Genomic DNA, 72,089 nt, shown 5'->3' with positions numbered 1-72,089 from the left:
AAAGAGGTGCCGTAGTGGGGGGCTCCGGAATAATTTCTACCACCTGGGGATGTTTAACGTGCACTCACATCGCACAGCACACAGGCGGCTTTGCGTTTCGCCTCCATCGATAACGCGGCCGCCGCGATCGGGTTCGAACCCGGGAGCTCCGGCACAGTAGCCGAGCGCCACGTAAGCCAATCGCTCGAAGTGTCTGAACGAGGGGACTTGCATTCGCCACACGCTGGTAGCACTTTTAAAGCACTAGTTCGCGAGGAAGCCCCACAATAACTTTTCTTCGCCGAGAACACGCACCCCAATAACTTTTGCTGCTGGTGGTACATACATTTACGCGGCATGAACTCGACTCTGCCTGACAGGATTACGCAGCAGAGAAAGCCTCCGAAAAGAAAAGTGACTGTAAGGTACCTCAACTGCTCTTTTCCGAAAAATTAGTACAGTACTAACGAAGGCCATGTACACCTCGCCAATTCTTTAACAGTACCGCGCGAGCGTCGACCAAACTGCTTGTCAGCGCCTTATCACGGCACAGAGCGACGAAACCAGCGAGAATAACCGATTGCGCACAACGTTTCTTCCGTCGCGACGGTCATCGACTAGGCTCTTCCCACTAATGGGACACAACCCCTCTCATGGTTTGCTGAGTGCGCATATTCTTGACCGAACCGAAATAGCAGGGGCACGAGTAACTATATTGCATTTTTTTTTGCCAGAATTTTTCGCATGATTGCGCATACCCTGGAAAAACATGAACAAAACTAGCAAAACAGGACAAATGATTCGTTTTACGATAAAGAATAAAGGCGCCTCGTTGGATGTTGACGCACAACCACTGTTTATTGAGGCACATCATCATCCATGTGATGGCGGCCGCGTGCGTTCCAGCGCTCATGTGCGCACTCGTGCGTGGTCAGTAAGCCAGGCAAGCTCCATCCGACTGAACAACCCCAGCCATGCGTCGAGGTAGGGACTCATATAGAGCTGGTACGAGGTCCGTGTCGGCTTCAAGCAATTCCCATTCCCCCTTGACGGCTTCCCAGAGCTCGTCGGAAGTCGCAAGGTGCAGGCCCATTCTTGACAAGTTTCTTTTCATTATTCCCCACACATTCTCAATTATGTTGAGGTCGGCCCCTTGCGGCGGCCATGGCAGTGTCATGACGCCAACTTGCTCTAGGTGAGCCTTCACAGACCGGGAAGTGTGGATAGGAGAAAGGTCTTGTTGAAGGTAAAAACATCCGTCCTTAAAAGGTCCATCAAGCACGTGGGGAAGGAGTTTGTTGTCAATAATTTCAATATATGCCTCCGAGCAGAAACGACCGGGAATCCGACAAATGGGCCCGAGTCCGCCCTTGGTAACGACTCCCCAGACGTTGACACTCGTGCGACCGCTGGATTTTACGGCTTGGGTGTAGCACGGGTCATACCTACAAAACAAAAACAGCCAGTTTTAATATCTGAATGTAATACCATATTGTCGGTGCAATTTCAAGGCATAACGTAGGCTACATCGGAGAAACAAAGCTGCTCAATTCATTTGTGGCAAAGGCAGTAAGGGAGCGTTTTTGCGCATTTGACGGTAACATGAAACTGAGTAGAAGGTCCACCATGGGCATCGTTTACAATCACACACAAACTGAGCTCTGCATACCTTGACAGGGCTGGACGGTAGACTCTCTGCTTTTGGTTCCACTGAGTGCAGAACGTCGACTCGTCAGTGAATGCTACTTGACCCCAGTCGTCCACTGTCCACTGCAGATGCTCGTGCGCAAACCGCAGCCTTTCTGCCTTGCTGGTGGCCGAAAGCAATGGTTTTTGGGCCGCACATCTGTTCGTGAGGCCTGCTTCACGTAGCCGTTTTCGCACAAGCTCGTCACTTGTGTCCAAGCCGACAATGTCCTTTATCTGGCCCGCCGTCATGAAAGGATCCGCAGCAGCTACAGCAACGATGGCCATATCTTGCTCTCGTGTTGTCTTCCGGTTAAAACATCTGGGTGCGTCTCCAATGCGGCCTTAATCACGGAAGGCCTGAATAATCCTATTGACTGTTGCCTTCCTCACACCAACTTTCCTAGCTATCTCCCTTTGAGATTTTTCCGCTGTCGCCAGTGCAACAATACGCAGCCGCGTTTCTTCCGGGATACGTGGGGGCATTCTAGCTCCTAGACAGCGAGTAAAAAACATTCGACGCAGCGACCACACTTTATGCACAACCGTAGTTGCGTTGTCACCAAGGACGCCTTCGTAGTGCATTTTGCGGCTGAGTAAAAGCTAGCGGCATGCCTAAAACGTTAACAAAGATTTGCCCAGGCTGTCGTTTACTGCTTCATCACGCCGCTGTCATCAACCGGGGGGAGGAGAACAACACGGCCGGGGTTGTGTCGCCATCGCGGGAAGAGCCTAGCAGACGACAATCGCTGTGTGGGCAAACTTGTGCGCGCGCGATTATTCTCGCTGGCTTCGCCGCTCCGCGCCGCGATAAGGCGCTGTCAAGCAGTTTGGTCGGCGCTCGCGCGGTACTGTTAAAGAATTGGCCCACTGTACGTAGCTGCGCAGCACGGAGAGCTCACCTGAACTGGCTCCAACGTGTCATACTTGAACACTCCAACCTAACTTTTTGCTTGCGCTTAAAAATGCACTTAGTGTTACAACAAACACAAGAACAGCACCAACCAATCCAGCCACAGATACAAACGACCCGCGGCACGCAGAAGGATGATGCTGATGTCGATGGGCAGGCCGTCCCAGCAGATGGCGCTGCAGCGCTACCTACGAAATGAACTTTTTCTGCAACTGTTACGAAATCCGCTGGAAGCATGACTCAAATTAATTAAAAAAACACCAGAATATTACCATAAAAATAATGAAAGCTGAGAGCAAAAATAACGAAAGTACAAATTTTAGACTAAACTGTCAACCGTAAAATCAAAACCGAAACTCGGCAAAGATTGCACTCAGTAGACGACTTTACCATTTTTTTTTCTCATCGAACCGCGTTGACCTACAACTGCACCAACTTGTCTCAATTTTGAAGCGTGAAAATGTTATTTCTCGAATCAAATGCTCTCTCATAACTGAAACAAGATTGGTTTCGGTTCCTTAACGTGCACTGCCATCAGACAGTACACGGGCCTCTAGCATTAACGCCTCCATCGAAATGCGACAGCCGCCGCGGGATCGAACCCGTGTCTTTCGGGTCAGAAGCCGAGCACAATAACCACAGCAGCGGCTGAGCTAAGGTGCTGGCATTCATGGAGGTGCATGGAAGATATGGCGAAGCTATTAATTGTGCAGTCTCAGCCCCTTTTCTCGAGGCGTCATATCGCGTTTCACAAGGACGGGTAAATAATGCAGGCTGAGATAAGCCGCGTTTACAAGAATGCAGCAGTGCCGCACCGTATATTTCACGAACGCGACACGCCACTATTCACATATAATATGTACTATCCGGGACGAGAGTTCTTGGAAAAACGTTTATTGTAGCTCCACCTCGCTCACGGAGCAAGACTATACAGGAGGTGAAACTCCCGTCGGCGCGAGCGAGCGCAGGCGACCGGATAAAGTCACAATTATACGTATGCGCCGACGGGAGCGCATGCAGTGGCGCCTCGTAGAAGCAGTAGGGAAAAAAAATAAAAAATGCAGCGCCCACCCTAGACAGGCGGCTAATAATTATAATAATAATAATATTTGGTTTGGGGGGAAAGGAAATGGCGCAGTATCTGTCTCATATATCGTTGGACACCTGATCCGCGCCGTAAGGGAAGGGATGGAGGGAGTGAAAGGAGAAAGGAAGAGGTGCCGTAGTGGAGGGCTCCGGTATAATTTCGACCACCTCGACATCGCACAGCACACGGGCGCGCCTTAGCGTTCTTCCTCCATAAAAACGCAGCCGCCGCGGTCGGGTTCGAACCCGGGAACTCCGGATCAGTAGTCGAGCGCCCTAACCACTCAGCCACCGCGGCGGGTGTTTACTTCAGCGGGCACGCCGTGACGTTGTATTTCAGTAGTTTCTTTCCAGGCCGCCAGCAGGATAGTGGCGCCGCGGGATGTGACCTTTTCTGGTCGCCGCAGACGCGGAGTTTCCACTCCTTATAGTCTTCCTCCGTGACCTCGCTATTCAGTCGCCAGATACTGTATGAAGTACACTAAAGGCTTAAATGCTCATTCCTCTCAAAAGCAGCTACAATGAACAGTGAGCTACCAATTAATGGCGCAACACGGCCTCCGAGATTATCGCTAAGCGCTAACCCGAATTGGTGATTCCGGAGGCCACTGTTCAAGAGTGTAACGGACGGAAGGATTAACGGAGACAGCATGAGCCATTAAAGGCTTTCTCCTTAATAACAAGCTTATAAATCATCTCCCTCCGTCCTCGTTCACCCCTCGCTCGCACTCAATATTTGTCCTCTCCTTCTTCCTCCGTCTGCTCTCTTTCACATGCCCTTTTCCTTCTCTCTCATTTCCCGTCCTGTCCCGCCAAAAGTGCATCGTTTAAACGCGCACCAAGTAAACGACATTCGACAGCCAGAGCTCGTACCGAGTCCGTGTCTTGTTCTCTTAAGCTGTGTGCCTCGCGTTATCGAGCTGTCAAGTTTGCGTAACCAACGCCTGCCTTGCGGGCGTCACATCTACAAATGTCGGCTCCTACTGCACTGGAGTGCGTGGAAGACGTCCAAGCCTCCACCCCTGATGTGAAGGTGCTTCGCTGAAACCTCTCAGATGCCGCAGCAGCGAAGCAATGGATGCAACAGTACAGCGCCGATACTAACACATTGTAGATCGTCGACAAGGTGACAACAAAATGCACCAAGTAAGTGATGTTAATTAGCATAGCGTGCCACACACGACAAAATGTGGCGTTCATTACACGAGAAGGAAAAAGGGGGGGGGGGCTGGATCTCGGCCATCTTGGATTTATTAAAAAATACCATGACAGTTGGAGGCAGGCAACTCTTGCGCGATAGGCACGAAACAAGACAGTGGGGAAATAATTCTAAAAAAAACTCCGGGGGGCGGGGGGGGGGGCTTCAACAGAAAATGCGACGGCCGTTACGTTGCTTGCCATGGTGTCTGCAAATGCTGCTAATCTTCCTGGCTATCTGCTAACAGTACAATATCGTCCGCATACATTAAGCCCGGTAGTCGCTGCTCAACAACCTTTCCGCCTAATGTGTATGACAGATCATAACCTGGTTTGCTTCCTTGTAGCCTTCTTTCCATACTTATCATACAAAGCATGAACAGCAGCGGTGATAGAGGACAACCTTGCCTTAATCCTTTGTGTACCTGGACACTTGTTGTACTCTTAATTCCTTCTCATGTTATTTCAACTTCATTTTCTCGATATATTTCCTGCAGAAAATTAATTACCTCATGACCGACACCTTCACCTTTTAATATGTTCCACAGGAGTTCCCTGTTCACGTCGTATGCACAGCTTATGTCCAGGAAGGCTAAATACAGAGGTCTGTTTTCCGCCTTAGCTATTTCTATGCACTGGGTAAGCACGAACAGGCAATCATCTAAGCGCCTACCACTTCTGAACCCGTTCTGAAGTTCTCCGAGTATTCTATTACTTTCTACCCATGACTGCATGTTTATTTTCACCGCCTGCATCGCCAGCCTGTATGTAACTGATGTTATCATAATCAGTCGGAAGGATTTTATGTTCGCCTTATTGCCTTTCCCTTTATAAATCAAATTCATTTTACTGTGTTTCCAGCTGTGCAGAATTCGCTGATTTGTTATGACTGCCTCCAATACTTTCATCAGCGTTTCTTTTCCTCTTGGGCCAAGTTCATTAAGTAGCTTGATTGAAATTTCGTCGATCCCTGCGGACGTACATCTTGGAATATTTGTTTCCGCCTTTTTCCAGTTAAGATTCGTCAGTTCCACGCTGTTTTCTATTGTGCTGTCCTGTGTTGCTCTCTCATTTGGGGTGATTACTCTATCGTCTTTCTTAAATGACTCAGCTATAACTGATGACATGCAGTTCACAGCGTCATCTCCCTCTAAACATTTTCCCTCGGCATCGTGAATCTGTTCCTGCTTTCTGTGATTCGCTTTGCCCAGCAAGCCTATATGGTTCCAGAATTTTCTTGGACCCCCTTTAGTTGCATCGCGAACTTCAGCCAGCCAGCGATCAGAGGACTGCTTTATTTTAGCCTGGATGAGGACCTGCACTTGCTGTTTCTTTTGTCGATAAGATACCCATTTTCGGCCTATTTCCTCTTCAGATAACTGCACCCTCTTTGCTTCTCTGTGTTCCCGTGATGGCAACCGTCGTTGTTCGATGGCCTAATTTCCTTATTCCACCAACTTCATGGCTTCCTAACTTATTATAATCCCACTTTTCTATGGGATGTGTCCCTTTTGCTTCCTCTATGCAGGCCGCTATTTGCACTATTTGTTCGTCATTTAATTTTGCGAACTCTTTTTGACTCCCCTTCATTTCTCTTTTGTGCAGGGCTCCAAACTGTAGATTAATACGCTTATGATCACTACCGAGGCTGTACTTCCCCTCTTCATCTATTTCCATCATTGCGAGCTTGCTATACATCCCCTGCGAGATTAAGCAGTAGTCAATGGTCGTTTGCCTGTTACGGGATTCTCACGTGATTTGTCCCTCACACTTAGTTTCTCTGTACACAATAACTAGGTTGTGTCACTCACAGAAGTCTAGCATCAACTTCCCGTTACAATCTGTGTATCCATCCAGATCCTCGATGTGGCCATTCATGTACCCCAACAGAATAATATCGGCACCTTCTCCAAACTGCTTTATATCGTCATTGAGACACTTAACTAGATCCGTGTTCTCTTGCCAGCATTTGTCCCCTGTCCCTAAATACACTACTCCTAGCCATGTCCTTTTACCAGCAATTGTACCCGATACCCAGACATGTTCTTTGCAAGTTTACTTTATTCTTTGCCAATTTGTTCCTTGATGTATCAGCATACCTACTCCTTCTCCCTTCCTCTCCGTTGTTGTTCTGTTGCTCCCTTCCCAGACATAGCCATCAATAAAGGGTTGGTCTTCTAGATCCCTGAGATGTGTCTCACATAGCGCGTATACACCTACTTCTTCGTCCTTCAACTGCTGTTCTATCTCTAACCACTTCGCTCTCTTTCTACTGCCTTGCATGTTTATGTACCTGATCCTGGTGTTAAATTTCTTTTTTGTAGTTTTCTTCCTGGACCTCCTAGTGGCCTCCTAGTGGCCATATTAGCACAAATCACTGGCGATCAGAATTTGTATATCTCACCACGCGGCGCTGCGGTTTGCAGACTTGCCTATCGGGCCGTTTCCATATTTGCAGCATAGGGGGGGGACGGCAGGAAGTAAGCTTTATCAAGCGTGCCATTGCCCGAGCATCGAAGTGTCGACCCTACGTGACTGTGCACGCGGCATTTATTTTGGCTCGGTTATCATGAGCAAAGATGGCTTCTTTTTATTACTGTTTTTTATGTCCGTGATGGTGTGTCAAAAGGAACTCGTGGGAACAATAGATGATAGTGCTGCTTTCAGCCAGTATTACACAAGCTCGAAAAAGAGATAGAGTTTATTTTCCCAGTGAAACTAATACACACAAGTCACTTTGTTGGGAAACTAGTAACAATATTAACAGGAGCACTCTGCCATCAATTCAGGAAAAGAAGTAAGGAGGATAGCCAGCTCGCTGTCGTGATGCGAGAGCAAACACGTCGTTGCACTAATGGCATGCATAGGTCCCACCGACCCTTACAACGCTTTGAAGGCGCTCAGGGAAGGAGTCAGACAGGCTGCTTGCAAGGTCAGGAAGAGGCTGGAGCCTGCTCAATCCCTCTGGAACCACCGCCCAAAGGATATATGGCGATGACTTGTGCAGCTGCCTTTTAGCAAGTCGCTTTTTCATTAAACCCGATATATTTTCAATTATATTCAAATCTCCCTTGGGAGGCCATAGTGGCTCCTGGATGCAGAGCTGTTCAAGCAGCTACCAAGCGCGGCTGAGGCTGCTCGCAAAAGTAGCTGCCAAACAAGCAAAAAAAAACTATTCTATTCTTCACCAGCTGCCTTCGGGAGCAAGGTTGCATTAGCTAAAAAAAAAGAAAGAGGGCGAGACAGAAAAATAAATTTTGCTGGGCCATGACAGTCCGTTAAACCCCCTAATACTGTAGAGTGGGAATGGTCCGGCACTCTTATCAGCCTATTCATCCCCCGCAGCACCACGCGTTGTCATTCCGGCGCTCCGGTGTTCCCTCATGTGTGCTAATCTTTTTACTCGCGACTGTACATACAATATGCCAAATTTGTAATTATTGTGATTTGAGCTGTGAAATCCCTAAGGCAGTTCTGTTTTTTGCAGGATGGTCTTCCATAAAGTATGGTGCTGTCAGCACCACCACAGGAACAAGACTTCTCAGAGAAGCACTGGCTACCCTGCAAAACTGCATATCAAAATCAAAAAACTGAATCGGAATACAAAGAATGACCAGTTCCTCTGCAGGGCAGTTCCTCTGCCTGCTGTAATTAGGTTGACATCAAGCCACAATCATAGTACCGAGTCAGCTGATTCACTGAGAATGCTTCGCACCAGCCCCGAAACAAAGGCCACATTTCTTTCTTACTTTGAAGCGGGGATGACACCCTCTCAGGCTATAAACCACCATGAGAGTCTCCTCGCTGTGCAGCCAGATGGGCCACAACTTCTAGCAAGTGGTTTTGTGAACCCTACTAAAAGGACCGTGTACTACATGCACAAACATTGGCGGACCGACAAGTATGGACCATGTGGGAGTCCACTGGTCAAGCTGCAGGAAAAGATGCCACAATATGCAGCCCAAGGTATGCAATATCATTCCTAAAATTTCACTGTAATATGTTTGAAACCTATGCAGCATGCCAAGTTGGTGTCCTTGCTGCTGCTCGTACAGAGAAATAAGCGCACCACATGCAGTGACAGGAACTTTCTATACAAGATGAAGCATGAACTTAATAGTGCAGCTGCTCTGCAGCTAAGTAGGTTGCTGCTGCAGAGTTTAGCAGCAGCTCTCGGCTGGCATGCTGCGCTCGCTTCACTGCAGAAGGCACTGCGGAAACCAATGTACCTTAATATGCACTGTGATTAGAATATTTATAGTGTACTGGTGGCAGGATTATACTTATTCTAGGCAGTGGCTAGCTCCAAAGCACCATGTGATGCGGCTAAAATGAAAAGCACATTACATCTAGGAATGCCTAGCGAGTGGTGTGCTACCAGTACACTGATGGACGACGCTTAGTTGCAAGAAGCCCGCCGCTACAGTGAGTGCAATGTATTCTTGCTTTTAGGTTGCAGATAAGCTCATTTCTTGCCATTTTTTAGACATCGAATTGCCAACATATCAAACTTTTTGTAAGCCCCCTCAAGTTTGATATATCCGGGTTTGACTGTTGTTGTAGTTGTAGTCAAGTAGCAGTAGCAGTTTGGTTTATGGAGTTTAACATCCTAAACCATTTTAGGCTATGAGGGGTGCAGTAGTAGAGGACTTCAGGTAATTTCAATCACCTGGGGTTCACTTTACGTGCAGTGACATCGTCTTTAGCATTTTGCCTTCAATGAAATGCAACCGCTGCAGCCGAGATTGAACCTGCGCCTTTCAGGTGAGCAGCTGAACACCATAACCACTGAGTTACTGTGGCGGCTAGTAGTAGTAGTAGTAGTAGTAGTAGTAGTAGTAGTACTAGTAGTAGTAGCAGCAGTAGTAGAAATCTGCAAGCTAACCCAAGACAAAGAAGGAGGGAGAAATAAGAGGAGGCGAAGACAACGAGTAACATCAGGGCTCTCACCAAATGTTTTAACTAATCTGTAGCTTAGCTTGGCCATAATTTTTCCCATACTACATGTGGTCCATCAGTCATGAGCAATATGGTAGCAGCCATGGCTCCTACGCAAAACTGGGATCCAACATCATTTCTTACACAACCAAGAGAGATGCCTTTCCAAGCGAAAGTTGAAAACATTGTTTCACACCTTTTGACTTTCTCCTGCCATCAATACTTAATAGCTCGCAAATGTGACTCCCGTTTGTAATGCACATCTGCCAAAACTTTCAGTCATACCTAGCAAATGGCAGAGTGTTAAAATATAGTTATTACAGAAAGGAGGCAGCAAATATGTTCACTGCAAAATACCGCAATGTTCATTAGTGGTAATAGAACAAGCGCCATGTCAGTTCTTCCTCTGGAAATCATGGTATCTGTGTTACTTCATTTCTGTCTCCTGAATGACCATTCTGCATGTTCTGTTGCACAGGCACAGGTGTCTACACCAGCAGAAAGGCAGATGACTGGTGGGCGGCACTCGTGGTCGCACCCATTATGCGGCGCGCCCAGAGGCTGGAGTCAGCTCAAGAACTCATCTTTGTTGACTCGATGGCTTCCTGCGACACTACAAGGAGCATAGTTACAGTGCTGTTGACAGCCACAAAAGCTGCTGCAGTGCCAATAGCTGTGCTAGTACACAGCTCGCAGACTAGGGAGGGCTACAGTTTGGCTTTCCAGCTGCTGAAGCAGTGCTACCCAACATGTTTTGGAAACAGAGAGGTAAGGGTTTCTGAACTAATACGGGAGCTGGAAACTAGCGACAGTTTTTAACGGGTGACAGTGGCAGATTATGTTGCTTATTTTTCAAGGAAAATCAAATAACGTCACCAGCATCTGACATACTGTTGTTGGAAGTGAGGTGCTTGTGAACTGTCGTTGAAAGTGGCATGCTTGCTTCAAGATGTTTAGAAACCATACTCTTAAATGAAAACCACTTTCTTTGTTTTCGACAAATTTCGTTTCTTAATGTCAGTTTTCCCTGTGAAGCTGGTATCGGGAAAAGAAGGTCTCACCATGTTAAAGCACGTACACGCACTGCCCGCCTTACTTTTGCAAAGGTAAACTTCACATATGAGTAATACTGCTTGATACGTGGTTAAGCCTTTACTACCCATGAGTACAAAAGCACGGTAATGTTTTAAACGTTACTTCATAGCTTTCATTCACTGCATTAACAGATAAAAATAGCTGTCTAAACGCCCTCAACAAACACAGTACACATGCACTTTCTCTTAATGCAGTAAAGAATGCTTATCTTTTTGGCGTATGTCAACTGTTGTTGCAGGCACCTGCTGCATTCATGTCAGATTCTTCTCGGCCTGAGAAGGACGCCCTGCGTGACGTCTGGCCCTCGGCACAACAGCTGTTGTGCCATTTTATATAATATCCTGCAGGCAGGGTGGAGGTGGATCACCTCTTCACACCATAATGTGGACAAAGATGACCGACGCCGCTTCATAGCAGCCTTCCAAAAGGTATTGCCAACTTACTGCTCGCTGAGTACTACATAAAAAATAGACCAAATGCTGTGTGAGAAAATTTAAATGATGGAAGCACTACATCTAAGCTATCATACTGCTTGTGTGGTACACATTACACAGATAAAACTAAACAAGGTCAAGGTCTTATGTTTTGGGCATGGTGCTCAAACAATATGAACGTTTACCAAATTGTCCAGGTTTCCATTTTTCCCACACCACATCTGAGCCTATAAGATTAATGTTTTATTTGGTTGGAAATTGATGTGATCTTTAATGATGGTTAAATACTAAATGCAAAGTGATGTAGACACTGAGTTCTGTCCAGTCTGAGCCAGAATGCACTGCTTGCACTAACGGAAGATAATTATTATACCTCAGCTCACCAGCCTAATGCATTAATCAGTGAAAGCTGATTGGCGTTAGCAGCCGAAAGGTCTGGAGTGGCAGGCCCAGTTTGACGTTTCACAAGCGTCTGCCCGCTTGGGCGTCTTACAGGCCTGTTCTGGCGCCTATATGCTCACATGAACACTCTGCCTTCTTCTGCTTCCAATGTTCAGTTCGATCCCATTCCCGGCACACTTCACGGACTCCAGGATCTGTTTGCACAAAGCAAGCAGTCTAGTTCCCAGTGTTGCCTTATTCGCAGTCTAAGCATTCCATTCGTTTTCGAGAGAAAAAAGGCATATAACTGGCTTCCAGGGTCAGCGGACACCTTAAAGGACTATATAGATACCTTATTTTTGCTTGCATGTTTTCCTTTTTCAAACAATGCATTAGACATTTTTATATATACAGCACCCCGCTGCATTCGGCTGCGACCAATATATATAACATGTCAACACAGGTTAATAACATCTTAGTTAAAATCAAGAAGTGCTGGACTTGGCCACGGCATGTAATGTGAAATCAAAATAAACGATGGTCGTTAAGTGTAATGGAATGGATTCTAAGAGAAGGCAAGCTTACCCGGGGGCGGCATAAAGCCAGGTGGGTGAATGACACTAAGAAGTCTGCAGGGATAAGGTGGCCATGGGAGAGGCGTTTGTCCTGAAGGTGGGCATAGTCAGATTGATGATGATGATTATGATGAAGTCATCTACAAAACAACTGGTCTTTTTTTTCCACTAAAAGCAACATGGAGTTAGGTCAGGCTTATTGTGTGAAACACAACTCATAGAATTCATCTCGGCATTCTGTTTTCGGTAGACTGCATTTCTCTGGCTTCTTGGAAGGCTTCCAATTTAGAAGCTCAACACTTAATATTGCAAAAACTCTGAATAGCAAACATTCCTACCACCCTCTTCACATGAATTGAAGCATATCTAGTGGGAGAGAAGCACTATGCAGCTTACAACTGCACAAGTTCAACAAGTGTGTGTGTGGCCTTGGGTGTCCATTTCAGGCGTCCGATGTATTTACAAACGATCTTGCTAGCAATGTTTCAAGTGCTACCAGACTGTAGCTGATGTGTGCTGCACTTACCTTGAGATTTCCTCTTCAAGATGGTTACGGCAGAATGAGTAGAATGAGGACAAAGAGAGGAATGCACAGACAGGCGTGGACAAAGGTGCTCCTTCAGCACCTTCACCCACATCTGTCAATATATTAAGGCGAAAGCCTTTAATAGCTCACCGTTGTCCACCCGTCCGCGAAATCTGTCACACTATAGCTGTCAATCAAATGACGTCAACTGGATAAGAAAAAAATCACTGTGCACAGCGGAATTCGAACCAGCATCCTTCCACTCCGCAGCCAAGCGTGCTAACGACTACGCTACTTCCTGCCAATGCATATGTAGTTCTTCTCTACTGTAAGGCTCGCGCTGGGCAACATTATTTTTCTTTCTTTTTCTTTGCCCACACTAATAAATGTCTATTGTAAGGCAAGCCTATTATACGTAGTGGCATGGGCAGGGACAATTTATTTTTAATACTTTTTATAGTCCAACAATAATTTTTGTCTAGTGTAAGGCAGCCCGTTATACCTAGTGGAATGGGCAGGGTCACTTTATTTTTCATTCTTTTTTTAGTCCCACTGTAATTTTTGTCCACCGTAAGGACGCTGGAGAGTGTTTGCGGAAAGCCATCTAATCAGACGGATGCCTCCCAAACATCCTCCAGTGTCTCCAGCATTTAAGATTCACAAACAATTGTGTACTTAATCAACATTTTAGCCACCCATCAGTGACACAAGCAGCAACACCGTGCTAAAGCCCTCACCGCACTTTGGGTCAACAAAGTGCCCCCCTGAATTTTTGCTCTTTTCTTTGTCCTCGCTCCACGAAATGTGTTGGAGCCACCATCAAGTATGCAACAACAAGCTCAGTTACCCACCCTTTTAACGGGTGTTTGCTCAGAAACAGGTTTAGTTATGCTACAGGTTAATATTAGGACAGTACTTCTTTCACCACAAAAGGAAACAACTTTAAATGCCTCAAAATACAATCTAGTCCACTTCACAAACAAAAAACAATCATTTCAAATAAACTGTTCGTTGGTGGCATAAGAATATCTGCTGTCTCTGCTTAGAAGCATCTGGAAGTTCCTTTCTCGACTGACCTCTAATATAATGCAGAAGACAGTTATTTATTCAACAAAGCCAGCTGCAATTAAAACTCGCCCTTAGGTAACCGTAAAGAAGCACTCATAATGCCATTACACTTAAATAAACTCTATACATGTCTTTGCCTCAGTATCTCTTTCCTTTTACTGCACTGGCTCACTTTTTTTTCTACTACCTTGTTTGTTTGCTCATAAAATGCATGGCTTGTGTTAACAGCTTTGGACATGATATCACCTGTTCATTATAATGCATTCTGTGTTTTTTTGTTGCGCGGTTTTCCCTCAAACAACAATGCACCAGTGTGGGCACTCCAGGCAGAGTGTGTGTGCGTGCGTGCGTGTGTGTGCGCGCACGTGCATGTATGCATGTGTAAACCCTTACAAAACAGCGAAAGCAGCTGGAAATACTCAATCAGAAATGCAATCATAATGACTGATCTGGAACTGAATTACGAGCTGCTAATAAAAAAGGCTTCAGAAAGAAATGCAGAATTTGAGTTTAGCTCTTCCTTTTTTTAAAAAACCTTTTTCTGTGACAAAGTACCTCCTCATGCATGAGTGAGGCAAAAAAAAAGAAACGATTGTGCATCACTACATTCATTAAGCATGGTTAATACACTCCTATTGTTTTCATTTCTGTCACAGGTCCTGTATTCAAAGACCAAGGGAGAACTTGAAGAAGCGAAAGCAGCTCTTCGCTCACTGCCTCACCAGGGCTACGTGCTAAGAGCTGACTCGTTTTTGAAGACCTAGGAGGAATGGGTGGCTATGTACCGGGCAGGCATTGTTACAAGGAGACAGAACATGAACAACTACGGCGAGGCATCAATTAGAATTCTGAAGGACATTGTCTTGTGCAGAACAAAAGCATACAACGCGGTAGCCTTGGTGGAATATATAACAACAGCATGGGAGAAGTATTTTGAGGCAAGAATTATTCGCCATGCTCAAAACAGAGAATCGGCGCATCGAAACAGCATAGACCGTCTCCTAGACAAGATCTCAGACATGGCTACCGAATCTATTGTGCAAAACCATGATGAAGGTTACAGCGTCCCAAACTCAACTGGGACTGGGATGTATGAGGTACATGCCGACATTAGGGTGTGTAGCTGCTGGGCAGGGAGTCAAGAGGCCTTCTGCAAACACCAGGCACTTGTGCAGAGGGCCTTTGGAGGGCCCTTTCCTAACAGCCCACAGCTAACACCTGCTGACTGTGTCCAGCTGGGACAGCTGGCACGGGTGGGAGATGCCCACCACTGGGGTTTTTTATGCCCATCACGGGAGGCCTATAAAGTGATGCACCTGCAGGCACTTCTGTGTCTTCATCTTCTGCCAGTCTGCAAGACCCAGAACACCACCAAGGCCCCAGCTGCTGTGATCAACCAATGGATACGTCGGACGAGACAAGTCCTGAGCCATGTTTAAAGCCAGAGGTACAGCAGAACCTTTCATTCTATTTACTTCCATCAAAAGTGAACAAAAAAAATCTTGTAGGCAAAACAGCACAACCATGATGCAAGATACCTTGTATTGCATGCCAAAAATAGTTAGCCTTCAGCATTCTTTGGGGTCTAATAACTACATTCCTAGCCACTTAGTGTTCCAGCTGTCATAACTGGTGACGTATTAAAATCAGACTTCATTAACCTTTTGCAGGACCTTGAAGAAAAATACAGGACTCTGGAGCAACACCTGCGACGTCTACACAGACTCGCTGAGGGAAACTCATCATACGCCGCTTTACTCGATACCGTGAATGCACAGCTTGGCAACGTGAATACAAGCAGTGGTGCATATGGAGTTATGCTAACCGTAAAGGCCGCAACAAAACCAGACAGGCAGCGGGGCCAGGAGATAAAGGTGCAACCCACGAGCCTGGCAAGGCGCCGACCAGATCTGGCAAAGGGCTCAGGACGCGTTCCCGCTGGGCGGCCACCACAATCAGGGGCAGTATGGAACCTAAAACGGAAGTACGCACTGAGCTGCAATATCCGTGACAATGTGCCAAGTGCCACTAGGATGGACACACATCACCAGTAAGCCTTAGCTTGTCAAGGAGCTAAGTGAACCAAGATGGCTTCAATAACTCTGTGGGTGTGGCAGAATCAACAATTTCCTACCTTGACCAGCACCAAATGGGGACATCAGAATTTGCCAGTGTGCTCAAAAGAGCATGTTTTTCCTGACTGAACATTTTACAAGCGCTGTACTTGTAACGAAAGAAGAAAAAGGGCATTCATCTAGCCGCACTGCCATTGCTCAGAGCGAGAGCCTGCTGACCTGGACAGACCAGAGACTCGCCGCCGTGGTTTCGCTGCAGCCTGAGCGCTGACCTAAGCCTCTGTTACATTAGATGGAGGTTTGGTTTAACATCCTCATACCGCCCTGGACCATTGCAGCCGCACACTACCGACCCCCGCAATGCCCAGTGACGCCAACCACCAAGGGGTGCAGGTGGACTCCTCAGTCCTCTGCTCCGGCTCCCTCCGGCAGCAGGACCCCGCCCTCTTCAGCGGGACTGATGATCATGATGCTGAAGACTGGCTCACATACGAGCAGGTGAGCACATATAACAAGTGGGACAATACTACCAAGTTGAACGCCATCATCTTTTATTTGACCGGCGTTGCCAGCCTGTGGTTTCGAAACCATGAAGCAGACCTCTCCACGTGGACTGCTTTCAAGGCGAACCTCACCGAAGTGTTCGGACCTCCTGCTGTGCGCAAGCTGCGCGCTGAACACCGCTTGCGCGAGCGCTGTCAGCACTCGAGTGAGATGTTCACAAGCTACACTGAAGATGTGGTAAACTTGTGCCTGCGCGTCAACGCACAGATGTCTGAGGTTGATGCCTTTCAGATGCTGCTGTCGCAAGATCTTTGCATCATTGCCGAAGTCGTCAGTCTCCGCCAGAGCTACAAGCTGCGCAAGCAGAGGCTAATCACTCGCCAGCACACAGCGCCTGTCGAGTCGCTTGCCGGCCTGTCAGGTGCACCCGCCCGCTCGCAACTATTGGCACACATCAAAGATTTCGTGCATGAGGAAGTTGCATGTCAGTATTGCTTCTGCCATCCCACTCCATGCAACCTCTGTACCTGGCACCCGACCTTCACACTCTCATCTGCGAAAAAGTGGCTGAGGCCCTTCCACTGGTCCCTCCGCCTGCACCAGCTCAGCCGCCCGCACCTGTCACTGCACCCCTGACTTACGCTGCCGCCGTCGTCGCATGACGGGGCCACCTAACTACTGCCCAACCTATGCTCCACCTCAAGCATCTATGCCTCAAGCCCCTCACACTCCGACGCCTTTTTTCCGACCGGTTCGACAATTCGGCAATCCCTGGCGTACCAGTGACAACTGGCCTATTTGTTGCTCTTGCGGATTGCCCGGTCATGTGGCCCAGCTTTGCCGTAGTGTGCCAATCTCCCAAGTTCCCGGTTACTGGCCCCCTCTCAGTGAATAATCACCACCAGCCGAGCCGCCACAGAGTTGCCCTCATTCACCTGATCACACTACCGTCTCTACCTGGTGCTCACCTTCTCGTCGCCGTTCCCTTTCTCCCATGCATCGGTGCCGGATCTTTTGCAAGAGGAAAGCTAGATGCTGCAGTTCCTGAGGCAAGAACTGCGCCACCAGCGAAATGCCCAAGGCCTCAATTATCTCCTGCAAATCTGATCGCCGTTTCCGTAGAGGGTGTTTCTGTTCTGGCGCTTGTCAACACTGACGCTGCTGCTTCTGCCATGGCGGCCATCTTTTGCTGCTCCTTGCAAAAAGTGACAACCCCGCTTTCTGGATTTTCGCTGGGCACCGCAAGAGTGCAGGCTATTGCGCCGTTAGCGACGTGCGCGGCTCACGTCGTTATTCAGGAGATCCTCTACGTGATTGAATTCATCATTCTGTCTACCTGTGCTCATTAAATAATCTTGGGTTGGGACATCCTGACGCGCCATAATGCAGTCATCGATGGTGCTCGTGCTGAACTCAAGTTTTTTGCACTCAGCGGTCCTTCGTCGCCCAATGCCCCTGCTGCTGCTCCTGCCAAAGCCGTCGTTGCTGAAGACACTGAACTGCCTGCCTGCCCTTCAGTTCTTGTGCCCATCACTTCGGACGTTGTTTGCGATGGCAACATACTTTTTTACACCATCACACCTCTTTTTGTGCCGCAAGTACGTGCCCATACCTTACGTCATCCTCACCCTGACATCTGGCCTTAGCGCGTTGTTCGTGACGAATCCATTTACATACGCTTCCGCTGTGCGTCGCAGTGAGTGTTTTGGAACTGTTTAAATCATTGATTTCGTTCTCTATCACGAGGAGACTGATGATTCGCCGTCCCTCAGCGTAGATGCCATCAGCCTGCTAGTGCCTGCCCTCGACACTTCGCATCCAGACGTTTTCCTTCCCGCCATCAACGCCTCTCTCCCTGCACCTCAACACACTCAACTTCTCGCGCTGCTTCATCACTTTCGTTCCTGCTCGGATTCACACCAGACCGCTTTGACCCGCACGTCGACTGTCGCCCACCACATCGCCACCGGTGACCGCGCCCCTCTGTGTCAGCGCCCATATCGTGTCTCCGCCAGTGAGTGGCATTTTATTCAAGAACAAGGTGACACCATGCTTCAGAGCGGCGTGATTCAGGCCTCACACAGTTCCTGGGCCTCACCCGTGGTATTTGTGAAGAAGAAAGACGGGTCTACTCGCTTCTGCATTGATTACCGCCCCTGAATAAAATCACTCGAAAGGATGTTTACCATCATCCCCGCTCTGATGGTGCTCTGGATTGCCTCCAAGGAGTGGAACTTTTCTCTTCTCTCGATTTACGCTCTGGGTACTGGTAGGTCCCCATGGTATCTGACAATCACCCTAAAACTGCACTTGTGACCCCTGATGGCCTGTATGAATTTAACGTCATGCCTTTTGGCCTCTGTAATGCTCCAACTACTTTCAAGTGCATGATGGACACCATTCTGCACTGCCTGAAATGGAAGCCGTGCCCTCTGTTATCTCGACGACATCGTGATCTTTTCGCCCAACTTTGCAACTCATTTGTCCCGGCTGAAGCACATCTTAACCTGCCTCACGAACGCCGGTCTTCAGCTGAAATTAAAAAAGTGTCGATTTGCTGCTTGTGAACTGAAAATTTTAGGCCACGTTGTGTCAGAAGAAGGCGTCCGCCCTGACACAAGCAAACTTCGTGCTGTGACTGCGTTTCCAACACCTATTTGCATTAAGGAACTGTGCAGCTTCCTAGGCCTCTGTTCCTATTTTCGACGTTTTATTCAACTTTGCGGCCATTGTTGCCCCTTTAACTCACTTCTCGGCAGCAACATAGGTTTTTTGAGTTGGTTGCCTGCCTGCGACGACGTGCAGTCTCCTCAAGGCACCACCCATCTTGCGTCACTTCGACCTGCAAGACCCAACCGAAGTACACACGGATGCCAGTGGCATTCATTGGCCTCGGGGCTGTGCTCGCCCAACGCATGTCTGGATTCGAGGAATATGTGGTTGCTGACCCCTGCCGCACCCTCACAAAAGCCGAATCCAACTACTCTGTGATAGAAAGAGTGCTTAGCCATTGTCTGGGCTCTTGGCAAGTTTCGACTCTATCATAATGGCCGTCCTTTTGATGTGGTCACCAAACAGCATGCCCTATGTTGGCTTTCTTCTCTAAAAGATCCCTGCGGTCGCCTTGCGCGATAGGATCTCCGTCTACAAGAATATAACATACATGTTGTATATCTTGCCTTGTCCCGCTCCCCGCTACCAGCCAAGCTTGCCAGCCTCTCTACCCTCGAATCCGCTGCGCCTTCGCTCACCACCTCCGACATGCCTTCTGAGCAGCGTAAATATCAATGGATTGCCTCTCTTCTTGACTTTCTCTCTTCCTCATCTACGGCTCCAGCGTACCGTGCGTGGAAAATTTGTAAATTGTAGGGTTTAACATTCCAAAACAACCTGCCGGCTACAAGGGTCACCTTAGTGGAGGGCTCCGGATTGATTTAAAGCATGTAAAGAAGACTGAAGACATACATTTAACGCAGTGTGACCATGCTGCCTCAGGAACTTCTGCGTAGGCTATTAGAAGCAAAAGGCCAAGGGCTATCCTGAACTATTTCCAGTGTTGTGTCTCATGGTGTCAGAACCTTCAAACCATTTAGGTAAAGAGAGCTAATTGATCAACAGATCAGAGCGAGACTGACACCGTTCTTGCTTCAGGTTGTTGGTCAATTCGACCTCGTGCACCATGGCATCTGCTAGGCATCCTGGTTAGCTTAAATGTAGAGTGACTGCCCAGGCAGGCTGTGGTCCCTGGTTCTACCGCAGACTAAGACGAATTTTTCTTCAGCTGCAAAGCTTCTGAAAAAGCTGTCTAGCTTTGCTCTGCAACCGTATAAATGTGATCAAGTAGAAACTCATGAGTAATTACTGCCTAATTGAAATGCACTTCGCCTTGAGTGTTTCCCTTAAATGCTTTGAGCTACATTGTGAATGTGCATTCCAAAAGCATCTTCCATTCCCCTACATTCTCCTTGCTCCCAAACAGTTATCAATCTGAAACTCAAAACAAGAGGCTCCATGCTGACACTGTCAGCAGGAATTTCCTATTCAGTCTTTGAGAATATATGCATCCTATTGTAACGATACTTTTGATACAGCATTGTGTACACAGACTTAGGGAACAAATCAATCGCACTCTCACTTTACAGTTCCATTCAGTGCCTCTCACGATGAACGTTCATGTTTACTGTTTGGTTGCAAGAGGGTTTTTGCTGCAGTGCTGCCTTCATTACCTACCCCTTTCTAATTTCCTATTTTTCTTTTGCCAAGGCTGTGGAGTCTGACTGCACCTGTTTCACTTAACAGGCATATTTAGCAGGCTATTAGCTGCAGTCCACAGAGTGTTCAAAGTTACTTTCCTTGCAATGGAATAAAATGTAGCAGGAAGCTTTTAAATAACTGGATTCTTATGCTGCAAACCTGTTGGACCTAACATGTGCCTTCTGGCAGTTTCTCGGGGTCATCTTTCTGCATTTCCGGAGTACACTGAAACTTAGGATTAGAGATAATGTTAGGTAATGCTTTGTGTAACATGCATGAAAGCAACTTCACATATTTTTGCAGTGGCTGCAGTCCTAGCAGAATGACCTACAGCATGAACTAACACATGTTGATGGTTGAATTTAGGTTCCCTCTTGGGCTTTCTAGACAGTATATGCTTGCTGCATGAAGTCGAGGGTTGGAAGGAAACCTGTCTGGTCGGGGCTGTACATTGAGAAGGCAGAACACCGGCCAAAATAAAATGAACTCCTAAATGACGTTCCGGCTCCCACACGGGAGCCTTGTTCACAAAAAGGTGCAGACGTGAAATGCTGGCTATTTAAGCTTGAAAATGTGCCCTACGTAGCGGACTTATGCACTAGGAAGTGCCCCGTCAGTGCGATTAAGAGTGTGTTCGGTTGTTTGAATGGCTAAGGAGTCTAGTGCATTTGACGAGGCTTTCTTGTCTGCAACATCATGCAGGTGTTGTCTCAACCTTTTAACAAAGTTTCCCCTTTCACCTACATACACATGGTTACAGTCTCTGCACGGTATAGTGTACACTACGCCCAGAAATTTTTCTTTCGGCAGGCAGTCTTTTTACATTGACGAGCAACTTTTTCGCCGGCAAGTGTGACACCTCAGCGTCATAAGACCACAAGATGCATGCCAAGGCTTCGTTGATCGCGGGCACATATGGCACAGGTCCACGTTTTTTGGCGGCTGGGCCACTGTCAGATCGTGGGGGTTGCAACAGTTTGCATTCCACAGCGTTGACGAAAGGCAACAGGTAGCCACATTTGGAGAAGTCCTTGTGAACACCTTGACGGTCGGCCTTCACGTCCTCTGGCTCTGTGCAGATCCGGTCTGCTCGAAGGAAAAGCGAGGCAACTACTGATCTCTTGTGAGAGGCTGGGTGAAAGGAGTGAAAGTGAAGATAGCAGCCAGTATGAGTGCTCTCCCTGTACACTTTGAATGAGAGCATGGATTGGCTTCGTTTCACTAAGACATCCAAAAACGGAAGCTGTCCATTCTCTTCTTTTTCGACTGTGAACTGGACGGCTCTTTCGATGCTGTTAAGATGCGCTGTAAAATCAAGTAAAGCATCCTTCTTGATAATAGCAAAGCAGTCATCAACGTACCACACAAAAATCTTTGGCTGTGGGCTGAATGAATCTAGCGCATGGCTTTCCGGCCATTCCATTGTTAGGTTTGCAGCAATAACAGAAATTGAAGCACCCATGCCGAGATCTGGCACATCGATTGGCGACCTGCCAGGCGAAGTAGCATCAGATTCCAAGGCCGCCGCGCAAACCTCGACTGCTAAGTCAGTTGGAACACTCGTGAAGAGTGACTTCACATCAAAAGTAACCATCATATCACTGTTGTCAAGACGCACGTTTCGAACTTTTTATATAAAGTCAGCAGAATGAGGTACACTGATCGGGGTTCTTCTAATGAGCGGAGCCAGTATGCGGTGCACGAAGCCAGAGAGCTTGTAGAGGGGTAAACTGGTAAAATCTGCGATAGGCCTTACTGGAACATCGGTTTTGTGTATCTTAGGAAGGCCATAGAATGCCGGTGCTGAGCCATTGTGACATAGTAGCACTAAGTAGAAGGACTTATGTTGGGGTGGCACCACACGAAAGATGTGTGATAGAAGCTTTTGCAACTGTGCCTGTATCTTCGCCATTGGATCCCTTTTGAGACACACGTAAGTGCTCTGGTCATACAGGAGGGCCAGCATTTGGTCTTGTAGGTGACCTTGTCGAGAAGAACAGTGGCATTTCCTTTGTCAGCTGGTAGACTGACCAAAATGGCATTAGCCTGGAGCTGCTTGATGGCGTTGCACTGAACTGAAGAGAGTGTCGAGGAGGCCTGAAACAGCCGCAGCCTCAAAAGAGCGCTGAGTGTGTGAGTACGTGCTTCTTTGCGGCGGGAAGGTTCCACCTTGCTGATCGCATTCTCCACCACGTATACAATATTTTCTTTGATCTGGGGCCAGTGCCACTTGAAGTTTAGGCCCAGGTTGAGTACAGACATTTGAGCAGGATCAGGCTTATAAGAGTACAGGCTGTGGACTGTTGACAAAGTGACGTTGCTGCGTGCAGGCCTATCCTGATGTGTGAGCCTGTTGAGTTTTTTTTCGTGGGACTGTTCTGCTCTGGCTGCAGATAATTTGGCCTGAAAACTAGCGTGTAGCTGCACACTTGGGAATACTGCCGAGTACTGGAGCTCTAGCCGGCACCGTGCAAAGAACGCTTTGTTTTCTAGTTTCCTAATAGTTTGTTTGCAATCCAAAATTCTTGCCTGTAGTAGAAGTCGTTCAGCCTTGGCGACAATGCTGTAGCCGAAACTTGTTGCAACGGGCCTGTTGAGGCGGAGGGACTGAGGAATGAGGCCAAGGGTCTTGCATGTCATGTTGAAGTTCAAGTGACCTTTTGAATGGTGCCACTCAAGTAGTCGCGAAAGTAAATCGACAGATGAGTTGTGGAACCTTATTAGGACGCTACCAGACAGCAAACCACCAGGCTACGATAAGATTAGACTGCGTGATTTGCAAAACAATTACTCAAAGATGTACTTTTATATATACTTAATGGGTGTTTCAAGACCGGAGAAATACCATCAGGTCTGAAGATCTCAGTACTAAGACCCATCTACAAGTCTGGAAAAAAAGACAGATCAAACAAATTACAGACCAATTGCCATACTTCCAGTCATTAGCATCCTGATGGAAAAAATTGTGCACCAATATATGACATGTTTTTGTGAGAAGTATTCTTGTTTGAGTACTACACAGTATGGTTTCCGTCGTAATATTGGTGCGGTTGAGCTTCTCGAAGATTGCTGTGATTTTATCAATGGTAACTTGGATGTTAATCAATGTGTTTTTGGAATATTTTTGGATTTATCGAAAGCATTCGATACCGTGGAGCACTCCGTTTTATTACGTAAGTTGGAAAGTATTGGATTCCGTGGTCCATACCAACAATTTTTTGCAAGTTACCTTTCGCACCGTAAACAAGTAGTGAAAATTAAAGAATCATTTAGTACTTTTTTCATATTCAGTACGGCGTTCCACAAGGTTCTGTTTTGGGACCCTTTTTGTTTAATGTTTATGTAAATGATATGGTTAATCTAACATTAAATGCAAAATTATTTCAGTATGCTGATGATACAGCTTTAGTGATATCCCATGAATCAAGCCCACTCGCACTGAAATTACTTCAGTACGATATCAATAAAATAATAGACTGGTTATCTGGAAATCAAATATACATAAACAAAACTGTGTTAATGTGTTTCAGAAATCCGCACAAGAATGTTGATCTTACCCAGTCGGTTATTCTGCATGGTAGCAACTGTGCCAAATGCGAATGTTTGCCACTACCCTACTCGAGCAGTGTTAAATATCTTGGCCTATATCTTGATGTGTTGGTCTTCCCAAATTGACTATTTATTAAAGCGACTCCGTGCTCTTTCTGTGCAGCTTTATCGTATCAAATACACTACACCTATAAACTTGCGTCAGACTGTGTATAGATCTTAGGAGAATCTATCCTTAGATACGGTGTTTCAGTGTGTGGTTCTTGTGCACCTTGTAAGATTAAGAAGGTAGATAGTTTCCTGTGCAGAATCTCCACTAATTTATTGTATGGCACTGCTTACGAGAAGTCCGACCATAACACCAGAATGGTTAAAGCAGGAGTTATTCCTCTGCATGACTTGTACTTGCAGGTGGTAGTTCTGAGAAACTACATTTCAGCACAGTTTAAACAGCCAGATAAAAAACCAGAGTCGCTTAGGCACATAGCGCGTTATAAAGTTCCAAGGGTTTATACACATTATGGTAAAAGGACACGACAGTTCTATATACCCTACCACTTTAACAAACTACCTGCAAAGGTGTTTGATTGTGATTCATTGACGGCTGTGAAATCTGGACTGCAAGCGTGGTTTGAAAGTTTTAAAGAAAGGAAATACTGAGTTGCTTTCTAATTTCTATCTTGTTTGTGTTCTATTTATTAACTCCAGATTTTCTTTGCGTTACATAATTATCAATCGCTAAATTTGTTGACTGAACTATATGTAATACTTTGGCTTTCTGTTATTGCTAATTTTTTTTTTCTTCTTTTTGCATTGTAAATTGTGCAATTTCAGCGTTTTGTATTGACCGCATGCTGTTGTGACTGCCGTGGCCCGCCCACAAGCGCTTGCGCTTCTGCGGGCACACGCTATGTACTGTATATACATATCTTGCAATAAAATTCCTGTATTTCGGTGATTGCTCTTTGGCCATACATACGACCGGTGTTAGTTGATGAACTCGAGCGTTGGACGGAAACCCATCTGGTTGGGGCTGTACATGAAGAAGGCAGAACGCCGACGAAAATAAAATGAACTCCTAAATGATGTTTCAGCTCCCACACGGAAACCTTGTTCACAAACAGGTACAGATGTAAAAGGCTGGCTATTTAAGCTTGAAAATGTGCCCTAGGCAGCGGGCGTATGCACCAGGAAGTGCTCCGTCAGTAGGATTAAGAGTGTGTTCAGTTGTCTGAATGATTAGGGATTCTAGATATAGACGGCTCTGCAGATTCTTTTCTGTTTTCAAAATGCACGCGTTGCTCCAATCTATATCATGCTGCCTGCTTTCAGAATGTTTGGCGAGTGCATTTGACGAAGCTTTCCTGTTTGCAACATCATACTGGTGTTGTTTCAACCTTTCAACAGTTTCCACTTTCACCCACATACACATGGTTACAGTCTCTGCATGCATACTGTACACTACGCCCTGAATTTTTTTTTTCATGAGGACATCTCTATACCTGGCTTGAAAAGTGATGATATATATTTTAGTTTCATATTTGTTCATCATTCTCAGCAATCACTGTCTGCAACTCTCTACTAACAGTCATCACATCATCTAGTACAGAAGCATCATACCATAAAAGGTTGAAAAAGTGTACTTTTTAATTACCATCATTTGCCATGCCAATATTATTGTGTATGGCTTTTATTGCTTGAGTGCTTTTGTATAGTATTGTGTTCTCTTTTTGCCGTGTTCCTTAATGAGTTTGTAAAATTGAGCATGCTTAATCAAATTTTTTCTAGTGATTAATTTCCACCGCACCTGCTTTCCGATATGCAGTTACTATCTACCGTATGTTTATCATGCGTCATATATACAATTAATAACAGGAGGTCCCCCCCAACAGTTTCTACTTGGGGCCTCCTCCTCTACTAATTTATTTGCCTCATACATGCACTAGTTTTTGAATAAACAATAATGTATGTGAAACAAAACTTTGCAGTGGTTATTCGTCATCTGCATGCCGTCTTGCTCACATACTGTTAGATTCACACTGGCTGCTAAGCTAGACCGCATGCTGGAGGTCAGATTTTGTGTTAACGGGATTGGTATATTATTGCAAGATGTTAATCAGGCCAAGGTATGTGGTCCTGATGATATTCCTCCAGTGTAATTCAGAAATTGTGTATGATTCACCAACTTTGTTAAAAGCTTTGCAAACTGTTCACATCAAATTTACAAGACAGTGCTGTAATGACTGATAGGTACAGAGTTAATTATATTACTTTAAGAACAAGCAAGAAATTTATGCTTGGGAGTGCTTTTATCTCAGGCCTTAAAATAAGCAAGTGAATTACATTGGGAATAAGGCAGCCATCAGTTCTGGGTTGATTACAGTAGAGATTCGGTCATTTGCACAGTGATTTCAGAATACAGCTGATAGTCATGTGTGATCAATACTTGAATATGGATGTGTCTGTTGGGGCTTGCAGACATGGCCACTTATAAGCAAATTGAAAAAATTCACAACAGTCCTGCTTGATTTCCACTGGGAAATTAAAGACAGGAAATCAGAATGACAGAGCAAAACGCAAAGTGATATAGAAACAACAGAATGACCACGGAAAAAATATTGGATTAAAATCTTTCTACAATATTTACTTGCTAAAACTGCTGTAAACTGTCAGAAATATATTCTTGTCCTATGGGGTGGTACAAGTAACTGTTAAATAAAAAATAAATATTGATGTTCAGAAAAGTAGCCACTTTTTTTATTATTCTGAGGACACTACATAAGCTCCAAGCCACCAAAGGGCGGCTCACTGTAAGCAACACCGAAAGAGTCATTATGCATTGGAGAAAAGGAGCAAGCACATAAACCAAGCAGCACTATAACCTATGTTTAGGACCTACCAGATCACAGATTGCAGAAAACATGTGGATGCCACATCGAGCTCAGATTAGACACAAAGCAGTGGATGCAATATTAATGACTACTGTTTGCACTCTGAACAGTTTAGTTATGGGAGGTTGTGCTTAGTGGGATTTTTCCATTCCTGTGTCCAATGTTAAGATAAGAGAGCAAGTATATGCCATCATGAAACTGTTTGCAACAGTGTCTAAAGGCAATGATCTTACAGCCCAGTGCACTGTCCTAGGTTACCTGACACAATTGTCACTTCAGCTCCTTTAATACAACTTGGGCCAGGCCAGACGCGGGGAAACGGCCTAGCAAACGGAAATACGCGGCCACGCCAGACGCGGGGCTTCTGCAGCGGTTTTGGCAACATTGCATTTGTCGGGAACGGACGTGGGCAACACTGCACTTGGCTGCAGCGTCTGTTTTGGCAACATTGCACTTGCCAGGAATGGGCGTGGGCAACATTGGGCTTGTCTGCGGCGGCTAGCAAACCGAAATACGCGGCCCAGACAAGCTATATATCCGCCACATCAACCGAGTGAAAAGCGTGATGCAAGAATTGCAGTACTTGTCTTTGCAGCTCCTCGAAAGTCACCACTGTGGCCTGTAAAACTTTCATACACTTGGCGGTGCTTAGGGCAGGTAGTGACAGCTGATCTGGATAATGAGAGCAAAATAACTAGAAGGAAAAGAATGGAGTGGAGCGCATATAGCAGGTTCTCTCGGATCATGAATGGCAGTCTACTAATATCCCTCAATAGGAAAGCGTACAACCGCTGTATCTTACCTGTACTCACCTACGGGGCAGAAACATGGAGGCTAACGAAAAGGGTTCAGCTTAAATTAAGGAAAGCGCAGCGAGCCATGGAAAGAAAAATGATAGGTGTAACGTTAGTACACTGGAAGCAGGCAAAGTGGGTGAAGGAACAAACGCGGGTTAATGACATCCTAGTCGAAATCAAAAGGAAGAAATGGGCTTGGGCAGGGAATGTAATGCGAATGCAAGATAACCACTGGCCCTTGAGGAGTGGAACAAGTGTTCGCCAGATCTCTTAACCAGAGCTGATTCTTTTGACTCAATGTTTTCTTCACAGCATTTAATTTGAGAGCCATTTTTTTCGTTCACTTTTTGTATTTTGCATCTGAGCCTTGTATTTATTGCTGTATTTTGTGTTACAACTTGTATTTAACATTTTTTCAATTTTGCTAAAACCTGTTCTTTTTGCATATATTATGTACTCGCCCCTCCTGCTTGGGCCTACTGTAGGCCTGCAGTATGTTCTAAATAAATAAAATAACGAAGTGGATTCCAAGAGAAGGCAAGTGTAGCAGAGGGCGGCAGAAGGTTAGGCGAGCGGATGAAGGCATACAGTGGGCACAGCTGACAAAGGACAGGGTTAACTGCAGAGACATGGGAGAGGCCTTCGCCCTGCAGTGGATGTGGTCATGCTCATGATGATAATGATGACACTTGGTGGGAAACAGTGCATATCATGTACTTTGCAAATGACTTTAGCCATGAACCTACACAGATGTCCACCATAACTTTAGGAACTTGGTATGCTGGATGAATCTACGGCCACATCGTTTCGGAAAAGGTACTCAGCATAAGACCATATTTACACCAATAATAAAATGACAGAGAAAGGTGTTGAATATAACCAGCCCCTATATATCTTTCATACATTACAAGAAAGTATTTGATTAATTGGAAAGATCAGCAGCCATACCAGCATTACATAACCATGGTGTGGAAGAGGATATGAAGGTGATGGTAAATAATGACCATAGTCCTCCCCAGCAAAAGTTATCGAATGCCAATTAGTGAGGGTGTCACGCAAAGTGGCACAATTTCTCCACTGCCACTCCTCAAGTGTTTACAAGAGGTGTGAAGACAGATATCTTGGAAAAACTTGGAGAATGACAGTAATGTAGAACCTTAGTATCCTCTAATTTGCTGATGCAGTAAATTTTGCTGCAGTGATGCCCCTTCTTCACTCATCAACGCTGTTTTATTTACTCTTAGAAATATAATTAGCATCATATCGCGGCAAAATTGCAGACACCACATTTTAGCAGAGTCATAAATTGTACATATGGTGCGTGTTCTCGCCTAAGGCGATGGTGTCCTGCGTAGCGCTCCGGGTATGGATGGCCACCAGACGCCACTGGGCAGGTAGGGTTAGCTGACTCGCAAACACCGTCTTCTGTTGTTGCACGTGTCGAAATTCCCTATCGAAATAATCGCACGTCCGTCTTCCCCACAGCAACTGCTGCGTCGTGGCCGTGGGGGGCATCCGAAGCAGTCTTCTTCCAGCAGGGGCTCCCATTCCTCGCGCTGCTCCAATGCGCCACGATCACCAAAGCTGCATGGCGACGCACGTACCCGTCGTACGAGTACGGAAACGTGCACCGCGGCGCGAGATGGAACTCGACGAACGCTCCGGTGACGTCCGACTTGCTGAACACGTCGTCGAGGTGGCAAAAATCCCAGAGGTAGTCCTGTTCCAGCAGGGCCTGCAATTCGCCACGCCGCTCGAACGCGCAAGGGTCGCTGAAGTTGGCGACGCACAAGTCGTACTGTACTACGTGTGCCGCCGGGCGAGACAGAACTCGGCGAACGTTCCGGTGACGTCCGACTTGCTGAACACGTCGTCGAGGTGGCAAAGAGCCCAGAGGTAGTCCTGTGCCAGCAGGGCCTGCAATTCGCCACACCGCTCGAACGCGCAAGGGTCGCTGAAGTTGGCGGCGCACACATCGTACGTGTGCCGCCGGGCGAGACAGAACTCGGCGAATGTTCTGGCGAACTCTGACCTTCTGAATATGTCGTGGAGGTAGCACAGGGTGTCTTCCAGGGCAGGCTCACAGGAAGCTGCGTAGGGAGACATCCTTTCGACTGGTCGCGGAGGTTCATTGATGGAGAACCCTTGAGCTGACACGACGACGAGCACATCTAAGCGTTCTATGAGCCAGCGTCTGAAAGCGCTGTGCCCTCGGCAAATGGAGAAGCACGAGTGAACATTCTTCCCAAGCGACAGCGTGGGGGCGCCGCTTCCGTCGACGTGATTTGTCGATTGCAGTGACTGCACGTGATTTGTCGACTGCAGTGATTGCACCTGCCAGGCAGTTTCAGCGGAGAGAGATTTCTTCGCGTTGTTCCGCGGCAGTTTTGAACATGGTGCGTCTTGAATTTAGAGGACATGGAGGAAAAAACTGAAACTGTTCTTACGTGTTAGTATAGAATACCGCGTACAGTTAAAAGACGCTACGTATACTTTCACTGGCAACACAGCTACGAATGACAGCAGCAGCCGTGCCCCGACCAACTGCTGTTGAAAGATACTTCCTTTTGAGAGCTCGGTGGTTTCCAGAGGAGGACTCGAGAGACATATTATACATCTCAGACGTGGTTGGCGGGGATAGTGTAATAGGGTATTTCAATTAGCATTTAGATTGTCGTCTCACAAAATGTTTTCGGTTTATCTGTCACGAAATTTCCTAGCTGTTCGAGACAGGTCCCGTCATCACCACCTACCCACCAGATAAAAAAATTTACGCGACAGCTTGTACAGCTGGTTATGTTGAAAAGCCGTCGGCGTAGTAGCTAGTAGTCGTACCCCGCCGCGGTGGCTCAGTGGTTATTTTCTAAGGCACTCGTCTATACTGAGTCGGACTAACTGGGTTCGATCGAAGCCGACCGCGGGGGACGCGTTTCGGTGGAGATGAAACACAAAAGGCGCCTGTGTGCTCTGCTATGTCAGTGCACGTTAAAGATCCTCAGGTGGTCTAAATTATTCCGGGGACCTCCACGGCACCTCTTTCTTTCTTTCTTCTTTCACTCCCTCCTTTATCACTTCCCTTACAGCGCTGTTCAGCTAGGTGTCCACCGAGATATGTGAGACAGTTACTGCGTCATTTCCTTTCCTAAAAAACAATTTAAAAAAAAGTGTAGTATTTGGCAGCGCGTGCCAAATAATCGGGGGGTGCGTAAAAAAATCGTATCGTAATTTGTACTTCTAGAGATTGATGACTGATTGGTGTGTGATAGGCGATGACAAGCTAAGGAAATCATTGCAAATATTTGATTAATTAAAGAAATGAAACAATTGGAGAAGGGGGTTCAAAGCTGTCAAAACGCTCAGACTGAAAAAACCAATGTTTGATGACATGGCAGTTAAGAAAATTTAGAGTGTGTAATTGATAAATTAATTGAAACAATTTTTAAAAAAAAGAAAACTGGGTTCAAAGGTGTTTCCAATGGGCAAAGCGTCGCGCCGAACGGGTGATTCGTGGGCTTCCTGGCACCGCTGCAACACGCTGTCACGTTTCACCCTTAAACGCGATCGAAGCTTAAGCGTCCTCGAATTATTTAGCCTTACTTTTGTATCAGGGTGGTGAGAGGTGTCACATAGCCATTAATTCCATGCATGCTCAAGATCTTCAGATTAACTGCCGATTTTCCTTCCATTTCTAAACTACTCTCGTCACCTTCTCCACCAATCCTCTAGTCGTCTCTTACTTGCTTCTAACTTTTTGAAAATTGAGCATGTCCTGTCTGTTCCGAAACCCTAGGGCCTTGTGGATTCCTGCAGCGGCATCCTGCACTCAGGGAGGGGGGTCTGGGACTTGAGAAGAGAATGTTCTATCGTTTCTCTGTCTTGTATGCAGCAACAACAACCGTCATTCGTGGTGTCAAATCTTTGACGGCAACACTTTGTCCTCAAGCATCCAGCCCAGCCTCGAAAGTAAACCACTCCTTTTGGAATTGTCAAAACTTAAACTTGGGTTTAGCCATCCTAAAACGTACGAAATCGGCTTGTCCAGCATTTTCTTTTGCAAGTGACTTAATGCAAGAGCATTACTAGTCCCAATACGATAAAATCATGCGGCGTGTAAATGTGCACTCGCAGATGGTACAAAAATCTCAGCAATGACAAGAAAAACTGGGTGACGTCACCTAGCGGCCGTATGACAGACACACCCAGCCAAGCACAGGCACTTCAGACAATCCTGTATATGTCGTTCGTCTATATATACTCGACACTGGCCGACCTCCATCTGGTACAAGTTTTACCATCATTCGAACCAAAATTCACGCAACCGTTTGTGGATCGTACAGCGTTCCAGGTGGTGTCATACGATTTCACTTTGCATAGCTCACATGTGCACAAATGTATCTCAATGATACGATCGTCCCTGGTACAAATCTCGGTATTTAATGCATTTATAAAGTGCCTCGAATGAAGCGCATTGCACGAAGTCAGCACAATTTTGGATACCCTGTTTAGTCTTCCGCACCATTTGGAATGATGTGAACTCAGGAATTATGATCCCACCGACGAGCATCACCATGACCACACAGTTGTGGCGTGCAGCCATATATATACCCTGTATGCAGCAAACAGACCTACATGAATGCATTTCCTGTGCTTCAGCATATATATTTCGTTTACTTTTTGATTGTGCGAATTTTGGGAAACAATATTTTTCACGACCCCATGAGATTCGTATCACTGAGATTGCACTGATTTGGTTTATGGGGGTTTAATGTCCCAAAGCGACTCAGGCTATGAGGGACCGAGATTGCACTGAATTCTGCTCTAAATTTATTGACAAACAAGAGCATCGTGCGCCGTATACATCTTCAAGCGATTATTTTATCTTTCAAAAATTTTGTAAGTCAGCACAAGTCTCCATTGAGCATTTTTTTCTAACACCCAGCCACAATTACTCCTCAGCATCTGCCATGTATATGAGCAAATTTTTTTGTTCAGCTTTAACACACTTTTGCTGTATATTTTGGCACATAATGAACTATCAATATCAGACAGCACATAAAACCCAATGCACTAGCAGCTACACACAGTGGCTAAGCTAGTATGTATGAGGCCAAGCATAAACAGAGACTGACCGTGAGCTCCATGACGACAGCATAAGACCGAGGAACGAGCTAATACGAGCCAACGCCCCAAACTTAAAGAACATTGTAACCAGCCCTTTCTTTGAAAACTGTTGACAGGCACACAGTAATAGTTCTAATGCACTAATGATCGTGGTACAACTTTGCAAACTTAATGTACAAATTGTCTCTATTTACTGCACCTTATGTTTCACAATAATTGCTGAGAAAGGAAGACCTCTTGCAAGGAAAACCAGGGGTTCTTTAGCATAGACTGATATTGCGCAGAATATGTGCTTTTTGTATTTTGCCTGCATCTCAATGCAGCTACAAACTAAGTTATTTTGTTAACGCTAGATATCGTTTCTTGAAATTTGGTAACAACACTGTTACACCAGAGCGCACAGGAAGCAGAAGGCACTGCAGAGATTGCAGACTAAACTCGACAGAAATGTTGATCGTCTGCAACGTATTTCAAGTTTGAAACTGCAGACGATAAACAACGCATGGCTTTGTGAAATCTGTATTTCATTACTTGTTTGTGGTTTCGAACCAAGTTTCCTCTAAATAAAGAATGAGGCAACTTGGATGCTGTTCTTGGAATGCCAAGGGGGAAATACATTCTTTGCTTGTAAAAGCTTGCACTGCCCATGCCGTGTGCCACAAGTAAATAAAGAAGTGCAGATTGGAAGCTTATAGTATTCTGCTTAGGAACTGAAACGATTCGTCATCTATCTATGTCTGGGAAAGTTTTACCTCAGGAGGATTCCTTTAAAAATGACATGCTGGATGCATGGGTTGCTATGTTTGGAGAATGGGCTGGGCCTACCCACAAACACAGCCTAGAACATGCATGGCATGTGCAGCCTCTGTCAAAATTAGAGAGCTAGACGGGTCTGCATCTAAGCTGAATGTGGGGCTTTTGTAGCATCCGTGGGTGTTCAACCTCCGCAGGGATAACGATGAGAGTTCCCCTCACTTTCAAGAGATCTGGAACTCTTACGATGCACATCAATCCACACAGCATGGCCAAGAAGAAAACCCTGTGGACTCCTTGCTTTTGCCAAAGGCTGTATGTGGAACACCGCTCCATTCTTTTCACTCCAGTTAGCCCTTCCATCTTGGAACAGTTCCGGTGTACACTCAAACTGAAATAGTCACTGTGCCTTTGATTTACTTTTCTCACCTCAAAGCCTTCCCCTCCTTTCTAGTGAGCTCTTCAAGCAGCGTTATGCTTTTTTTCTTTATGCCCAATAATTCGTTATTGGACATTTTTGTGATAACATGGTTCAACTATGCAAAAACTAATTTCCCGATATTTTTTAAAAATTGCTGTTATCCAGTAAATGCATGAATTAAAAATGCTTTCATTAACTGTGGTAGCAATATTATTTCAATGTGCCAAACCAAAACCACACAGATTCAAGGCAGTTTCTTTTTTTCAAAAATATCATGGTAAGCTGCGCGTACCAAGGCATGGATGGACACCCCCCCGTCAAAAGTCTTCAGGCCACAGCATTCACTTGTAGTGGAATGAATGCCTCTTGAATGCTTCGCGTCTTGGAGCATTCAAAGTACACTTCAAGCAGCAAGCTTCTCTAGTGCGAGAAGAAACCACCTCCTAATATTTCAAGGCCCTTTAATCCCACCGTACGTGATGGCTCCATTATGTGGCTCAAGCGAAAAGCATTTCGCCTGAAGACTTCTGGCCAAGACTGCGCACTTTCACAGCAAAGTCTGCCTGTAGGTCTCTCAAAATCATATGCTTGCTGAAGTAGAGCACTAGTGCTAGCACTGCCTGCGGTTGACAGCATCTAGCTAGCTGGCCAGCACCTGAGCCCCATGGCTTCTCAGGCACAGACTGTAATGTACAGCTTCTAATGAAAGCAGTCTCACATGATAAGAGACACACTAGCATCGAAAAGTGAAGCTATGTTCACATGACAAACACAAGGCAACCTTGAAAGATGCTAAGATGCCGCACCAAAATATTTTACATAGCGTCAACTGTCAGAAGGCACAAAATAAATAATCCTTTCTGTGTCAAAGCCCCTTACATGTCGATGGTGAAGAAGCACAAAAAAAATTATCCTCATAAGAAAGACTTCAGAAAATATTGCCACTCTACACAGTTACCCCTCATAGAATGAATATTTTTGTTTGTTTTGCACTTTGTGTTCCCTTCTATCCAGGCATTGTGTGGCAAAAAAAATTAAGAGGCACGTAAACGTCCTGTATTTTATGCTTCTAGATGAACTTGGCATCACCAGCTTAGGTGGCTTACTGGTCATTTAGTCCCTGTTCTCTCACTGTGACGTTTTACACATGCCTTCCCAAATATGCTGCCCTTACAGTCATCCATTCCCAAGCTAAGAGTAGGCAGCAGTAAAATGCAGTTGTCCTGTACAATCAATGTTATACCACCACGTACACAGCCACTGCAACATAGCTGGTGTAACTACTTGACATCTGACAAAAATTCAGGAAATATTTCAGCCAAGGAGAACAGCACAAAAAATGCAACCTTGAAATGAAAAGGGCTTTCTGTTAAAGGCTGAAAGCAAATGAACAAACAAATAATCTTCTGCCAATAAAGTTATAGTGGCGCATGAGGTGAATGAAGAATTCACTGGGCTGATCCATGCACACTGTACCATATATATTGTACTGTAATACAGTGCCAAAAAGGCCATAGCACAAGTGGCCCCGAAATGAATACCACAGTGCTAACTCAAAAATAAATTTTGCTATCACTGCAACAAAAATGGAGCCATCCTGATGTTTGCAGAGGTCACACTGTCACTTCCACGCTCACAGGAAACTTGAATAAATATTGGTCTGATTTCTTTTCTCTTATATTATCATATAACAATGATAAGGAATGTGGGCAAAGATCTCGCTTCCTTTTTCCCGTAGCCGCATGATGTATGGCAAACAATACACTACCTCATAACCTTGTAACAGTAAAGTTATTTCCAATCAGTGCAGTCTTTAGGCTGAAAAATTGCACAATGCCAGATGATGCACAGCCACAATGAGATCATTAAACTGTCTACTGCTAGCCCAACAACATGCATGATTACAATGTTTGAGGACTCAGTAGATGACATACTTTGATGACCCAGTTTCTGAGGTCACTAAGAATGCCACGGCCATCTAAAATTTACATACCCAGAATCCCATCAAGCTGAGCAGCCAGGAACATTCACTTGGAGGGCAGCTGCGGCTGGCTCAAAGTCAGGGAGGCATGCTCGGGAACTACCCCATCATCTCCACAGCCACCACATGTTTTGAGCCATTCTCCTTCCACTAGGCATGCTTGCCTGCTCTCAGCTAGTGAGCCCCAAGTGCACACAGGAATGACTTTAGAGGACAGCACATCACCCCGATTATGACTAATGGACTGAGAACAGCATACATACAATTACAGATATTAAAGGGACTCACTTGCAAGCAAAAGTAGGCACTCCCCTTCTATTTGTTCAGCAGAGCTAAGAAATTCCGCTGTCAAGAGACACTTCCACTGCCTAGCTTGCTCGAACTATCTCCACTTCCAAAGCTTCTTTGCTCAGAACCTGCAATAAAGCAACAGCGAATCTGAGCATAACCACCACCTTTCTTCCTTTCTTTTCTCAATCCCTCCTTTACCTTTTCCCTTACGGCGCGGTTCTGGTGTTTGCCGAGATGTGAGACAGATACTGCGCCACTTCTTTTCCCCGACAACCAATTTTCAACACCAGTGCCCAGTCATATGCTAACAATAATACACGAATGTGCCCTGAGCAATATCTTTCCTGATTTGTTACACACCCACAGAAACCAGAGAAGAGAATCAAAAAGCTAAAATACTCAACATATGCTCTTGCTCTGAGCACAGTTAGGCAAGCATCAACACTGCAGTGCTGAACACTTTGCAGGATAGCGGGACTCTCACTTGGTTCACGTGCCGCCAAATGGACAATGGTGCACCTATATACCATATTTTTGCATGTTGATTAATAATTAAGTATCAAACAGACCATTCAGCATTTTTATTTTTTGCCAAATGGCCTTTTTCGTGTTGACTTTGCTTTTACAGTTGGGGGTGTACAGTTAAACATGGCTCATACTGGCAGGACAAATAATATTTGATAAACTGTTCAGCTTTTGAGCCTTTTCCACCGGTGAACTGCCTCATAATACCTTATGAAGTAACTTTCAATTCTGATGAAAGTTTTCTTTAGCGTCGACTACGATGAGGTACGGATAGAGACCACATTCGATGTATTTTTACGAAGTCATTAGTACAATAGTGTACTTGTTGTTTTCTACTAAACGAAAGGAAAAAGTAGCTTGTAAAGTGACGTCATTCAATTTCTGGAGTCATTCCAAGTGCAATTTTACCTTTGTATCCATACGCGATTCGCATGCAGCTTGTGTCTTGTAAAGCATTAAACACAGGTCTATGATTACAACTCCTAGCACTCGGCTGCTGACCCAAAAGATGCGGGTTCAGTCCCAAACGCGGCGGTCGAATTTCGATGGAGGCCAAATTCTAGAGGCCCGCGTATTGTGCGATGTCAGTGGATGTTAAAGAATGCCAGGTGGTCAAATTTTCTGGAGCCCTTCACTACAGCGGCCCTCATAGCCTGAGTCGCTTCGGGGTGTTAAACCCCCATAAACAAAGATATGATTACACCACCTTGAGGCTGAAAAGAAGAGCATACTAAAAGGAGGCCATTTCTTCCAGTGACGTTAAAAAATTAAGCATAGGCTAAAGAAACCTTACACCTTCTATGAAGCATGTCAGTGAAGCATGTTCTTCAAATCTGAAGCACCTTTCTTTGCCTTGTTCTCATCCTAGGAAAAACCCTCACCGAGTCAATTTCAAAAGCAAATGCTGTAGTTAGATAGCATTAGTGCAACAGAATGTCCAGAATATGAAAAACACGTCGAAACAAAACTTTTGGGGAATCAGATTCGGTTAGACATACCGCTTTTCAAGTTCAGGTTGGCTCCAGAGAAAATTTTCATTCTGGGTGACACAGGTTCAAGCCGGTTCAAACGAGTTCAGAACTGCAAAGAATTTATGAACATGCTTTGGTTTACACAACTCTGTTGATTGATGGCTTCTTTTCTTTTCAGGCGATATCAGCGTGCAAACCAAATTTATTTTATGCGAGATGTCTCAATTAGGCTCGCACTTAAATTTACTGCATGCAAATGAAAAAAAAAGTAATGGGCAAGATTAGCACAAAGTTTTAGCTGGCCAGCTATATTGGCTACCACTTGTTGAAGAGAACATGCTGCTGCGCCAGTTGCTCCTGCATACTGCGGTGAGCACAAAGCCCAGATGAGGGACACAGAAAAACACTTATGAAATATGCTTTGGCATAATTAAAATTTGCACAGCATTTTTTTTTGTTCATTTCTCAGTAATGTTGCGTCCTACAGTATACTCTCATACAAAGATGGCTTCTGAAAATATAAGTTAGGATAAGACTTGTGTCAGACTATTAATTGGTAATGTGAGAGAGGAATGAGCCATGAAACAAATAACTTCTATAAAACGTCTTCAAACAACTCCAAACATCTAGCAACGTCGAACTCTAGATTGAAACATTTAAAAACATCTCAGCAATGGAGGTTTATCCACAAACGTTTTAAAAACGTACTGACTAAAGAGGTTTATTCACAAACGTTTTAAAATGTAAGACAAAAGAGGTTTACTCACAAACGTTCTGAAAACTCTAAATATATAGTTTGCTCGTAACGTTTTAAAAAGTTCTCTAATGAGAAGTTTACTTGGGAACTTATGCAGGTATGAAACTGCAGGTATGAAACTTTTCAGTCTAAGAAAAATTTGCAAGGTGGCATGCAAAAGAAGCATCCTAGCTGCTACTACCAGTTTTAACGCCAAGCAATATTGTTTTTCTATTGGACACTTATATAATAAACTATCGCAGAAACTGATGAAGTGGGTTTTCTTGCCTTATTTGAAGGTGTATTTATGATGCAAAGGGCAGCTGCCTGTCCTTTGCAGTTCGACCTATACTGTACATATCTGAGCAAACAAAATCTGCAGCTCTAAAAGACGCATGAGCACTAAACCTAATGAAATAGCCCAGTAAAAAAAAAACAATGGGTCCAGTTGGGCATACCATTCGATTCCAATTGGTCAGCCAGCTGGTCTCATGAATCCAAGTGAGTAGTCCATTTGGTTTCCCTAGTCCCAGTTGGACATTCCAATTGGTTCTGCATTTCCAACTGGATTACCCAACTGGTTTGTGAGGTTCCAATTGATTTCGGCACTCCCAGTTGTATCGCCCAACTGGAACCATTTGAAATCAATTGGAGCTCCCAGTTGGAACCAAGAAAACCATTTGGAAGCTGATCTCCAACCTGGAAGCTCCAGTTGGTTTCAACTGGGCGATCCAAATAGAAAATTTAAGTGTAAGTCAATCATGTCTTTCAATCTGTGGATATATTTAGCTGGCTATAAAACAGAACACTAGGCTAATTAGGTTCTTGTAAAAGAGATAGTAGCAGCTTAATCTCTTGAATTCTTTTCATCACTTCCACCATCACTGCGGGTTTTCTTAAATTAGCTTTGCTTAATGTTCCCCTGCAACTGGCTCCAGCTAGACGGTATGTATAAGTGACTACAAACGCGTGCTCTGTGGATATACGTTGAGAACTTGTGTTGGTATACAGTGTTTGACTCTATATGTGCATAATGCATGCTTGTTCGTCTCTCTTGTTTTCATAACGACGTGTATTTATAATTTTAGTTCCCTTGTAGAAATGTTTGCAGCAGTCTCACAGCAGTTATAGAAGAAAAGCCAATTGGATCCAATCAATTGTAATTTTTTTTTGCTGACCAGCTCAAACCATGAGTCAAATAGGTATGCCAACTTCCATTGGTGGATCATTTCGTCTGGTTGGATGGCCAATTATTTCTAATTGGAAGCACCAGTTGGGTTCAATTCGTCGAGCCCAATGGGTGCTTAAAACACATTTGGTTTTCGACCCATTGGTTTCAAGTGAAAATTTTCTAATTGGACCCATTGTTTTTTTTTTACTGGGATCCCACTCGTTGAATTTAGAGGGTTCTAAATATATAGCTTACTGATCTTGAGTCTATAGGCTTCATATAAGGAGCCATTTCCAAAAATAAAAAAGTCTAAATATGTTCTTAAGGAGTTCTTACGAAGAAGTTTACTAGATCTTTTTTGGCGGAGCATTAGCAGGCATATAACACCTCTTTTTGCCTATTGTCTACAGAACATCTGAAAATAGATTTCTTCTAGACATTATCGTAAACTTTTGTAGACATTTGTTACACATTGCGTAGCCCTTCTTGTGTTTTGTGGGGAGATACCGGGACAAATAAAGTAACGGGTCATGCTCGAAAGAGAGATATTTCTCCAAATTGTCAACAACACGTCTTTTTTCTCTGCAAAAAGAAAGTTTCAAGCCACAATTTGATATGCAAGGGCCCTCCCCCAGTCTCATCTGCGTGTACTAATAATAAAAAGACCTGATCAGTAAAATTAGCAAATCAAGCTATCGTAATAATTTCCTATACCTACAAGTTCACTTTTAAATTCAGTGTTCAGCAAATTTTCTAAAGCTGAGAAGTAATTACACAGATTGACTATTTTTGTCCACACGCATAGCATTACATCTTATGAGAGAAATCATACGAGGAAAAGCTGACAAGATGTGAATGTGCAGACATTTGGTATTTTCAGGATGCCCTACAGCGTGAATAGTACCTTTTACACTGAGCTGAGGCTTTTTTATTAGCATTGTTCACTCAACTTTCACTTCAGATCTGAAATATAGTGAACTGTAAGGAAGAAAACAAATCAAGAAATTGGGTGATTTCCAAAGACGCGAGAATTCTTCTTTGTGTATGAGAATAAAACAGCCTGGACATCCCAGATATTTACACACAGGTTTTTACACTGAAGGCGTTCCGCTGGGAAAACTTAATTGCCACCTGCTTACATGCAATGCCATATGACTTCAGGCATATTGGAAGCATGGAAGAATGCTAACATATTCATCCATAAAGAAGAGGGTGATCAAGAATTGAAATTTTAGAGGCTGTTTACCTTACTGCCAGTTGCTCACAAAGCCTTTAGCAAGTAAGTGATAACACAATCACACCAGTTTTAGGGCTGTCTAGAAAACAAGTAGGTGGGTTTCTGGAAACATTATGGCAAAAAGTAGGTCGAATAGACCAGGTACATTTTTTCCCGAGTTTGTCAGTGTTTTTAAAAGTCTGGTTTTCAATTCTAGCTTGGCTCAATGTTATTCTCATTGCACTTGTTTGCCTTATCACCCGCAAGGATAATTATACCTCTGAGTCAAGAATGCTTACCCGCTGCGCGTATTAGGGAGATTGGTGTTTGGTGCGCATACTTTGAGTGCACCAGCAATGAACAATTTGTTCTGCTTTGAGCATGACAAACACCATATATTCCAGTTGTACCATTTACTGTATGTTGTTGCGTTAGAACATGCGAACTGTAGAATTAGTCCTGGCTCCTTCCACGCAAACATGAGGCACATGCGCTTTTCTGCCGTATGCTCAAGTACGCTTCATACCTACGGTGAGCCACTGTCCAATTGAAGTTGAGTACGCGCTGCATCATTGCTAGAAATATGCGTGAGGCATGTGGCAACAGCTGAGTGAATGCCATTTGCTTGCTCTAAGCATGAACCCGCTTTCGCAAACTCTCATGCGAAAGACGAAGCTGTGAGCAAGGCGCTTACCACATCTTTCCTAACAAATATCACTATTTACCCAGAAGTGGACCGTATATGCTTCTCGGCTTCCGGTTCCTCCATCCATCGTGTAATCTGGAGGAGGATGTCTTCACCTCGGCAGATGCACCAGCCTGCTTATTGCCACTATATCACCATAGGCATCAAATAACTCAAAGCATACTGTTGCTTTTACCATGGCTATGAGGCAGAATCTGAAAGTCTAAAAGATGGACATCTATTTGCAGAGCTAGCATGACATTTTTTATGTCACGTTACGGACGTGTGATGTGTGCAGGGTATGAGTGCTCGATCACCAGCGGGATTGGTATATTATTGCAAGATGTTAATCAGGCCAAGGTATGTGGTCCTGATGATATTCCTCCAGTGTAATTCACAAATTGTGTATGATTCACCAACTTTGTTAAAAGCTTTGCAAACTGTTCACATCAACTTTACAAGACAGTGCTGTAATGACTGATAGGTACAGAGTTAATTATATTACTTTAAGAACAAGCAAGAAATTTATGCTTGGGAGTGCTTTTATCTCAGGCCTTAAAATAAGCAAGTGAATTACATTGGGAATAAGGCAGCCATCAGTTCTGGGTTGATTACAGTAGAGATTCGGTCATTTGCACAGTGATTTCAGAATACAGCTGATAGTCATGTGTGATCAATACTTGAATATGGATGTGTCTGTTGGGGCTTGCAGACATGGCCACTTATAAGCAAATTGAAAAAATTCACAACAGTCCTGCTTGATTTCCACTGGGAAATTAAAGACAGGAAATCAGAATGACAGAGCAAAACGCAAACTGAAATAGAAACAACAGAATGACCATGGAAAAAATATTGGATTAAAATCTTTCTACAATATTTACTTGCTAAAACTGCTGTAAACTGTGAGAAATATACTCTTGTCCTATGGGGTGGTGCAAGTAACTGTTAAATAAAAAATAAATATTGATGTTCAGAGAAGTAGCCACTTTTTTTTTATTCTGAGGACACTATATAAGCTCCAAGCAACCAAAGGGCGGCTCACTGTAAGCAACACCGAAAGAGTCATTATGCATTGGAGAAAAGGAGCAAGCACATAAACCAAGCAGCACTATCACCTATGTTTAGGACCTACCAGATCACAGATTGCAGAAAACATGTGGATGCCACATCGAGCTCAGATTAGACACAGAGCAGTGGATGCAATATTAATGACTACTGTTTGCACTCTGAACAGTTTAGTTATGGGAGGTTGTGCTTAGTGGGATTTTTCCATTCCTGTGTTCAATGTTAAGATAAGAGAGCAAGTGTATGCCATCATGAAACTGTTTGCAACAGTGTCTAAAGGCAATGATCTTACAGCCCAGTGCGCTGTCCTAGGCAACCTGACACAATTGTCACTTCAGCTCCTTTAATACAACTTGGGCCAGGCCAGACGCGGGGGAACGGCCTAGCAAACGGAAATACGCGGCCACGCCAGACGCGGGGCTTCTGCAGCGGTTTTGGCAACATTGCATTTGTCGGGAACAGACGTGGGCAACACTGCACTTGGCTGCAGCGTCTGTTTTGGCAACATTGCACTTGCCAGGATGGTCGTGGGCAACATTGGGCTTGTCTGCGGCGGCTAGCAAACGGAAATACGCGGCCCAGACAAGCTATATATCCGCCACATCAACCGAGTGAAAAGCGTGATGCAAGAATTGCAGTACTTGTCTTTGCAGCTCCTCGAAAGTCACCACTGTGGCCTGCAAAACTTTCATACACTTGGCGGTGCTTAGGGCAGGTAGTGACAGCTGATCTGGATAATGAGAGCGAAATAACTAGAAGGAAAAGAATGGAGTGGAGTGCATATAGCAGGTTCTCTCAGATCATGAATGGCAGTCTACTAATATCGCTCAATAGAAAAGCGTACAACCGCCGTATCTTACCTGTACTCACCTACGGGGCAGAAACATGGAGGCTAACGAAAAGGGTTCAGCTTAAATTAAGGAAAGCGCAGCGAGCCATGGAAAGAAAAATGATAGGTGTAACGTGAGTACACTGGAAGCAGTCAAAGTGGGTGAAGGAACAAACGCGGGTTAATGACATCCTAGTCGAAATGGGCTTGGGCAGGGAATGTAATGCGAATGCAAGATAACCACTGGCCCTTAAAGGTAACAAAGTGGATTCCAAGAGAAGGCAAGTGTAGCAGAGGGCGGCAGAAGGTTAGGCGAGCGGATGAAGGCATACAGTGGGCACAGCTAAGAAACGACAGGGTTAACTGCAGAGACATGGGAGAGGCCTTCGCCCTGCAGTGGATGTGGTCATGCTGATGATGATAATGATGACCCTTGGTGGGAAACAGTGCATATCATGTACTTTGCAAATTACTTTAGCCATGAACCTACACAGATGTCCACCATAACTTTAGGAACTGGGTACGCTGGATGAATCTACGGCCACATCGTTTCGGAAAAGGTACTCAGCATAAGACCATATTTACACCATCAATAAGATGACAGAGAAAGGTGTTGAATATAACCAGCCCCTATATATCTTTCATACATTGCAAGAAAGTATTTGATTAATTGGAAAGATCAGCAGCCATACCAGCATTATATAACCATGGTGTGGAAGAGGATATGAAGGTGATGGTAAATAATTATAAGTGACCGTGGTCCTCCCCAGCAAAAGTTACCGAATGCCAATTAGTGAGGGTGTCACGCAAAGTGGCACAATTTCTCCACTGCCACTCCTCAAGTGTTTACAAGAGGTGTGAAGACAGATATCTTGGAAAAATTTGGAGAATGACAGTAATGTAGAACCTTAGTATCCTCTGATTTGCTGATGCAGTAAATTTTGCTGCAGTCATGCCCCTTCTTCACTCATCAACGCTGTTTTATTTACTCTTAGAAATATACGCATCATATCGCGGCAAAATTGCAAACACCACATTTTAGCAGAGTCATAGATTGTACATATGGTGCGTGTTCTCGCATAAGCGATGGTGTCCTGCGTAGCGCTGCGGGTATGGATGGCCACCAGACGCCACTGGGCAGGTAGGGTTAGCTGACTCGCAAACACCGTCTTCTGTTGTTGCACGTGTCGAAATTCCCTATCGAAATAATCACACGTCCGTCTTCCCCACAGCAACTGCTGCGTCGTGGCCGTGGGGGGCATCCGAACGAGCCCCGGAAGCAGTCTTCTTCCAGCAGGGGCTCCCATTCCTCGCACTGCTCCAATGCGCCACGATCACGATCATGGCGACGCACGTACCCGTCGTACGAGTACGGAAGCGTGCACCGCGGCGCGAGATGGAACTCGACGAACGCTCCGGTGACGTCCGACTTGCTGAACACGTCGTCGAGGTGGCAAAGAGCCCAGAGGTAGTCCTGTGCCAGCAGGGCCTGCAATTCGCCACACCGCTCGAACGCGCAAGGGTCGCTGAAGTTGGCGGCGCACACATCGTACGTGTGCCGCCGGGCGAGACAGAACTCGGCGAATGTTCTGGCGAACTCTGACCTTCTGAATATGTCGTGGAGGTAGCACAGGGTGTCTTCCAGGCAGGCTCACAGGAAGCTGCGTAGGGAGACATCCTTTCGACTGGTCGCGGAGGTTCATTGATGGAGAACCCTTGAGCTGACACGACTGCGACGACGAGCACATCTAAGCGTTCTATATGAGCCAGCGTCTGAATGTGCTGTGGCCTCGGCAAATGGAGAAGCACGAGTGAACATTCTTCCCAAGCGACAGCGTGGGGGCGCCGCTTCCGTCGACGTGATTTGTCGATTGCAGTGACTGCACGTGATTTGTCGACTGCAGTGATTGCACCTGCCAGGCAGTTTCGGCGGAGAGAAATTTCTTCGCGTTGTTCCGCGGCAGTTTTGAACTTGGTGCGTCTTGAATTTAAAAGACATGGAGGAAAAAATTGAAACTGTTCTTACGTGTTAGTATAGAATGCCGCGTACAGTTAAAAGACGCTACGTATACTTTCACTGGCAACACAGCTACGAATGACAGCAGCAGCCGTGCCCCGACCAACTGCTGTTGAAAGATACTTCCTTTTGAGAGCTCGGTGGTTTCCAGAGGAGGACTCGAGAGACATATTATACATCTCAGACGTGGTTGGCGGGGATAGTGTAATAGGGTATTTCAATTAGCATTTAGATTGTCGTCTCACAAAATGTTTTCGGTTTATCTGTCACGAAATTTCCTAGCTGTTCGAGACAGGTCCCGTCATCACCACCTACCCACCAGATAAAAAAATTTACGCGACAGCTTGTACAGCTGGTTATGTTGAAAAGTCGTCGGCGTAGTAGCTAGTAGTCGTACCCCGCCGCGGTGGCTCAGTGGTTATTTTCTAAGGCACTCGTCTATACTGAGTCGGACTAACTGGGTTCGATCGAAGCCGACCGCGGGGGACGCGTTTCGGTGGAGATGAAACACAAAAGGCGCCTGTGTGCTCTGCTATGTCAGTGCACGTTAAAGATCCTCAGGTGGTCTAAATTATTCCGGGGACCTCCACGGCACCTCTTTCTTTCTTTCTTTCTTTCTTTCTTTCTTTCTTTCTTTCTTTCTTCTTTCACTCCCTCCTTTATCACTTCCCTTACAGCGCTGTTCAGCTAGGTGTCCACCGAGATATGTGAGGCAGTTACTGCGTCATTTCCTTTCCTAAAAAACAATTTAAAAAAAATTGTAGTATTTGGCAGCGGGTGCCAAATAATCGGGGGGTGCGTAAAAAAATCGTCTCGTAATTTGTACTTCTAAAGATTGATGACTGATTGGTGTGTGATAGGCGATGACAAGCTAAGGAAATCATTGCAAATAATTGATTAATTAAAGAAATGAAACAATTGGAGAAGGGGGTTCAAAGCTGTCAAAACGCTCAGACTGAAAAAACCAATGTTTGATGACATGGCAGTTAAGAAAATTTAGAGTGTGTAATTGATAAATTAATTGAAACAATTTTAAAAAAAAAGAAAACTGGGTTCAAAGGTGTTTCCAATGGGCAAAGCGTCGCGCCGAACGGGTGATTCGTGGGCTTCCTGGCACCGCTGCAACACGCTGTCACGTTTCACCCTTAAACGCGATCGAAGCTTAAGCGTCCTCGAATTTTTTAGCCTTACTTTTGTATCAGGGTGGTAAGAGGTGTCACCTAGCCATTAATTCCATGCATGTTCAAGATCTTCAGATTAACTGCTGATTTTCCTTCCAAACTACTCTCGTCACCTTCTCCACCAATCCTCTAGTCGTCTCTTACTTGCTTCTAACGTTTTGAAAATTGAGCATGTCCTGTCTGTTTCGAAACCCTAGGGCCTTGCGGATTCCTACAGCGGCATCCTGCACTCAGGGACGGGGGTCTGGGACTTGAGAAGAGAATGTTCTATCGTTTCTCTGTCTTGTATGCAGCAACAACAAACGTCATTTGTGGTGTCAAATCTTTGACGGCAACACTTTGTCCTCAAGCATCCAGCCCAGCCTCGAAAGTAAACCACTCCTTTTGGAATTGTCAAAACTTAAACTTGGGTTTAGCCATCCTAAAACGTACGAAATTGGCTTGTCCAGCATTTTCTTTTGCAAGTGACTTAATGCAAGAGCATTACTAGTCCCAATACGATAAAATCATGCGGCGTGTAAATGTGCACTCGCAGATGGTACAAAAATCTCAGCAATGACAAGAAAAACTGGGTGACGTCACCTAGCGGCCGTATGACAGACACACCCAGCCAAGCACAGGCACTTCAGACAATCCTGTATATGTCGTTCGTCTATATATACTCGACACTGGCCGACCTCCATCTGGTACAAGTTTTACCATCATTCGTACCAAAATTCACGCAACCGTTTGTGGATCGTACAGCGTTCCAGGTGGTGTCATACGATTTCACTTTGCATAGCTCACATGTGCACAAATGTATCTCAATTATACGATCGTCCCTGGTACAAATCTCGGTATTTAATGCATTTATAAAGTGCCTCGAATGAAGCGCATTGCACGAAGTCAGCACAATTTTGGATACCCTGTTTAGTCTTCCGCACCATTTGGAATGATGTGAACTCAGGAATTATGATCCCACCGACGAGCATCACCATGACCACACAGTTGTGGCGTGCAGCCATATATATACACTGTATGCAGCAAACAGACCTACATGAATGCATTTCCTGTGCTTCAGCATATATATTTTGTTTACTTTTTGATTATGCGAATTTTGGAAAACAATATTTTTCACGACCCCATGAGATTCGTATCACTGAGATTGCACTGATTTGGTTTATGGGGGTGTAATGTCCCAAAGCGACTCAGGCTATGAGGGACCAAGATTGCACTGAATTCTGCTCTAAATTTATTGACAAACAAGAGCATCGTGCGCCGTATACATCTTCAAGCGATTATTTTATCTTTCAAAAATTTTGTAAGTCAGCACAAGTCTCCATTGAGCATTTTTTTCTAACACCTAGCCACAATTAGTCCTCAGCATCTGCCATGTATATGAGCACATTTTTTTGTTCAGCTTTAACACACTTTTGCTGTATATTTTGGCACATAATGAACTATCAATATCAGACAGCACATAAAACCCAATGCACTAGCAGCTACACACAGTGGCTAAGCTAGTATGTATGAGGCCAAGCATAAACAGAGACTGACCGTGAGCTCCATGACGACAGCATAAGACCGAGGAACGAGCTAATACGAGCCAACGCCCCAAACTTAAAGAACATTGTAACCAGCCCTTTCTTTGAAAACTGTTGACAGGCACACAGTAATAGTTCTAATGCACTAATGATCGTGGTACAACTTTGCAAACTTAATGTACAAATTGTCTCTATTTACTGCACCTTATGTTTCACAATAATTGCTGAGAAAGGAAGACCTCTTGCAAGGAAAACCAGGGGTTCTTTAGCATAGACTGATATTGCGCAGAATATGTGCTTTTTGTATTTTGCCTGCATCTCAATGCAGCTACATACTAAGTTATTTTGTTAACGCTAGATATCGTTTCTTGAAATTTGGTAACAACACTGTTACACCAGAGCGCACAGGAAGCAGAAGGCACTGCAGAGATTGCAGACTAAACTCGACAGAAATGTTGATCGTCTGCAACGTATTTGAAGTTTGAAACTGCAGACGATAAACAACGCATGGCTTTGTGAAATCTGTATTTCATTACTTGTTTGTGGTTTCGAACCAAGTTTCCTCTAAAAAAAGAATGAGGCTACTTGGATGCTGTTCTTAAAATGCCAAGGGGGAAATACATTCTTTGCTTGTAAAAGCTTGCACTGCCCATGCCGTGTGCCACAAGTAAATAAAGAAGTGCAGATTGGAAGCTTATAGTATTCTGCTTAGGAACTGAAACGATTCGTCATCTATCTATGTCTGGGAAAGTTTTACCTCAGGAGGATTCCTTTAAAAATGACATGCTGGATGCATGGGTTGCTATGTTTGGGGAATGGGCTGGGCCTACCCACAAACACAGCCTAGAACATGCATGGCATGTGCAGCCTCTGTCAAAATTAGAGAGCTAGACGGGTTTGCGTCTAAGCTGAATGTGGGGCTTTTGTAGCATCCGTGGGTGTTCAACCTCCGCACGGATAACAATGAGAGTTCCCCTCACTTTCAAGAGATCTGGAACTCTTACGATGCACATCAATCCACACAGCATGGCCAAGAAGAAAACCCTGTGGACTCCTTGCTTTTGCCAAAGGCTGTATGTGGAACACCGCTCCATTCTTTTCACTCCAGTTAGCCCTTCCATCTTGGCACAGTTCCGGTGTACACTCAAACTGAAATAGTCACTGTGCCTTTGATTTACTTTTCTCACCTCAAAGCCTTCCCCTCCTTTCTAGTGAGCTCTTCAAGCAGCGTTATGCTTTTTTTCTTTATGCCCAATAATTCGTTATTGGACATTTTTGTGATAACATGGTTCAACTATGCAAAAACTAATTTCCCGATATTTTTTTAAAATTGCTGTTATCCAGTAAATGCATGAATTAAAAATGCTTTCATTAACTGTGGTAGCAATATTATTTCAATGTGCCAAACCAAAACAACACAGATTCAAGGCAGTTTCTTTTTTTCAAAAATATCATGGTAAGCTGCGCGTACCAAGGCATGGATGGACACCCCCCGTCAAAAGTCTTCAGGCCACAGCATTCACTTGTAGTGGAATGAATGCCTCTTGAATGCTTCGCGTCTTGGAGCATTCAAAGTACACTTCAAGCAGCAAGCTTCTCTAGTGCGAGAAGAAACCACCTCCTAATATTTCAAGGCCCTTTAATCCCACCGTACGTGATGGCTCCATTATGTGGCTCAAGCGAAAAGCATTTCGCCTGAAGACTTCTGGCCAAGACTGCGCACTTTCACAGCAAAGTCTGCCTGTAGGTCTCTCAAAATCATATGCTTGCTGAAGTAGAGCACTAGTGCTGGCACTGCCTGCGGTTGACAGCATCTAGCTAGCTGGCCAGCACCTGAGCCCCATGGCTTCTCAGGCACAGACTGTAATGTACAGCTTCTAATGAAAGCAGTCTCACATGATAAGAGACACACTAGCATCGAAAAGTGAAGCTATGTTCACATGACAAACACAAGGCAACCTTGAAAGACGCTAAGATGCCACACCAAAATATTTTACATAGCGTCAACTCTCAGAAGGCACAAAATAAATAATCCTTTCTGTGTCAAAGCCTCTTACATGTCGATGGTGAAGAAGCACAAAAAAAATTATCCTCATAAGAAAGACTTCAGAAAATATTGCCACTCTACACAGTTACCCCTCATAGAATGAATATTTTTGTTTGTTTTTGCACTTTGTGTTCCCTTCTATCCAGGCCTTGTGTGGCAAAAAAAATTAAGAGGCACGTAAACGTCCTGTATTTTATGCTTCTAGATGAACTTGGCATCACCAGCTTAGGTGGCTTACTGGTCATTTAGTCCCTGTTCTCTCACTGTGACGTTTTACACATGCCTTCCCAAATGTGCTGCCCTTACAGTCATCCATTCCCAAGCTAAGAGTAGGCAGCAGTAAAATGCAGTTGTCCTGTACAATCAATGTTATACCACCACGTACACAGCCACTGCAACATAGCTGGTGTAACTACTTGACATCTGACAAAAATTCAGGAAATATTTCAGCCAAGGAGAACAGCACAAAAAATGCAACCTTGAAATGAAAAGGGGCTTTCTGTTAAAGGCTGAAAGCAAATGAACAAACAAATAATCTTCTGCCAATAAAGTTATAGTGGCGCATGAGGTGAATGAAGAATTCACTGGGCTGATCCATGCACACTGTACCATATATATTGTACTGTAATACAGTGCCAAAAAGGCCATAGCACAATTGGCCCCGAAATGAATACCACAGTGCTAACTCAAAAGTAAATTTTGCTATCACTGCAACAAAAATGGAGCCATCCTGATGTTTGCAGAGGTCACATTGTCACTTCCACGCTCACAGGAAACTTGAATAAATAATGGTCTGATTTCTTTTCTCTTATATTCTCATATAACAATGATAAGGAATGTGGGCAAAGATCTCGCTTCCTTTTTCCCGTAGCCGCATGATGTATGGCAAACAATACACTACCTCATAACCTTGTAACAGTAAAGTTATTTCCAATCAGTGCAGTCTTTAGGCTGAAAATTGCACAATGCCAGATGATGCACAGCCACAATGAGATCATTAAACTGTCTACTGCTAGCCCAACAACATGCATGATTACAATGTTTGAGGACTCAGTAGATGACATACTTTGATGACCCAGTTTCTGAGGTCACTAAGAATGCCACAGCCATCTAAAATTTACATACCCAGAATCCCATCAAGCTGAGCAGCCAGGAACATTCACTTGGAGGGCAGCTGCGGCTGGCTCAAAGTCAGGGAGGCATGCTCGGGAACTACCCCATCATCTCCACAGCCACCACATGTTTTGAGCCATTCTCCTTCCACTAGGCATGCTTGCCTGCTCTCAGCTAGTGAGCCCCAAGTGCACACAGGAATGACTTTAGAGGACAGCACATCACCCCGATTATGACTAATGGACTGAGAACAGCATACATACAATTACAGATATTAAAGGGACTCACTTGCAAGCAAAAGTAGGCACTCCCCTTCTATTTGTTCAGCAGAGCTAAGAAATTCCGCTGTCAAGAGACACTTCCACTGCCTTCCTTGCTCGAACTATCTCCACTTCCAAAGCTTCTTTGCTCAGAACCTGCAATAAAGCAACAGCGAATCTGAGCATAACCACCACCTTTCTTCCTTTCTTTTCTCAATCCCTCCTTTACCTTTTCCCTTACGGCGCGGTTCTGGTGTTTGCCGAGATGTGAGACAGATACTGCGCCACTTCTTTTCCCCGACAACCAATTTTCAACACCAGTGCCCAGTCATATGCTAACAATAATACACGAATCTGCCCTGAGCAATATCTTTCCTGATTTGTTACACACCCACAGAAACCAGAGAAGAGAATCAAAAAGCTAACATACTCAACATATGCTCTTGCTCTGAGAACAGTTAGGCAAGCATCAACACTGCAGTGCTGAACACTTTGCAGGATAGCGGAACTCTCACTTGGTTCACGTGCCGCCAAATGGACAATGGTGCACCTATATAAGATATTTTTGCATGTTGAATATTAATTAAGTATCAAACAGACCATTCAGCATTTTTATTTTTTGCCAAATGACCTTTTTCGTGTTGACTTTGCTTTTACAGGTGGAGGTGTACAGTTAAAAATGGATAATATTTGATAAACTGTTCAGCTTTTGAGCCTTTTCCACCGGTGAACTGCCTCATAATACCTTATGAAGTAACTTTCAATTCTGATGAAAGTTTTCTTAAGCGTCGACTACGATGAGGTACGGATAGAGACCACATTCGATGTATTTTTACGAAGTCATTAGTACAATAGTGTACTTGTTGTTTTCTACTAAACGAAAGGAGAAAGTAGCTTGTAAAGTGATGTCATTCAATTTCTGGAGTCATTCCAAGTGCAATTTTACCTTTGTATCCATACGCGATTCGCATGCAGCTTGTGTCTTGTAAAGCATTAAACACAGGTCTATGATTACACCTCCTAGCACTTGGCTGCTGACCCAAAAGATGCGGGTTCAGTCCCAAACGCGGCGGTCGAATTTCGATGGAGGCCAAATTTTAGAGGCCCGCGTATTGTGCGATGTCAGTGGATGTTAAAGAATGCCAGGTGGTCAAATTTTCTGGAGCCCTTCACTACAGCGGCCCTCATAGCCTGAGTCGCTTCGGGGTGTTAAACCCCCATAAACAAAGATATGATTACACCACCTTGAGGCTGAAAAGAAGAGCGTACTAAAAGGTGGCCATTTCTTCCAGTGACGTTAAAAAATTAAGCATAGGCTAAAGAAACCTTACACCTTCTATGAAGCATGTCAGTGAAGCATGTTCTTCAAATCTGAAGCCCCTTTTCTTTGCCTTGTTCTCATCCTAGGAAAAACCCTCACCGAGTCAATTTCAAAAGCAAATGCTGTAGTTAGATAGCATTAGTGCAACAGAATGTCCAGAATATGAAAAACACGTCGAAACAAAACTTTTGGGGGATCAGATTCGGTTAGACATACCGCTTTTCAAGTTCAGGTTGGCTCCAGAGAAAATTTTCATTCTGGGTGACACAGGTTCAAGCCGGTTCAAACGAGTTCAGAACTGCAAAGAATTTATGAACATGCTTTGGTTTACACAACTCTGTTGATTGATGGCTTCTTTTTTTTTCAGGCGATATCAGCGTGCAAACCAAATTTATTTTATGCGAGATGTCTCAATTAGGCTCGCACTTAAATTTACTGCATGCAAATGAAAAAAAAAGTAATGGGCAAGATTAGCACAAAGTTTTAGCTGGCCAGCTATATTGGCTACCACTTGTTGAAGAGAACATGCTGCTGCGCCAGTTGCTCCTGCATACTGCGGTGAGCACAAAGCCCAGATGAGGGACACAGAAAAACACTTATGAAATATGCTTTGGCATAATTAAAATTTGCACAGCATTTTTTTTTGTTCATTTCTCAGTAATGTTGCGTCCTACAGTATACTCTCATACAAAGATGGCTTCTGAAAATATAAGTTAGGATAAGACTTGTGTCAGACTATTAATTGGTAATGTGAGAGAGGAATGAGCCATGAAACAAATAACTTCTATAAAACGTCTTCAAACAACTCCAAACATCTAGCAACGTCGAACTCTAGATTGAAACATTTAAAAACATCTCAGCAATGGAGGTTTATCCACAAACGTTTTAAAAACGTACTGACTAAAGAGGTTTATTCACAAACGTTTTAAAATGTAAGACAAAAGAGGTTTACTCACAAACGTTCTGAAAACTCTAAATATATAGTTTGCTCGTAACGTTTTAAAAAGTTCTCTAATGAGAAGTTTACTTGGGAACTTATGCAGGTATGAAGCTGCAGGTATGAAACTTTTCACTCTAAGAAAAATTTGCAAGGTGGCATGCAAAAGAAGCATCCTAGCTGCTACTACCAGTTTTAATGCCAAGCAATATTGTTTTTCTATTGGACACTTATATAATAAACTATAGCAGACACTGATGAAGTGGGTTTTCTTGCCTTATTTGAAGGTGTATTTATGATGCAAAGGACAGCTGCCTGTCCTTTGCAGTTTGACCTATACTGCACATATCTGAGCAAACAAAATCTGCAGCTCTAAAAGACGCATGAGCACTAAACCTAATGAAATAGCCCAGTAAAAAAAAAACAATGGGTCCAGTTGGGCATACCATTCGATTCCAATTGGTCAGCCAGCTGGGCTCATGAATCCAAGTGAGTAGTCCATTTGGTTTCCCTAGTCCTAGTTGGACATTCCAATTGGTTCTGCATTTCCAACTGGTTTGTGAGGTTCCAATTGATTTCGGCACTCCCAGTTGTATCGCCCAACTGGAACCATTTGAAATCAATTGGAGCTCCCAGTTGGAACCAAGAAAACCATTTGGAAGCTGATCTCCAACCTGGAAGCTCCAGTTGGTTTCAACTGGGCGATCCAAATAGAAAATTTAAGTGTAAGTCAATCATGTCTTTCAATCTGTGGATATATTTAGCTGGCTATAAAACAGAACACTAGGCTAATTAGGTTCTTGTAAAAGAGATAGTAGCAGCTTAATCTCTTGAATTCTTTTCATCACTTCCACCATCACTGCGGGTTTTCTTAAATTAGCTTTGCTTAATGTTCCCCTGCAACTGGCTCCAGCTAGACGGTATGTATAAGTGACTACAAACGCGTGCTCTGTGGATATACGTTGAGAACTTGTGTTGGTATACAGTGTTTGACTCTATATGTGCATAATGCATGCTTGTTCGTCTCTCTTGTTTTCATAACGACGTGTATTTATAATTTTAGTTCCCTTGTAGAAATGTTTGCAGCAGTCTCACAGCAGTTATAGAAGAAAAGCCAATTGGATCCAATCAATTGTAATTTTTTTTTTGCTGACCAGCTCAAACCATGAGTCAAATAGGTATGCCAACTTCCATTGGTGGATCATTTCGTCTGGTTGGATGGCCAATTATTTCTAATTGGAAGCACCAGTTGGGTTCAATTCGTCGAGCCCAATGGGTGCTTAAAACACATTTGGTTTTCGACCCATTGGTTTCAAGTGAAAATTTTCTAATTGGACCCATTGTTTTTTTTTTACTGGGATCCCACTCGTTGAATTTAGAGGGTTCTAAATATATAGCTTACTGATCTTGAGTCTATAGGCTTCATATAAGGAGCCATTTCCAAAAATAAAAAAGTCTAAATATGTTCTTAAGGAGTTCTTACGAAGAAGTTTACTAGATCTTTTTTGGCGGAGCATTAGCAGGCATATAACACCTCTTTTTGCCTATTGTCTACAGAACATCTGAAAATAGATTTCTTCTAGACATTATCGTAAACTTTTGTAGACATTTGTTACACATTGCGTAGCCCTTCTTGTGTTTTGTGGGGAGATACCGGGACAAATAAAGTAACGGGTCATGCTCGAAAGAGAGATATTTCTCCAAATTGTCAACAACACGTCTTTTTTCTCTGCAAAAAGAAAGTTTCAAGCCACAATTTGATATGCAAGGGCCCTCCCCCAGTCTCATCTGCGTGTACTAATAATAAAAAGACCTGATCAGTAAAATTAGCAAATCAAGCTATCGTAATAATTTCCTATACCTACAAGTTCACTTTTAAATTCAGTGTTCAGCAAATTTTCTAAAGCTGAGAAGTAATTACACAGATTGACTATTTTTGTCCACACGCATAGCATTACATCTTATGAGAGAAATCATACGAGGAAAAGCTGACAAGATGTGAATGTGCAGACATTTGGTATTTTCAGGATGCCCTACAGCGTGAATAGTACCTTTTACACTGAGCTGAGGCTTTTTTATTAGCATTGTTCACTCAACTTTCACTTCAGATCTGAAATATAGTGAACTGTAAGGAAGAAAACAAATCAAGAAATTGGGTGATTTCCAAAGACGCGAGAATTCTTCTTTGTGTATGAGAATAAAACAGCCTGGACATCCCAGATATTTACACACAGGTTTTTACACTGAAGGCGTTCCGCTGGGAAAACTTAATTGCCACCTGCTTACATGCAATGCCATATGACTTCAGGCATATTGGAAGCATGGAAGAATGCTAACATATTCATCCATAAAGAAGAGGGTGATCAAGAATTGAAATTTTAGAGGCTGTTTACCTTACTGCCAGTTGCTCACAAAGCCTTTAGCAAGTAAGTGATAACACAATCACACCAGTTTTAGGGCTGTCTAGAAAACAAGTAGGTGGGTTTCTGGAAACATTATGGCAAAAAGTAGGTCGAATAGACCAGGTACATTTTTTCCCGAGTTTGTCAGTGTTTTTAAAAGTCTGGTTTTCAATTCTAGCTTGGCTCAATGTTATTCTCATTGCACTTGTTTGCCTTATCACCCGCAAGGATAATTATACCTCTGAGTCAAGAATGCTTACCCGCTGCGCGTATTAGGGAGATTGGTGTTTGGTGCGCATACTTTGAGTGCACCAGCAATGAACAATTTGTTCTGCTTTGAGCATGACAAACACCATATATTCCAGTTGTACCATTTACTGTATGTTGTTGCGTTAGAACATGCGAACTGTAGAATTAGTCCTGGCTCCTTCCACGCAAACATGAGGCACATGCGCTTTTCTGCCGTATGCTCAAGTACGCTTCATACCTACGGTGAGCCACTGTCCAATTGAAGTTGAGTACGCGCTGCATCATTGCTAGAAATATGCGTGAGGCATGTGGCAACAGCTGAGTGAATGCCATTTGCTTGCTCTAAGCATGAACCCGCTTTCGCAAACTCTCATGCGAAAGACGAAGCTGTGAGCAAGGCGCTTACCACATCTTTCCTAACAAATATCACTATTTACCCAGAAGTGGACCGTATATGCTTCTCGGCTTCCGGTTCCTCCATCCATCGTGTAATCTGGAGGAGGATGTCTTCACCTCGGCAGATGCACCAGCCTGCTTATTGCCACTATATCACCATAGGCATCAAATAACTCAAAGCATACTGTTGCTTTTACCATGGCTATGAGGCAGAATCTGAAAGTCTAAAAGATGGACATCTATTTGCAGAGCTAGCATGACATTTTTTATGTCACGTTACGGACGTGTGATGTGTGCAGGGTATGAGTGCTCGATCACCAGCGGGATTGGTATATTATTGCAAGATGTTAATCAGGCCAAGGTATGTGGTCCTGATGATATTCCTCCAGTGTAATTCACAAATTGTGTATGATTCACCAACTTTGTTAAAAGCTTTGCAAACTGTTCACATCAACTTTACAAGACAGTGCTGTAATGACTGATAGGTACAGAGTTAATTATATTACTTTAAGAACAAGCAAGAAATTTATGCTTGGGAGTGCTTTTATCTCAGGCCTTAAAATAAGCAAGTGAATTACATTGGGAATAAGGCAGCCATCAGTTCTGGGTTGATTACAGTAGAGATTCGGTCATTTGCACAGTGATTTCAGAATACAGCTGATAGTCATGTGTGATCAATACTTGAATATGGATGTGTCTGTTGGGGCTTGCAGACATGGCCACTTATAAGCAAATTGAAAAAATTCACAACAGTCCTGCTTGATTTCCACTGGGAAATTAAAGACAGGAAATCAGAATGACAGAGCAAAACGCAAACTGAAATAGAAACAACAGAATGACCATGGAAAAAATATTGGATTAAAATCTTTCTACAATATTTACTTGCTAAAACTGCTGTAAACTGTGAGAAATATACTCTTGTCCTATGGGGTGGTGCAAGTAACTGTTAAATAAAAAATAAATATTGATGTTCAGAGAAGTAGCCACTTTTTTTTTATTCTGAGGACACTATATAAGCTCCAAGCAACCAAAGGGCGGCTCACTGTAAGCAACACCGAAAGAGTCATTATGCATTGGAGAAAAGGAGCAAGCACATAAACCAAGCAGCACTATCACCTATGTTTAGGACCTACCAGATCACAGATTGCAGAAAACATGTGGATGCCACATCGAGCTCAGATTAGACACAGAGCAGTGGATGCAATATTAATGACTACTGTTTGCACTCTGAACAGTTTAGTTATGGGAGGTTGTGCTTAGTGGGATTTTTCCATTCCTGTGTTCAATGTTAAGATAAGAGAGCAAGTGTATGCCATCATGAAACTGTTTGCAACAGTGTCTAAAGGCAATGATCTTACAGCCCAGTGCGCTGTCCTAGGCAACCTGACACAATTGTCACTTCAGCTCCTTTAATACAACTTGGGCCAGGCCAGACGCGGGGGAACGGCCTAGCAAACGGAAATACGCGGCCACGCCAGACGCGGGGCTTCTGCAGCGGTTTTGGCAACATTGCATTTGTCGGGAACAGACGTGGGCAACACTGCACTTGGCTGCAGCGTCTGTTTTGGCAACATTGCACTTGCCAGGATGGGCGTGGGCAACATTGGGCTTGTCTGCGGCGGCTAGCAAACGGAAATACGCGGCCCAGACAAGCTATATATCCGCCACATCAACCGAGTGAAAAGCGTGATGCAAGAATTGCAGTACTTGTCTTTGCAGCTCCTCGAAAGTCACCACTGTGGCCTGCAAAACTTTCATACACTTGGCGGTGCTTAGGGCAGGTAGTGACAGCTGATCTGGATAATGAGAGCGAAATAACTAGAAGGAAAAGAATGGAGTGGAGTGCATATAGCAGGTTCTCTCAGATCATGAATGGCAGTCTACTAATATCCCTCAATAGAAAAGCGTACAACCGCCGTATCTTACCTGTACTCACCTACGGGGCAGAAACATGGAGGCTAACGAAAAGGGTTCAGCTTAAATTAAGGAAAGCGCAGCGAGCCATGGAAAGAAAAATGATAGGTGTAACGTGAGTACACTGGAAGCAGTCAAAGTGGGTGAAGGAACAAACGCGGGTTAATGACATCCTAGTCGAAATGGGCTTGGGCAGGGAATGTAATGCGAATGCAAGATAACCACTGGCCCTTAAAGGTAACAAAGTGGATTCCAAGAGAAGGCAAGTGTAGCAGAGGGCGGCAGAAGGTTAGGCGAGCGGATGAAGGCATACAGTGGGCACAGCTAAGAAACGACAGGGTTAACTGCAGAGACATGGGAGAGGCCTTCGCCCTGCAGTGGATGTGGTCATGCTGATGATGATAATGATGACCCTTGGTGGGAAACAGTGCATATCATGTACTTTGCAAATTACTTTAGCCATGAACCTACACAGATGTCCACCATAACTTTAGGAACTGGGTACGCTGGATGAATCTACGGCCACATCGTTTCGGAAAAGGTACTCAGCATAAGACCATATTTACACCATCAATAAGATGACAGAGAAAGGTGTTGAATATAACCAGCCCCTATATATCTTTCATACATTGCAAGAAAGTATTTGATTAATTGGAAAGATCAGCAGCCATACCAGCATTATATAACCATGGTGTGGAAGAGGATATGAAGGTGATGGTAAATAATTATAAGTGACCGTGGTCCTCCCCAGCAAAAGTTACCGAATGCCAATTAGTGAGGGTGTCACGCAAAGTGGCACAATTTCTCCACTGCCACTCCTCAAGTGTTTACAAGAGGTGTGAAGACAGATATCTTGGAAAAATTTGGAGAATGACAGTAATGTAGAACCTTAGTATCCTCTGATTTGCTGATGCAGTAAATTTTGCTGCAGTCATGCCCCTTCTTCACTCATCAACGCTGTTTTATTTACTCTTAGAAATATACGCATCATATCGCGGCAAAATTGCAAACACCACATTTTAGCAGAGTCATAGATTGTACATATGGTGCGTGTTCTCGCATAAGCGATGGTGTCCTGCGTAGCGCTGCGGGTATGGATGGCCACCAGACGCCACTGGGCAGGTAGGGTTAGCTGACTCGCAAACACCGTCTTCTGTTGTTGCACGTGTCGAAATTCCCTATCGAAATAATCACACGTCCGTCTTCCCCACAGCAACTGCTGCGTCGTGGCCGTGGGGGGCATCCGAACGAGCCCCGGAAGCAGTCTTCTTCCAGCAGGGGCTCCCATTCCTCGCACTGCTCCAATGCGCCACGATCACGATCATGGCGACGCACGTACCCGTCGTACGAGTACGGAAGCGTGCACCGCGGCGCGAGATGGAACTCGACGAACGCTCCGGTGACGTCCGACTTGCTGAACACGTCGTCGAGGTGGCAAAGAGCCCAGAGGTAGTCCTGTGCCAGCAGGGCCTGCAATTCGCCACACCGCTCGAACGCGCAAGGGTCGCTGAAGTTGGCGGCGCACACATCGTACGTGTGCCGCCGGGCGAGACAGAACTCGGCGAATGTTCTGGCGAACTCTGACCTTCTGAATATGTCGTGGAGGTAGCACAGGGTGTCTTCCAGGCAGGCTCACAGGAAGCTGCGTAGGGAGACATCCTTTCGACTGGTCGCGGAGGTTCATTGATGGAGAACCCTTGAGCTGACACGACTGCGACGACGAGCACATCTAAGCGTTCTATATGAGCCAGCGTCTGAATGTGCTGTGGCCTCGGCAAATGGAGAAGCACGAGTGAACATTCTTCCCAAGCGACAGCGTGGGGGCGCCGCTTCCGTCGACGTGATTTGTCGATTGCAGTGACTGCACGTGATTTGTCGACTGCAGTGATTGCACCTGCCAGGCAGTTTCGGCGGAGAGAAATTTCTTCGCGTTGTTCCGCGGCAGTTTTGAACTTGGTGCGTCTTGAATTTAAAAGACATGGAGGAAAAAATTGAAACTGTTCTTACGTGTTAGTATAGAATGCCGCGTACAGTTAAAAGACGCTACGTATACTTTCACTGGCAACACAGCTACGAATGACAGCAGCAGCCGTGCCCCGACCAACTGCTGTTGAAAGATACTTCCTTTTGAGAGCTCGGTGGTTTCCAGAGGAGGACTCGAGAGACATATTATACATCTCAGACGTGGTTGGCGGGGATAGTGTAATAGGGTATTTCAATTAGCATTTAGATTGTCGTCTCACAAAATGTTTTCGGTTTATCTGTCACGAAATTTCCTAGCTGTTCGAGACAGGTCCCGTCATCACCACCTACCCACCAGATAAAAAAATTTACGCGACAGCTTGTACAGCTGGTTATGTTGAAAAGTCGTCGGCGTAGTAGCTAGTAGTCGTACCCCGCCGCGGTGGCTCAGTGGTTATTTTCTAAGGCACTCGTCTATACTGAGTCGGACTAACTGGGTTCGATCGAAGCCGACCGCGGGGGACGCGTTTCGGTGGAGATGAAACACAAAAGGCGCCTGTGTGCTCTGCTATGTCAGTGCACGTTAAAGATCCTCAGGTGGTCTAAATTATTCCGGGGACCTCCACGGCACCTCTTTCTTTCTTTCTTTCTTTCTTTCTTTCTTTCTTTCTTCTTTCACTCCCTCCTTTATCACTTCCCTTACAGCGCTGTTCAGCTAGGTGTCCACCGAGATATGTGAGGCAGTTACTGCGTCATTTAATTTCCTAAAAAACAATTTAAAAAAAATTGTAGTATTTGGCAGCGGGTGCCAAATAATCGGGGGGTGCGTAAAAAAATCGTCTCGTAATTTGTACTTCTAAAGATTGATGACTGATTGGTGTGTGATAGGCGATGACAAGCTAAGGAAATCATTGCAAATAATTGATTAATTAAAGAAATGAAACAATTGGAGAAGGGGGTTCAAAGCTGTCAAAACGCTCAGACTGAAAAAACCAATGTTTGATGACATGGCAGTTAAGAAAATTTAGAGTGTGTAATTGATAAATTAATTGAAACAATTTTAAAAAAAAAGAAAACTGGGTTCAAAGGTGTTTCCAATGGGCAAAGCGTCGCGCCGAACGGGTGATTCGTGGGCTTCCTGGCACCGCTGCAACACGCTGTCACGTTTCACCCTTAAACGCGATCGAAGCTTAAGCGTCCTCGAATTTTTTAGCCTTACTTTTGTATCAGGGTGGTAAGAGGTGTCACCTAGCCATTAATTCCATGCATGTTCAAGATCTTCAGATTAACTGCTGATTTTCCTTCCAAACTACTCTCGTCACCTTCTCCACCAATCCTCTAGTCGTCTCTTACTTGCTTCTAACGTTTTGAAAATTGAGCATGTCCTGTCTGTTTCGAAACCCTAGGGCCTTGCGGATTCCTACAGCGGCATCCTGCACTCAGGGACGGGGGTCTGGGACTTGAGAAGAGAATGTTCTATCGTTTCTCTGTCTTGTATGCAGCAACAACAAACGTCATTTGTGGTGTCAAATCTTTGACGGCAACACTTTGTCCTCAAGCATCCAGCCCAGCCTCGAAAGTAAACCACTCCTTTTGGAATTGTCAAAACTTAAACTTGGGTTTAGCCATCCTAAAACGTACGAAATTGGCTTGTCCAGCATTTTCTTTTGCAAGTGACTTAATGCAAGAGCATTACTAGTCCCAATACGATAAAATCATGCGGCGTGTAAATGTGCACTCGCAGATGGTACAAAAATCTCAGCAATGACAAGAAAAACTGGGTGACGTCACCTAGCGGCCGTATGACAGACACACCCAGCCAAGCACAGGCACTTCAGACAATCCTGTATATGTCGTTCGTCTATATATACTCGACACTGGCCGACCTCCATCTGGTACAAGTTTTACCATCATTCGTACCAAAATTCACGCAACCGTTTGTGGATCGTACAGCGTTCCAGGTGGTGTCATACGATTTCACTTTGCATAGCTCACATGTGCACAAATGTATCTCAATTATACGATCGTCCCTGGTACAAATCTCGGTATTTAATGCATTTATAAAGTGCCTCGAATGAAGCGCATTGCACGAAGTCAGCACAATTTTGGATACCCTGTTTAGTCTTCCGCACCATTTGGAATGATGTGAACTCAGGAATTATGATCCCACCGACGAGCATCACCATGACCACACAGTTGTGGCGTGCAGCCATATATATACACTGTATGCAGCAAACAGACCTACATGAATGCATTTCCTGTGCTTCAGCATATATATTTTGTTTACTTTTTGATTATGCGAATTTTGGAAAACAATATTTTTCACGACCCCATGAGATTCGTATCACTGAGATTGCACTGATTTGGTTTATGGGGGTGTAATGTCCCAAAGCGACTCAGGCTATGAGGGACCAAGATTGCACTGAATTCTGCTCTAAATTTATTGACAAACAAGAGCATCGTGCGCCGTATACATCTTCAAGCGATTATTTTATCTTTCAAAAATTTTGTAAGTCAGCACAAGTCTCCATTGAGCATTTTTTTCTAACACCTAGCCACAATTAGTCCTCAGCATCTGCCATGTATATGAGCACATTTTTTTGTTCAGCTTTAACACACTTTTGCTGTATATTTTGGCACATAATGAACTATCAATATCAGACAGCACATAAAACCCAATGCACTAGCAGCTACACACAGTGGCTAAGCTAGTATGTATGAGGCCAAGCATAAACAGAGACTGACCGTGAGCTCCATGACGACAGCATAAGACCGAGGAACGAGCTAATACGAGCCAACGCCCCAAACTTAAAGAACATTGTAACCAGCCCTTTCTTTGAAAACTGTTGACAGGCACACAGTAATAGTTCTAATGCACTAATGATCGTGGTACAACTTTGCAAACTTAATGTACAAATTGTCTCTATTTACTGCACCTTATGTTTCACAATAATTGCTGAGAAAGGAAGACCTCTTGCAAGGAAAACCAGGGGTTCTTTAGCATAGACTGATATTGCGCAGAATATGTGCTTTTTGTATTTTGCCTGCATCTCAATGCAGCTACATACTAAGTTATTTTGTTAACGCTAGATATCGTTTCTTGAAATTTGGTAACAACACTGTTACACCAGAGCGCACAGGAAGCAGAAGGCACTGCAGAGATTGCAGACTAAACTCGACAGAAATGTTGATCGTCTGCAACGTATTTGAAGTTTGAAACTGCAGACGATAAACAACGCATGGCTTTGTGAAATCTGTATTTCATTACTTGTTTGTGGTTTCGAACCAAGTTTCCTCTAAAAAAAGAATGAGGCTACTTGGATGCTGTTCTTAAAATGCCAAGGGGGAAATACATTCTTTGCTTGTAAAAGCTTGCACTGCCCATGCCGTGTGCCACAAGTAAATAAAGAAGTGCAGATTGGAAGCTTATAGTATTCTGCTTAGGAACTGAAACGATTCGTCATCTATCTATGTCTGGGAAAGTTTTACCTCAGGAGGATTCCTTTAAAAATGACATGCTGGATGCATGGGTTGCTATGTTTGGGGAATGGGCTGGGCCTACCCACAAACACAGCCTAGAACATGCATGGCATGTGCAGCCTCTGTCAAAATTAGAGAGCTAGACGGGTTTGCGTCTAAGCTGAATGTGGGGCTTTTGTAGCATCCGTGGGTGTTCAACCTCCGCACGGATAACAATGAGAGTTCCCCTCACTTTCAAGAGATCTGGAACTCTTACGATGCACATCAATCCACACAGCATGGCCAAGAAGAAAACCCTGTGGACTCCTTGCTTTTGCCAAAGGCTGTATGTGGAACACCGCTCCATTCTTTTCACTCCAGTTAGCCCTTCCATCTTGGCACAGTTCCGGTGTACACTCAAACTGAAATAGTCACTGTGCCTTTGATTTACTTTTCTCACCTCAAAGCCTTCCCCTCCTTTCTAGTGAGCTCTTCAAGCAGCGTTATGCTTTTTTTCTTTATGCCCAATAATTCGTTATTGGACATTTTTGTGATAACATGGTTCAACTATGCAAAAACTAATTTCCCGATATTTTTTTAAAATTGCTGTTATCCAGTAAATGCATGAATTAAAAATGCTTTCATTAACTGTGGTAGCAATATTATTTCAATGTGCCAAACCAAAACAACACAGATTCAAGGCAGTTTCTTTTTTTCAAAAATATCATGGTAAGCTGCGCGTACCAAGGCATGGATGGACACCCCCCGTCAAAAGTCTTCAGGCCACAGCATTCACTTGTAGTGGAATGAATGCCTCTTGAATGCTTCGCGTCTTGGAGCATTCAAAGTACACTTCAAGCAGCAAGCTTCTCTAGTGCGAGAAGAAACCACCTCCTAATATTTCAAGGCCCTTTAATCCCACCGTACGTGATGGCTCCATTATGTGGCTCAAGCGAAAAGCATTTCGCCTGAAGACTTCTGGCCAAGACTCCGCACTTTCACAGCAAAGTCTGCCTGTAGGTCTCTCAAAATCATATGCTTGCTGAAGTAGAGCACTAGTGCTGGCACTGCCTGCGGTTGACAGCATCTAGCTAGCTGGCCAGCACCTGAGCCCCATGGCTTCTCAGGCACAGACTGTAATGTACAGCTTCTAATGAAAGCAGTCTCACATGATAAGAGACACACTAGCATCGAAAAGTGAAGCTATGTTCACATGACAAACACAAGGCAACCTTGAAAGACGCTAAGATGCCACACCAAAATATTTTACATAGCGTCAACTCTCAGAAGGCACAAAATAAATAATCCTTTCTGTGTCAAAGCCTCTTACATGTCGATGGTGAAGAAGCACAAAAAAAATTATCCTCATAAGAAAGACTTCAGAAAATATTGCCACTCTACACAGTTACCCCTCATAGAATGAATATTTTTGTTTGTTTTTGCACTTTGTGTTCCCTTCTATCCAGGCCTTGTGTGGCAAAAAAAATTAAGAGGCACGTAAACGTCCTGTATTTTATGCTTCTAGATGAACTTGGCATCACCAGCTTAGGTGGCTTACTGGTCATTTAGTCCCTGTTCTCTCACTGTGACGTTTTACACATGCCTTCCCAAATGTGCTGCCCTTACAGTCATCCATTCCCAAGCTAAGAGTAGGCAGCAGTAAAATGCAGTTGTCCTGTACAATCAATGTTATACCACCACGTACACAGCCACTGCAACATAGCTGGTGTAACTACTTGACATCTGACAAAAATTCAGGAAATATTTCAGCCAAGGAGAACAGCACAAAAAATGCAACCTTGAAATGAAAAGGGGCTTTCTGTTAAAGGCTGAAAGCAAATGAACAAACAAATAATCTTCTGCCAATAAAGTTATAGTGGCGCATGAGGTGAATGAAGAATTCACTGGGCTGATCCATGCACACTGTACCATATATATTGTACTGTAATACAGTGCCAAAAAGGCCATAGCACAATTGGCCCCGAAATGAATACCACAGTGCTAACTCAAAAGTAAATTTTGCTATCACTGCAACAAAAATGGAGCCATCCTGATGTTTGCAGAGGTCACATTGTCACTTCCACGCTCACAGGAAACTTGAATAAATAATGGTCTGATTTCTTTTCTCTTATATTCTCATATAACAATGATAAGGAATGTGGGCAAAGATCTCGCTTCCTTTTTCCCGTAGCCGCATGATGTATGGCAAACAATACACTACCTCATAACCTTGTAACAGTAAAGTTATTTCCAATCAGTGCAGTCTTTAGGCTGAAAATTGCACAATGCCAGATGATGCACAGCCACAATGAGATCATTAAACTGTCTACTGCTAGCCCAACAACATGCATGATTACAATGTTTGAGGACTCAGTAGATGACATACTTTGATGACCCAGTTTCTGAGGTCACTAAGAATGCCACAGCCATCTAAAATTTACATACCCAGAATCCCATCAAGCTGAGCAGCCAGGAACATTCACTTGGAGGGCAGCTGCGGCTGGCTCAAAGTCAGGGAGGCATGCTCGGGAACTACCCCATCATCTCCACAGCCACCACATGTTTTGAGCCATTCTCCTTCCACTAGGCATGCTTGCCTGCTCTCAGCTAGTGAGCCCCAAGTGCACACAGGAATGACTTTAGAGGACAGCACATCACCCCGATTATGACTAATGGACTGAGAACAGCATACATACAATTACAGATATTAAAGGGACTCACTTGCAAGCAAAAGTAGGCACTCCCCTTCTATTTGTTCAGCAGAGCTAAGAAATTCCGCTGTCAAGAGACACTTCCACTGCCTTCCTTGCTCGAACTATCTCCACTTCCAAAGCTTCTTTGCTCAGAACCTGCAATAAAGCAACAGCGAATCTGAGCATAACCACCACCTTTCTTCCTTTCTTTTCTCAATCCCTCCTTTACCTTTTCCCTTACGGCGCGGTTCTGGTGTTTGCCGAGATGTGAGACAGATACTGCGCCACTTCTTTTCCCCGACAACCAATTTTCAACACCAGTGCCCAGTCATATGCTAACAATAATACACGAATCTGCCCTGAGCAATATCTTTCCTGATTTGTTACACACCCACAGAAACCAGAGAAGAGAATCAAAAAGCTAAAATACTCAACATATGCTCTTGCTCTGAGAACAGTTAGGCAAGCATCAACACTGCAGTGCTGAACACTTTGCAGGATAGCGGAACTCTCACTTGGTTCACGTGCCGCCAAATGGACAATGGTGCACCTATATAAGATATTTTTGCATGTTGAATATTAATTAAGTATCAAACAGACCATTCAGCATTTTTATTTTTTGCCAAATGACCTTTTTCGTGTTGACTTTGCTTTTACAGGTGGAGGTGTACAGTTAAAAATGGATAATATTTGATAAACTGTTCAGCTTTTGAGCCTTTTCCACCGGTGAACTGCCTCATAATACCTTATGAAGTAACTTTCAATTCTGATGAAAGTTTTCTTAAGCGTCGACTACGATGAGGTACGGATAGAGACCACATTCGATGTATTTTTACGAAGTCATTAGTACAATAGTGTACTTGTTGTTTTCTACTAAACGAAAGGAGAAAGTAGCTTGTAAAGTGATGTCATTCAATTTCTGGAGTCATTCCAAGTGCAATTTTACCTTTGTATCCATACGCGATTCGCATGCAGCTTGTGTCTTGTAAAGCATTAAACACAGGTCTATGATTACACCTCCTAGCACTTGGCTGCTGACCCAAAAGATGCGGGTTCAGTCCCAAACGCGGCGGTCGAATTTCGATGGAGGCCAAATTTTAGAGGCCCGCGTATTGTGCGATGTCAGTGGATGTTAAAGAATGCCAGGTGGTCAAATTTTCTGGAGCCCTTCACTACAGCGGCCCTCATAGCCTGAGTCGCTTCGGGGTGTTAAACCCCCATAAACAAAGATATGATTACACCACCTTGAGGCTGAAAAGAAGAGCGTACTAAAAGGTGGCCATTTCTTCCAGTGACGTTAAAAAATTAAGCATAGGCTAAAGAAACCTTACACCTTCTATGAAGCATGTCAGTGAAGCATGTTCTTCAAATCTGAAGCCCCTTTTCTTTGCCTTGTTCTCATCCTAGGAAAAACCCTCACCGAGTCAATTTCAAAAGCAAATGCTGTAGTTAGATAGCATTAGTGCAACAGAATGTCCAGAATATGAAAAACACGTCGAAACAAAACTTTTGGGGGATCAGATTCGGTTAGACATACCGCTTTTCAAGTTCAGGTTGGCTCCAGAGAAAATTTTCATTCTGGGTGACACAGGTTCAAGCCGGTTCAAACGAGTTCAGAACTGCAAAGAATTTATGAACATGCTTTGGTTTACACAACTCTGTTGATTGATGGCTTCTTTTTTTTTCAGGCGATATCAGCGTGCAAACCAAATTTATTTTATGCGAGATGTCTCAATTAGGCTCGCACTTAAATTTACTGCATGCAAATGAAAAAAAAAGTAATGGGCAAGATTAGCACAAAGTTTTAGCTGGCCAGCTATATTGGCTACCACTTGTTGAAGAGAACATGCTGCTGCGCCAGTTGCTCCTGCATACTGCGGTGAGCACAAAGCCCAGATGAGGGACACAGAAAAACACTTATGAAATATGCTTTGGCATAATTAAAATTTGCACAGCATTTTTTTTTTGTTCATTTCTCAGTAATGTTGCGTCCTACAGTATACTCTCATACAAAGATGGCTTCTGAAAATATAAGTTAGGATAAGACTTGTGTCAGACTATTAATTGGTAATGTGAGAGAGGAATGAGCCATGAAACAAATAACTTCTATATAACGTCTTCAAACAACTCCAAACATCTAGCAACGTCGAACTCTAGATTGAAACATTTAAAAACATCTCAGCAATGGAGGTTTATCCACAAACGTTTTAAAAACGTACTGACTAAAGAGGTTTATTCACAAACGTTTTAAAATGTAAGACAAAAGAGGTTTACTCACAAACGTTCTGAAAACTCTAAATATATAGTTTGCTCGTAACGTTTTAAAAAGTTCTCTAATGAGAAGTTTACTTGGGAACTTATGCAGGTATGAAGCTGCAGGTATGAAACTTTTCACTCTAAGAAAAATTTGCAAGGTGGCATGCAAAAGAAGCATCCTAGCTGCTACTACCAGTTTTAATGCCAAGCAATATTGTTTTTCTATTGGACACTTATATAATAAACTATAGCAGACACTGATGAAGTGGGTTTTCTTGCCTTATTTGAAGGTGTATTTATGATGCAAAGGACAGCTGCCTGTCCTTTGCAGTTTGACCTATACTGCACATATCTGAGCAAACAAAATCTGCAGCTCTAAAAGACGCATGAGCACTAAACCTAATGAAATAGCCCAGTAAAAAAAAAACAATGGGTCCAGTTGGGCATACCATTCGATTCCAATTGGTCAGCCAGCTGGGCTCATGAATCCAAGTGAGTAGTCCATTTGGTTTCCCTAGTCCTAGTTGGACATTCCAATTGGTTCTGCATTTCCAACTGGTTTGTGAGGTTCCAATTGATTTCGGCACTCCCAGTTGTATCGCCCAACTGGAACCATTTGAAATCAATTGGAGCTCCCAGTTGGAACCAAGAAAACCATTTGGAAGCTGATCTCCAACCTGGAAGCTCCAGTTGGTTTCAACTGGGCGATCCAAATAGAAAATTTAAGTGTAAGTCAATCATGTCTTTCAATCTGTGGATATATTTAGCTGGCTATAAAACAGAACACTAGGCTAATTAGGTTCTTGTAAAAGAGATAGTAGCAGCTTAATCTCTTGAATTCTTTTCATCACTTCCACCATCACTGCGGGTTTTCTTAAATTAGCTTTGCTTAATGTTCCCCTGCAACTGGCTCCAGCTAGACGGTATGTATAAGTGACTACAAACGCGTGCTCTGTGGATATACGTTGAGAACTTGTGTTGGTATACAGTGTTTGACTCTATATGTGCATAATGCATGCTTGTTGGTCTCTCTTGTTTTCATAACGACGTGTATTTATAATTTTAGTTCCCTTGTAGAAATGTTTGCAGCAGTCTCACAGCAGTTATAGAAGAAAAGCCAATTGGATCCAATCAATTGTAATTTTTTTTTGCTGACCAGCTCAAACCATGAGTCAAATAGGTATGCCAACTTCCATTGGTGGATCATTTCGTCTGGTTGGATGGCCAATTATTTCTAATTGGAAGCACCAGTTGGGCTCAATTGGTCGAGCCCAATGGGTGCTTAAAACACATTTGGTTTTCGACCCATTGGTTTCAAGTGAAAATTTTCTAATTGGACCCATTGTTTTTTTTTTACTGGGATCCCACTCGTTGAATTTAGAGGGTTCTAAATATATAGCTTACTGATCTTGAGTCTATAGGCTTCATATAAGGAGCCATTTCCAAAAATAAAAAAGTCTAAATATGTTCTTAAGGAGTTCTTACGAAGAAGTTTTCTAGATCTTTTTTGGCGGAGCATTAGCAGGCATATAACACCTCTTTTTGCCTATTGTCTACAGAACATCTGAAAATAGATTTCTTCTAGACATTATCGTAAACTTTTGTAGACATTTGTTACACATTGCGTAGCCCTTCTTGTGTTTTGTGGGGAGATACCGGGACAAATAAAGTAACGGGTCATGCTCGAAAGAGAGATATTTCTCCAAATTGTCAACAACACTTTTTTTTTCTCTGCAAAAAGAAAGTTTCAAGTCACAATTTGATATGCAAGGGCCCTCCCCCAGTCTCATCTGCGTGTACTAATAATAAAAAGACCTGATCAGTAAAATTAGCAAATCAAGCTATCGTAATAATTTCCTATACCTACAAGTTCACTTTTAAATTCAGTGTTCAGCAAATTTTCTAAAGCTGAGAAGTAATTACACAGATTGACTATTTTTGTCCACATGCATAGCATTACATCTTATGAGAGAAATCATACGAGGAAAAGCTGACAAGATGTGAATGTGCAGACATTTGGTATTTTCAGGATGCCCTACAGCGTGAATAGTACCTTTTACACTGAGCCGAGGCTTTTTTATTAGCATTGTTCACTCAACTTTCACTTCAGATGTGAAATATAGTGAACTGTAAGGAAGAAAACAAATCAAGAAATTGGGTGATTTCCAAAGACGCGAGAATTCTTCTTTGTGTATGAGAATAAAACAGCCTGGACATCCCAGATATTTACACACAGGTTTTTACACTGAAGGCGTTCCGCTGGGAAAACTTAATTGCCACCTGCTTACATGCAATGCCAAATGACTTCAGGCATATTGGAAGCATGGAAGAATGCTAACATATTCACCCATAAAGAAGAGGGTGATCAAGAATTGAAATTTTAGAGGCTGTTTACCTTACTGCCAGTTGCTCACAAAGCCTTTAGCAAGTAAGTGATAACACAATCACACCAGTTTTAGGGCTGTCTAGAAAACAAGTAGGTGGGTTTCTGGAAACATTATGGCAAAAAGTAGGTCGGATAGACCTGGTACATTTTTTCCCGAGTTTGTCAGTGTTTTTAAAAGTCTGGTTTTCAATTCTAGCTTGGCTCAATGTTATTCTCATTGCACTTGTTTGGCTTATCACCCGCAAGGATAATTATACCTC

The sequence above is a fragment of the Amblyomma americanum genome, chromosome 1, assembly GCF_052857255.1.
Source record: "Amblyomma americanum isolate KBUSLIRL-KWMA chromosome 1, ASM5285725v1, whole genome shotgun sequence".
Classification (NCBI taxonomy): Eukaryota; Metazoa; Arthropoda; class Arachnida; order Ixodida; family Ixodidae; genus Amblyomma; species Amblyomma americanum.
This window is presented reverse-complemented; position numbering follows the sequence as displayed.